This window comes from Molothrus ater, chromosome 4 (genome assembly GCF_012460135.2).
Source record: "Molothrus ater isolate BHLD 08-10-18 breed brown headed cowbird chromosome 4, BPBGC_Mater_1.1, whole genome shotgun sequence".
Lineage (NCBI taxonomy): Eukaryota > Metazoa > Chordata > Aves > Passeriformes > Icteridae > Molothrus > Molothrus ater.
Window position 1 is genome coordinate 29,059,491 of NC_050481.2, and position 72,089 is coordinate 29,131,579.

Below are 72,089 nucleotides of genomic sequence, written 5' to 3' on the forward strand. Positions count from 1 at the left end.
GTGTGATTTGAGGAGTTTTTGGAGGTTTAGGCTTTTTGTTTGGCTTTTGAAGGGTCACAGTTTTTGACTGCAGTTGTGTTACTGCTTTTTATAAGCTGTAGGATGATGTTTGAATTGTAAAGGTACTTTTTTATGAATAATGGGTATACATTTTATTCATTAAATGTATTGAAAACCAAAGGAGTTTTTCCCTTCCAATGAAGGAGTTTGCGCTTGAACCTCAGGCAATTTGTACAGCAATGTCCTCCTCAAGACATAACATCAGCCACTCAGGAGGAAGAACTGCCATCAGCCTACTTTGAACTAGTGCTGCAAGCACCACATTTGCCAAAGGTGACTGAAGTCCCAGGGCCACACCTGCTGCACTCCTGTGACAATGTCTGCCCTGCAGGCACATCCTAAAGAACAGTTCTGAAGAAGTAGCTATGAGGCCCAAGGTAGGTGTGATCTTTAAAAAGTATGGCTTAGCAGTCTCCAGGAGGGATTTAAGAACTTCAAGCATCTGGTACTAAATGGGATTTATTTCCCCACTACATGAAAATTTGACAGGCTCCTTCTTGTTGCATTTCCTGTTAAAGGCTCAATCAGCAAAAGCTGGTTGGGATGGGGAAGTTTATTCCGATCCCTGCATTTCAGTGATTACTGAAAGCCAGGAACTGAAAAACAAACTATGTAAAAAACCCAAAATAAAAACTACCAGCACAAAACACCCCTTAGGATTAAGTAGTGGAGAAGGACTGAACCCCAGCTGAATCCAGCTCAGCCAACTGCATGTTCCATTCCTAAGCAGAACAGTTCCAAACTGCATGATCCAAAGCAGTACAGTTCCAGATGAAAGGAGAAAACCACGTGCCAGAGAAGCAGCAGCCCTGGGCATTGGGTGTTTGTAACATGGGGCCAAGTTCTTGCCTGCAGAGAAAAAAAAAAACAAACTGGAGCTGGGGCTGTCCTGTTCAGGGCCAGGAGCTGGACTCCAATAATCAGCTCCAGCTAGTCTATGATTCTGCTTGTTCTGTTGTAGGCTGTACAGGGCTGGCTGTACATCTGCTGTTCTGAGCCTCTGATGCCAGAATGGGATGTGACCCTCAGAAGGGCTCAGGCAGACACTCCTCAGGCACTCCTCAGAACTGAGAGCAGGCATAGCAGGTATGTGGGTGCAGAACTGGGAGAAGGTGAGCAAACAATCTGACAGGGTGAGATGTCAGCACTTCTGTCTGTGGCACTACCCTTAGGCTCACAGTGAAGCAGCTCATGGCTTCATCCTTTCCCCTTCCCCCAGAAACCAGGAAGAATGATAGCAGTGAACTTTTTGTTCCCTTCTGTTAAGCCATCGAGGTACATGTGGGCTCCTCAATGACTTCTGGTTGTTTTAATAATTGTTCCTGTTGTGCTCACAATGACAGTGAGTTATGGTGTGCACGCCCAGACTGAGTTTGAGACTGTGAATCCCCCTTCTCACAAACAGGCAGACAGAAAAGCTGAGTTTGTACCCGCTTTATTGGAAAACTAACCCATGCTCTCTGTGTACTCACAGACCCCTCTGGGAGCTTGTTTCCCAGGGCTGTGTGGAAATCACATTTCCAAGTGCCACATCAAAGCATGGGAGATGCAAATGTCTATATCCTGCTTTTCTTTGGCTCATCTGCCTTTGGCTGATGCATCCAGGGAAGGCTGGGACTTCAAGCTGCTTGAAGTATATCCAACAAGCACACCACTGCACAAGGAGACACCAAAGTTCATTTGCAGACAGAACGAAGCACATGCTTCTTTAGTTGCTTGTGTGCTTTTTCTCTTGTGGCTACCCTGACAGCTTCTTCTCTAGTAATTGCTTCACCAGAACAGGATTGGACCGTCCTTGTGTTTTCTTCTGTACCAGACCAATTAACTTATTTAGAACTTTTGGATTTCCTGCCTTTACCGCCATAACCTTTAAAGAAAAAAAAAAATGCAACAGACACCATTGTTACAGGAAAACTGAACATCTTCACTAATTTCCAACCAAGGTATGAATATTTTTGTTGTTTCACCTATTGTGATAAAAGATTACATTTTGGGATAAAGTGTTATTTATAAAAACTGCCTTCAGCCTTGCAATAAGCTCCTGCTCTGCTCCATGAGAGAACAGCAAGTCCCTACAGCATCAGGGCCTTACAACTAATAGAGAAAGCTCCTCTTATTGAAAGAGTCAGAAAATACTTTTGGATTTTACAGTGTCTGCAGCTTGAACAGCAACATCCTGGAAAAAGGCCAGAGAAGTGAGATGGACTTTCCTTGCTAATAGGATCTACCATTTTACTGAATATAATGTCCTGTTATAACAGGTAATTTGAAGAGAATCAAAATCTATTTGATAATATTGGTGAGGTCCTTCAAGCACAGACATAGGAGTTTTTTCTTTCCTTCAAGCAAGTACTCTTTTGCAACATGATGATTAATTAATTGGTCCAATACGACCTCCTATCAGACAGCCTTTGATGCACAATCACCTGCTACATTGAAAGGGCCATGTTTAAAAGCTGAAAGGATCAGAAATTTCACCTTTGGGCCTTCCTAAAGGAGATGCTACTGCTGAAAGACCAGCATCTGGCTACTGTTTGTGTGGCAGGGAAGGCATTCTCTACCTTGTCAGAGTTACTGGGCAGAACACAATAGATGCAAAGAAACAGGATGACATATTTGCAGATGTTCAGGGAAGGGTTGCAAATAGAGGAGCTATGCATTGTGCCAATACCAAATTCAGATGCAAATACTGTTTCTCATTACAGTATCTAAATTATTGTCAGTCTAAAATCTCTGTTATGTTGCACAGTGGAAAGGACTCATTACTCTGGATCTGCTAGAAATTACCTATGTGGGGCAGAGTGCAGTACAGTTCTGGTCCTGCACTGTCATAAAGTGCTCAGTGTTGGTTTGAGCAGCTGTTTAGAAGTTATTTTGTTCTGAAAAAAATTACTCTCAAAACACATTGAAATGGGAGTGTGCTTATGGACCTTCCAGCTCCTGCACTTCCCAGTTAGTTCTCTCCATTCTCTTCCTCCCTGCCTATGCTTTCATACCAGCCTGGCAATACAGCAGCACTTTTGTCAGGCTCTGCAAATGAGTCAAGTCAGATGGAGGTCATGCCGACCTACTGCAAGCTCATTTTATCAAAAGCTCTTGCAGAGCTCTTAGCATCCCCCAATGAGATCTCGAGTGGGCGGTATTGTTCTCAAAAGATGTTAATGTTTTTTTCCAAATGGTAAATGGAGCTAGACATTGTTTATATTAGAAGTAGGCTATTCACTTCTGCTTTTACATTTTTGCTCCAGAGAACATATAAGCACTTGTTTTCATTTTGCTTTTTATAAAGCAGATTATATAGACTCTGTCAAGATCCCTTCCCACTCCTCCCCTTCACGATCAACAAGGGTTTTTTCTCTTTTTTTCCAGCTCAGACCTTGTTAGACTGAGCCGCACTGGCTGCTGTGTGTCTTTCAAGGAGATGGGGAAGAGCCAATCATCCCCCACAGGGGAGCGTTTGTGTTGCTGCCACAGCCCAGCAGAACAGCAGAGTGGGCAGCAGCTCTGGAGCTGCTGCTGCTGCCACAGGGCTCTGGCTCCTTCCCACCCCACAGCCACTGTCAGGCAGGAGAGCCAGCGAGGCTCCTCTCTTTGGCAGTGGACAGAGACAGGGATATGGCAAAAAGTCAGATGCAAGCACAATTTCTGCCTTGCCAGCTCTGATACTGTCTCTAATTCCATAACTAATATATGCCTTGCTGGCAGGTAACTTCAGCTCCAGAACAGTTTAACAGTGTTGCCCCAATATCACAACAGATGACATAAAAATCAGAGTTATGTGGCTGGGTGGCAGGGTCGGGTTAATGGCAGTACAGCTGGAGAGGGACAGGGCCCTGCAGTTTTGCTTTCCTGCATTAAAGTTTTATGGTCTCTCAGAATGACTTAGCACATTAGCCAGACTGGTAATTTGTTTTGCAGATCATTTTGTGTAAGCTTCAGTTTCAAAAAACCCACTTAGTAAAATAAGAAAGAAGAAAAGCTTGATAATATCTTGGCAGCAGCTTTACTGTTATGGCTCTAGAGCTCAAATGCCATCTAAAGGGAAAAAGAGAGAGGCTATTTTAACCCCCTTTCAGTGCCACAGACTGCCACAGTGCAGAAAGTTCCCAGCACCATCATAATCACCTCATTTTCGTGTCCATCAATCACTGCCTGGCAGATCTGTTCAAGCTCTTTTTGATCCTGTAATAGTTCAAGTTTCTGTTCTTTAACAATTTCAAGGGGAGTCTTCCCTTCTCCCTTCCACAATTCTGCAAGCACCTGAAAATCACAATAAAAGCAGCAAAGGTCAGTGGCTTGACTTACCAACATTGTTTACACGCAGTATTTCAGTTATGGATCCAAGAAGCCCTGGTTTTGCTAAGAGCGGATTGTCTAAAAGAGAACAAGCCCAAGATTTAATCATGTGCCTCTCTGAAAGAGCCCTTGTACCTCCCTCCTCTTCTGCCACCTGTCCTGAGACAAAGCATTGCCACTTCCTGCACGAGCCCAGGTTAATGGCTGGCAGCAGGTGCTGCGCAGCCTCCACAGCCCCCGCCCTGCCCGCTCCCCCACTGCCGGGGGCTCTGCAGAGGGGATTGCTGAGCACAACCCCCTGCTCCTCTGGGCTGGCAAGGCTGCTCCTCTGCCAGTACTCCTGCTCTTCTCTCATCATTCACGGACCTGCCTGGGAGCAGCAAGGAAATGCATCTCCATGAGCAATGGCTCTGCCCGGGAACTGACGATTAGCTGACTATTGTACCAAGTCCAATCCCAGGTAACTCATCCCATTACCAGGCCTTGCCAGCAGGCTGTAATGAGAGTATGTATGACAAAGCAGAAGAAAAATGGTGCCAAGCAGAATGAATGCAGCAGCTCCAGCCCACCTATGCATCATCCCCAAGTACTGGACTGCTGGGCAAACCCAGGCCTGTGGAATAATCACTTGTTAATGCTAGTGTTTTCCTACACTGCAGCAGGACTATTGCCCTGGAATACATTTGAGAGGAGAGAACATTTATAAAAAACCAATTTCCTTGGGCAGTCATTTTCTGTATTCCCTTTGCTTTTATTTCAGGGCCGTGGGAGGAGAGTAAGAAAACCCTTATTAAAACAGCTCGTTGTGCTCCATCCTGAGCTGAAGATATAATTGTATATTTGGGCCATTGCTGTGTCCCAATATGGAAATGCATGTCATGTCAAAATTTCAGCATTAAATATCCCCTGTAGGACGAAGAAGAGGCTCCAATGGGAAGACAAGGAGGGGCATCCAAACTGCATGTTAAATAATTTGCAGGGCAGCAAGAGAACTCAGGTAGAATGATGCACACGGGATGGGATTTTAACTACCCCAGCAATTTGCTTCAGCATGACAAATTTGTTGGTACAAAAGACCTTTGGTTAAAGAGTTCTCTATTCACAGCAAGTATTCATACAATTGCTGCAAGAGGGTATTTGTTTGCCAGTGGCACTCTGAAGCTTTTTATGGGATCTTATCAACTCTTCTGGAGACCTTGTGAGAGGGTAATGACACACAGCTGTATTGTGGCAACTACATCTTAAATTCTTCCTTGAGAGAGGGCCAAAGGCAGATCACAATATTGAAGTTACTGATAAGCAGCCAGAGATACAATAGCTATAAGTAACGCTTTCAGATCTTTACACTGAATAAATCAGTGCTGTATATGATGTCTTCTACAAGATCTTCCTTCTAGTGTGATATTTAAAAATCATCATGGCAGTGCTAGCTGGAATAACCCTAGAAATAAATATATCATATCCAACAGAGATTCAGCCTGTCTGCAGCTGCTTGCCTTTTTGTGATGATGTTTTTTTGATTTTTTTTTTTTTTTGGTTTTTGGTTTTTTTTTGTTGTTGCACTCCATTGCTACTCCTGACAGCCCTTCTACTTCTTCTCTGAGGGATGAAGCAGGAAGGTTTCTGTCCCGGAGGCCTCCCAAGGCAACCATACTGTATGTCACCTTTCAGAATGAGCCCTGTCCTTGCCAGGCACAGCACAACCTCTAGCAAAACACCCTGGACAGTCTAAAGTACTGCACAAATCAGAGTGGACAATGAGTAAGCCTTTTCACTCTCCTGGAAAAAGGCAGATGGGATTTTTAGGGCTGGTATGTATTCAAGCAGGATGCCATGGGCTGCAGGAATGGGAAATCTGCAACGAACAAAACCTGTGCAGCCAACCATGGCAGACCAGGAGCAACACGTACATCAGGCTGACTTAGATCAGGGGCAGGACAGCTTGACAGTCAGAGATCCAGCTCCGATTCCCTGTTATGCCTATGCCAAATATTTCCTGGCAGTGAAGAAAGCTTGCCCATTAGAAACCTTGAAGGCACCAGATTTTCTCTGTGACAGCTGCATCATGTGTCCCTTCCCATTTGGTAACAAGCATCTCTACTTAGTAGAGCAACAATGTTATCAAGGCCCTTGCTTGTTTACAGGTATGTAGGAAAGCAGAAAGAGATGTGGCCAAGACCTGTCAGAGATGCACTTTTAAAAAATGTGTTTCTCCACTTGGCAAGAAGTGCAAATCTAAAGAAAGCAGTTTAGAAAACGATTTCAACTCATTTACACAAACTGCCTACACCAGCACAGGAGGATCAAATGATGAAGTCTTCAGAACCAAAACGTGAATCTCAGGCCTCATTTCCATTACTGAAATCTCAGTAGCTTCTATTGATTCTTGCCTGTGTGTGATTAGATTTTAATGATGTTCTCTGGTCTCCACCTATACAGGCTTAGCAGCATTGGTCAAGATGAATTAATCAGGACTTACACGTCTGGCTGTCATGGGCATCATATCAAACATTTTGCAGCTGGTGACCGTGCCAGCTGAGTGCTGTGCCTAAGAATGCTCCAACTGGAAACCCTAGCTGCAGTGATTTGCTGCCAAGGACAGGAGGAAAGCAGCAGGTAGCACCATTCCAGCAAGTCCTGTGGGCACCTCTCCTTTCCAGTGATGGAAGCTGTCATGTCTGGCGGGTGTCCCTCAGCCTGTCAGAGAAGTGGGGGGCAGGTTGGGTCCAGTCCTCCAGATGGTGTAGTCATAATTGTCAAAGCAGATGGTTCTCTTTAGATATGGGTACTGTACTCATTTCCCTACTATCTACTTTAAAGTAGGGGTGCCAAGCAGATCTATTGAAGTTATTCCTATGTGGGTGACCTATGCAACTGCAGAAGCCAGCAAAACCCAAGGTCTGCTCTGCTCCATGGCCTGCTGGGCTCGGATCCCCCATGAACCAGCGACAAGGGTGTCCATACGGAGTTGCTCCAGGATGGCTGTTGGCAGCAGGGACAGGTTTCCACTTCCCTGGCCCAGGAACCAGCCTCCTCCCATAATGCCATAACTCACAGGCAGATCTGTTACACCAGGCATGGACCTGCTGCCAGCCTAGCAACTTGAGGAGCAAGGCCCCATCACAGGCACACTCCCCATCAGACTGGTTTCAGCCCTGGGTGAGCAGCACGGACTCCTCACACTGTGAGCTTCGAAATGGTGCGTCTGGGCTGGGCCACAGGCAACATGTATCCATCTGATCCAGGACGTGCTTACCCACAGCCCCATGAGGGGGAGCTGGAAGCTGCTCACCCCTTTGCACAGGCACGCCAGCCTGGAACTGCTTTGGAGACCTCTGGAGTGGGATGCTATGTTTGATGGCAAGTTGGACATGAGCTCTGTAATTATGTACATGGTAATTATGTGAGCACACAGTGCCCTTAGCTTAGCACTGCATCCCACCACACAGTGCTCAGTGTGCACAGCCAGTGCTCACAGCTTTTATCTGCCTCTTTTACTGCCTTCGACAGCAGAGCCGAAACACAAAACCTTTTCAATAATTTAGGTGGTTAACAGCTTCCTGCAGCGAGCACATATGTGTACACATGTCTGTGCGCTTACCCCATCAGACCCTTCCATCCTTTCCCACTGGATCGGTGCCTGCCACTGCAGATCATGCTCCCCTCCCCAGGAGCTGCAATTCATCTGCTGGTGTGTATATATAGCCCTTTCTGCCCTCGGGCCATCCAGCGTCTCTGCCTACTGCTGAGAATTGTTATAAACATTTGTTACTCTTCTGACATCCAGGCAACCAAAATACTTTTCTAAATGTGGCAAGGTTTCTGCAGTTTGATAGCAGCATCACTGGGTGAGGGCAAACTACTGCGACTTCTGGGTCCAGTTTCAGATCACTGAGGACAACATGTACATTACAAGGAGTTGGTAATTAAACAACAAATGCATTTCTGAAATTCTTGACACTTCACAATGTGTCAGAAGTGCCTGGCACACAAATGTATCACAAAGCAGAAAATCCCATAGAAGAGCATTAGTACCCTGTCCCTACCTCCACAAGGAAGAGATTCAGACTGGAGTTCTGAAGCTTCCTTTTCAAACACAGACACCAAACTGATGGGTGTGCCACAACCCCGCAGGCAAAGAGCTGCTCTGCATTCCAGTGCTTTTCCTATTAATACTTTATCTCCTTTTTGAAGCTTTTACTTTTCCAATACAAAATTTCCAAACACACATGCCTGAAGCCAGGCACTTAAATCCCTATTTATGACGTCTGTCTTATGCAGCTGGCTATCCACAGACACAGACCAACTTAATTAAGAACCAAAAGCATCTCCAAAAAAAGAAAACAAACCAGAAAGTTCATTCACAGTTCATTAACAGTTTCACTGATAAACACTGAAACAGTCACCTAATGCACTTGAGTATAATAATTAATCTGAAAAGACAAATCATTCCATATAAATAAGCTTGTAACAATTTAAGGTGAATGACTGATTATGGCCCATCACAAAAAACCTCTAAATTTTGTCTACAAACACAGCAGTACTGTTCCCATCATAACCAGTTCACAATTTTAAATATAAATCATCAAGAGCTGCTTTTTCAGACTGTCCTAGGCAAGATGAAAATAAAACAACCCAGCTTTACTTGCTTGAGAGCTTCATGATAGCACTTGCTCAAAGAAGCAAGGATAAAAGAAAGGCCAGACCTCTGTCACTTTTGACTCAGGTACACCAATGCAGAACTCTTTTTGTGACTGCACTTGGATGAATTCTATCCTTTCCCATTGCTAATGCTTGGGAACATAGACTTTACTGTCCCTAGGAACCTAGTAACTGATACTCTCATCTTAACTGCAAGCCATGGATTAGCTCCCACTGACCTTTCACGCAGGCCTGACTGGAATAGTGAAATTGAGATCTACTGTCTGCTCTGTTCAGAAGCAGGATTTATTTGAGTTCAGTTCACATTGTTTAAGTCTACTATTTTGCTTCTGCCCTCTTCTAAAAGTGAATATGCAGATATGTCTCTAAGATTTTATATAAACATGAGGCATTTGCATCTGTTATATAGCATAGATACAGAAGTTGTCCTTTATCAACAGTGTACATAATTTCCCTTTAAAGCAATCATAGCACTGCTACACAATGATTATAAAATTGCTACACAACTGAAGTAAGCAGCCAAAGATGCAGAGTACAGCAAAATCAAAAAGGTACTTACCTGCTTTGCTGCTGTAGAAGAAATTTCTTTTTTTTCTAGAAGGTTCAAGAGGTCAGCCAGGAGAAAAGAACTGACTGGGCTAGGGAAAAAGTGGGCAGAAGTTACCTCAGAGAATAAGGTGCTGGAATGTATCTGTGCTACTGCTGCTTGCCTAAAGATCACACAGTTCAGCATGACAAGCTATTTTTCCTCATGTTCAGTACTAATTGGTAAGGCCTGACTATGCCTTACCATCATCACACTCCAAAGACTAAACACTGACTGCTGCTCTTAACTACATGATCCTCTTGTCTGCCATGTATTTGTCTAACTCCATTGAGCAGGACAGAGCCAAGGCCTGTGCAGGACTGCCTGGAGTAACAAACTTCACAGGGAGCAACTAAAGCAGCCGTGAGCAATGGAGTGACATGGTACCAGTCATGAGAAAAGGATCACTCTGTCTCACCACTGCAGCAATGAAGAAGACTGACCTTTCCTTTACTGTAAGGGAATGTTGTTTCAAGTAACTGAGCAGGTCCTTTAGAATCCAGCCGATCACCTTCTTTGGCTTCATTTGGGTCTCTTTTACCACACTTTCAAAGAATTCTGCTAGTCCATCTTCATTCTGTTTATAAAAAGTTAAACGTATCAGAGGGATACTGGAGTGTAAACATGATTACAGAATCACAGAATTGTTAGGGTTGGAAGGGACCTATAGGAATCATCCAGTCCAACCCTCCTGCCAAGGCAGGGTCACCTAGAGCAGGTGACACAGGTTACAATTAATTACACAATTACACTCAGCATATAAATGCTCAGTCCTAAAGTAAACTTCAGCTGTGAATTCATGGCAAAGTCATACGACTTTGGAGTAATCTTGTTAACATAACAGCCAACAATCTTATGCCTAGAACAGGAATATATAGTTCATCTCTCAGCCTGTCTGTTTCAGTGGAACTTCCAACAAACGAGCTATCATTTTTCTCTTAATGCCTCCCTAAAATTTGCATTTGGACAGAAGTTTTCTCATCTTTGCAAGTGTTTTATGTATAATACTAGAAAATACAATGCTTTCACAGGCTGTCATGCTACCTTTTACCAAGAAGAGCTTTTTCCTGAAATTGTCTGCAACTACTTCACTCTTGATCTTGAAATCACTTCTGTTTATTTTGGCTTGAACTAGTAAGTTTTGCTTGCTTTTACCCTTCAGAGATATGGAAAGGTCATATGTAAGAAGCAGGGGTTTATTTTCCAATTTTTTTTCTGAGAAGCTATGGTAAGCTTTTACACAGCACACTAATAGCTCAGAAGATATGACAGTGGGAGATTCAATTTATAGCTTAAGTGAAATCTGAGATTGTTTTTAGAAGAACCCATACTGCACAGTCTGTTGAATGCTGTGCTGTTTGTCATCAAGGCACTGATGGACCTTTAAATGCAGCACAGAACTCATTAGGTTTACTGAAGGCTGGAGAGGTATGAAGTGGCAGTTCCTACCTTTTAAAGGAGGAATCCAAATCCAGCATGCCGCTGGACTTCTGCAGTATGTGCCATAAACACACAGGAGGACAAGCCAGCTCTCAGAAGTCAAGAGGTAACAGCTTAGAGATAGCCAAGGAGCTATTCTAAGTATACAGTCATCACAGCAAAAACATTTCTCATACACATACTGACTGCAGCCAGATCTCTGAACAGTTATGAGGAAAAAGAGAGCAGGGTAACCACAAAAAGCCTGAGTTCTCCACTCGCATCCCATCAAAACAGTCTCATTTGTCCTTGTTTTTAAAGGCCACTTACTGCCATAGCAATACAGAATTTTAGACTTTCCTTCTCCAAACTTTCACAACACAAACTTCCAAAAGCTCCGGACACCACATATTTCATTGATAATGATGTACGGCTTTTGAGAAGACTGCAAACTACTGATCTCTGTTCTGTGAAACAAAACAAAATGTACCTAGATTAATATCAGTGCTGCAAAACTGATGTGACAAAAATCAGATCCATCCCCTTCACCTTGAGACCATGACCAAAGAAACCAAGTTCTCAGCCTGGGAAACCACTGAGGTATCTTCTGAACCAAGGTAAACTTTCTAACCCCCATCTAGTTATCTATCTAACACACATTGACATAATTCTGTTCTTCTCCCCTATTCTAATTTAACTAGCAGTTACTCTCTAATCAAATTATGCAAAACTAAGGCTAAATAGACTAGAGGAACAAATTTGACTTAAAAAAACCAGTAAAGGAATGACATGCTTACAAAAGCACAGTAAACTTGATTAAAAACTGTGTGTGTTAAGCAGAATTCCTAGAATGATATATTGCCAAGTACTGTACTCTTTCTAATTCACCTCAGGGTTCAATAGCACAAACAAACACTCATTATTTAAATAGTGGGTTCCTTTACACTGCAACGATTGTCCAATCTAGGTAGGAAAAAGTGAGCATGTCTGAATGCTGGGTTCTTTACACATGCTGCAGAAGCTTTTACAAACATTCCAGGCAAAGTAGGTCTAGCTTCAACATTATGCACAGGCAAATAATGTCTGCAAATGCCACATGTCTGAATGCAGCTACACAGCTCAGACACAGCACGTCCAGCACTTCCATCATGCACAGGCTACAGAGTGTATCCCTAGCAGTGGGCACATCCCAATTTCTGGATTCTTATAGCCTGGCTGGAGTTACAGTTCTGATCCTGCTGCCAGACCTTTGAAAAATCAAGGACAAACATATGCAGCCTTCGCATTTTAATCAGATGATTTCCAGGCAGCAAATGCAGAGAAGCCCAGGAGAACTCAGGGAGACAGACTTACATATGCTACCAAGTCTCTGAACCCCATACTCACTACTTGTGCACACATAACCAGAAACATTCCCCAAAATTCCCTTGCATTTCATTTTGGGTTTTTTAAAGAGAATGTCATTTTCTGTAGCCAAAGAGAAGGAAAACCCAGTAATGCTAGACTGAAATGAGTACAGCAGAATGTCAAAACATCAGAATGACTGACAGAAATGAAACACTTTCCTTGTTTTCTTGTCATATTAAAAAAATACAGAGATAAATTAATTAGTTTCAGTTTCTAGATACTGCACTACTTGACTTCAATTTGGTTTACATTTTGGGAAACTTTCTTCCAAAATTCACTCCAATTACCAACACACTCACAGACCTGTCCCTTGCGGCAAATCTGAGCTGAAAACTGCACACTCCAACAGGATTTACAGGAATGCTGACTGCCTGTTCTCTCTTCATTCTGAATACTCTACTCTGAGCTTCATTGAAAGGAAACCAGAAATCTGGAATAGCAGCATCATGTTTCTAATCCAGGTCACTCCGTGCTTCCATTACATACCAAATATGCTGTAATTTATTCATGCGAGTCTCACTGGCATGAAACCTGACATACCAATATTTCAATCAGATGCAAATTTCTTTCTTAAACATGGTATAAAATTATGATTTCATAGCAGTGACATGTAAAAAACTCTAGTGGTGTAGTGATTTCAGGAACCTTTTAAACAAATTTAAAATAATACTTTATTTTACAGAATACCAGGGACATTGGGACTGTAATGCAAACTTTTTTTATTAAAGACCAGTAATGTTTCTCAAAGAACTAAAGAAGAAAACTGCTTCAATGTTCAAAAATAAAATGTAATTTGCTTCTTTGTTATTCCCATTTTCACCATCACAGTTCCTACAATAACCAACCATGAGGTAACAACTGCTGCAAAAATGTACAAGACTGTCAGGGGAAAAAAACCCCAGAACATCCAGGAGAAAAGCAGAGCAGTCAAAGAAAATTCAAACTTTTTCCTAAAGCTTCTTGTAAAATTATTTGCATTCTAAAAGAAACTTAAGTTCACCTGCATACTAGCATGTCTGAGAATGGCAGGGCATGAAACAAAATGGTCAAAACCAATTTCTCCAGCACCCCACTTCTGACTGTTTGAAGGAGTCACCAATGTGATTGTTCCACCAGGGCAATCAGCCCAAGCGGAGCAGCCACTTTTATCTGAGTAAGCAGAGGACTAATACATCCACAGGACAACTTGGAATTCACATGGCAAAGGAAGCGATCAGACTGTTTTTTCTCACGCTGTGCTGTGACAGTCGATATATTTTCTGGTTGGACCTCCCTGGACCTCAGCATGCATTTTGAAAATGAAGCATTGCATTAACACATTAATACATTAATGTCTGCATTAATACATTAATGTCTATGCCAATATAGCTTATTTTTTTACTCAACAGATAGCAAGATGAAAATATTGTAATACCATAACTGGCAAAGCTGTTAGATATCCTTCTTGACTGATGTATTTGCCAGCTTACCAGTTTACAGAGCAAAGTAGAAATTGCATGAAGAAATTGAGTACCCAAATACCATGGAGTGTACATGGCTCAAAGAATTATGAGTAAGAATAATTCAGCATGAAGAAAAATCACAAACATCATTTATTTCTGCAATTTATATAAAACTACCAAAAAGGAAGGCATTTACACATAAGGCATTTCAGATATTAGGATATTAATAGGGTACTTCCCTTTCAGTACATCCTGTAATTAGGCAAAGGAGGAATCTCAGTTTCTCAACACCACAGTATGTACAGGCAGCTCCTGTGTATGAGGACAAAGCTCTGGAAGCAAGCTCAGGAGCTAGCCTGCATGCTGGAATATGTGTGTTTGATTGCAACTTTGGCACAAAATGCTTTCTCCATCAAACTGGTGCAGAACAGACTTTGCATTTTAGAGCCATTCCTCTACAACTGCCATTTATTTAATGAGCACTCCTGGGCACTCTAACCTGAAAGAATGCTCATTAGATGCATGCATCTGGCCCTATGAGCAATCCTGTGCAGCCTCTGATGCAAGCTGAAGGCAGCGACGGACACGGCGCTTCCCGATGAATTAAGGTTAACGGGTGTCCCAGTGCACAGGCAAGCAGCTCTGCTGGGGAGTGTGCAGGCTGACATTCTAATGCACAATAAAAGGAGACCTGTAACAAAGAATGTGCTCACTTCATGCATTCAAATGGATGCATTAGCTTATTACAAGCTGAATCCCAAATTTCAGCTTGGAGCTCATTAATTGTCTTTCACGTCGCAAAAAGGAGATGGGGAAAAGCAAAGGCAATAAAGGATTTCAGAAAACAGATGAAGGGCAATCAATGAGGCAAATATACAGGGCTAACTGGCAGAGATGACAGAAACCACCCATACCAGCAACTTGATACCCACAAAAGGTGGGCTGGTGCCAAGTGAAAGGAGTGGGTACCCTGGGCATGGCTGCCATAACTCCATGTTATTTTATATTCTAAAGAGGGTGCACTTTCTAAAGAAAGTGGTTTGGATTTGTGACCACAGCAACACTGACAACACACAGGTGTTTTGGCTACTGCTGAGCAACTTACTTTCCCCACAGCAAACAGACCAAAGCCAGGTGGGACAGTCTAACAGCCAACCCAAACTGGTTATATTCCCTGCCCTGCTCAACAAGGAAAACTGAGGGAAGTGCATTTTGGAGGTTGTAGTCAGTGTCATTGGCTGCAGACTGGCAGCACATCAGTCTACTTGTGGAGTGGTGAGTGATTGTATTTGCATCATTTTTAGGTTTTCCCCTACTCCGCTCCTTCACTTAAGTGTTTTTCTCAAACCACGAGCCTTACTTTTGCTTTTCCTAATCTCCTCCCTGTACTACTGGCTTGGAAAACGAGCAAGCAGCTGTAGTACTTAGCAGCTGGCAGGACCACTGCACTACAGAGAGGAAGAAGTAGAAAAATTCAGAAAAAAAGGATGCGGGACTTATCTACCCTTTCTACTCTTACTCTTAATTTAATAGGTTAGAAATATGGGAAAAAATGCATGCATGAACAGGAATGCTGGCAAAAAAATCATATTTTGCAGCTTATACAATGAAATAGAAAGGTAAGAACTGCTGACACCTCTCAATACTGTGACTGCAGTCTTGTGACATTGATGAGAATTATGACTCACCTGCCCACCACACAGTCTGCAACTCACTAAAATGGCACAGCAGCACAAAAGCAGTTTTCCTAACAGCTTTCCTCAGAACACAGAATCATTTTCTTCCTGTAGATTCAGCCTCTGTACAAGTGTATTAAATTACAGACATACAAAGAAGGGATATGAGGTAGTTATGTGCACAGCTCTCCCTTCATTTATAGTCAAAGGAAAGGATCTCCTCCAGAGGACAATTTAAAGTACTTACAGTTCTGCTCTGAATCTCACTCTGAAAAAGTCCTTTTCCTTCTGTCTCCACTAATGACAGTGGTAACCAAAGTGGGACATTCTCCTAGCTTAGCTGGGTATGTGAAATGTCTAATCTAGGATGAGTATACTAACTCCCTCCCCAGAGTTACCACTGGCAAAGAGAGATAACAGTTTGCATTTAAGAAGCTCATAGTCCTCTAGAATAATTTTGGGAGTTATGAGATTTTGCTGTCAGTTCCTTATTTATAACAGTATTTGCCACACTGTTTCCCTTCTCATCCCCTCTTCTGAACCTATCCCTGGTCAACTGCACTATGAGGTCAAAGTTGATACTGTGCAACCATTTGGGATATTTCCCTAAGAATAAATGTGGGGGGAAGGAGGGGAAGTGTTTCCAATAATGTGGAAGGTAGGTCAAGGAGCACATGAAGCTGAAAGATTTAGACTTTGGATTTTGATTCACGTTCATTAAGTACAGTCAATGTGCCCAGCCTTGCAGTAGGCCCAGAGCTGAAGAGCAGACACTTGCAGACAAGGGACAGTATCCAGAAGTTGTACATTTGTTGCAGTCAGTCAGGGATGCAGCAATGTCTAGACAGACAAGATCAATATTAAGTACCAGTTATCTGACTGCACTTTGCATGAGAAACACTTCTTGGCACACTGTGTGTGGTTCATTTTTTCCACCATTCCATGTGTATGGCTCATGGTACAAAGTATGCATTGGACACACTTCCAAGTTAGAATGTTCATAAGGACTGACAGCTGCTTAATATGACATTTGTAAATCTTTTCAAGAACCATGCACCTTTGAAGTTTCTAGGCTTATTTTAGCATTTGATCAATAGACCTACCAATAAGGTGAAGCTGTGTTCAGGAAGAATCCCATACTGTTCAACAAGCTTTTTCCTCTTCACACTGGGGAGGTCGGGAAGTCTCTCATGAATCCAATCTATATTTATCACTTGCTGATGGTTCATATTAGCTGGCAAAGATTTTGCATCGTACAGAATCAATGGGGGAAGGTTTGGCTCTGGCATGAACCTAGTAAGAATGAAGAAAAACTCCTTTATAATTACTTTCACTCAGAAGCTAAGCAACAAGGAATAACATTTATATCTCAAGTTTATAATTCCCTGAAAGCTGTATCACCCTTTCAACTAAACAAAATACTGAAAATTAAAAATCATTGATAAGTAATTTTATAACTAAACAAAATACTGAAAATTATATCACTGATAAGTAGAAAGAGATCAGGCCCCAAACTGTTGCAAAGCCTCTCTTTCTTTTTCCTTCAGCAATTTTCCACCAGTTCTAAAGGGTTCATAATACAAAAAGGGGTAATTCAAACATTTCTGCACCAAAAATAATAATAAAAAGTCCCAATAGCATCAGTAAAAGATATGGAAACAGCCCACTCTTTTTGGCATCAAGCATGAATTACAGACCTGGATAAAAATGGGAGTGGGCTGGCAGGGAAGAACTTGGATTGACAGCCAACTGCCAGGAGTGATCTGGGCAGGTTGTAACCTTTTCCAGCCAAACTTCAAAAATCTTGATGAAATCTCATGCTGTGCTAAAAGCAAAGTTACTGTGCTCAGCAGGGTGCTATCACAGAACAAAAGGCTCCCTTAAAGAGAAGGCCAATTCAAATGACTCAAATAACTGCGATTGAAGCAGAAACTTCACTCTTACATGATCAAATGAGGGGTTCAAAACCACTAGAATAAAGGGCATTGAGCTATAATGACTTCTATTTAAAATCTGCCTAAACACAGATTTTAAGATTAATGTATAATGTGCAGCACTAAGTTACAAAAAAACCCTAAAAAACATAGTTTACAGCTCAATACTGTTAATAATCTTAGTACTAGTAATAATCTTTATGGTCTTTTTTTGAAATATCTTAGACTCATCAGTTTTGTCTAGGTTTTAATGAATCTTCTTCTGCATTTTTTCAAATTAGTATTTTTAAATAAGCCTCATGCCTGCCCCTACCATAACAGGGAATTCACGAAATTATCACTGCTGCATTTCTACAAAAACACAATCTAAAAAGCAGATTTAAATTCAAAGTTTGTGAGACAGTTTCATAACTGTTGCTCTGCTGTTACAAAATCAATGGTAGAATATAAGATCTGACAGGAACACAGAGCTGACAAAGCTAAGAGGCTCTGGAAGTTCTCCTGCTGGAAGGTGAACTCTGGGATTAACAGGAAGCTCTCCCAGGGATGCAAAGCTAGGGAACTACTGGGAGGACTGGCCCCAAGCAGCTGTGCTGCTGCCTTACAGCGTTGCCTCAGAACTCATTCCCAGCAGCATTGCTTTGCAAACAGGACTCATGCCTTGTCCCCTCAGCCTCACAGTTAAATACTTCCTGGGTGACTTTATGGTTCAGTGTTTGTCATCTCACACTTGTGAAAGGCTAAGTACTTAGCAAGGTAGCACCTTCATTAGGTCTACAAAGAACTTCAAGGTAGAAACCTCCCCATGAAATGCTGACACCTTTCAATAGCAGCTAGGATTTTCAAACAGCGTTTGTGATCTGTGATCACAGAATCTAAGCATGGAGAGGCAGGGCTGAAGCTGAAAACTGCTTCCCTCTGTATTTACTTAAAGCAGGTGCAACGCTGAACTCAGAAATTCTGATGTTTTATGTCAGCCATTCTTAAGAATACACTTATACTGGCCATACAGTAAACCTTCAACTTTCCCACTTTGAGCTGAAGTACTCCCAGCCTAGTCTTTGGGAAAGGTCCTGGGGTTTTACCAGAATTGAGACACAAATCCAGATCTGAACTGCTCAGACTAGCACTGATTTTGATACGTCTCTGCCCCTTCCACTGGAAGGTAAACTTCCAACACATACTCACTGTACTGACTAACTTGACATCCTTATTACATTGGCTACACTTCAGAAATTTAATAAATTTACAGTTTGTCAAATGTTAGGTCTATTAAAAAATACCGATAATCCTGTTTTCCTTCTTTGTCTCTCATTGGTACTGTGCACCTAAAATAAAAACAAAACAAGATGTGGTAAGAGATACACCACAGAGTTAGTTTTATGGCAAAACCACAACCCAAAACCTTTGCCTCGTGAAGATTAGGAGAGCCAATTAAAACCACTTGAAAGAATAAGTGCATGTAAGAGAGCAGTCATTTTCACAAACACTGCTTGATGCAGGACACAATCTGTTGTGAAAAAGCCTCAGCCTTAAATTACTCCCTAAGAGGAAACTATACTTGTGAACATTAACTTCAGAAGACACAAGTTGAGCAACACTATATTACAGCTCCTGATCGTGTCACTAGGTATATGTGGGCACTCAAAAGCAGCTACTCCTATGTTCCTCCCAAAATAAAAACTCACCCAAGCTTGGAATCAAAGGCTCTCGTTTCATTCAAAATTGTCCCTCCATTTTCAAGTTCTTCAATTTGCCTCTGTATTTCATAGTCTGACAGTAATAAAAGAAAAAAGAGTAAGCTTGTTAGACTACAGTATTAGCTTTAGTGCACTCCACTATTTCATTTTTCACTGCTACGCCATAATGGAAGACTTCGTTGTTTTAAGCTTAATGAAATCAACAGCAATAGTTATGGGCAGAATTATCAGTCACTGTCTCTCTCTCTCCAGCACTGCTTCTTTCTTTGTGTGTTTTCCTCATCTGCTTTCATTTCCTTTAAATGGAAACCATTTTCTCCCAGGCACTGCAGTCCAATCATATATTCCTGGTGACCTTGCAGTCACCCAGTTCAGTTTTATTTTGGACAAGTAACAATCAGCTTTTTTTTTCCTCATACCCAAGCTGCATCTGAACTTCACAGACATCACACACCATACTCAGTGGAAAACAATCATCTCCACTGGAGGACACAAAACCACTGCTACCATATTTTAGTCCATGCTAGGCACTGAACCACCTGCTTCATTCTTGTAGGCAGAGGTTTTACTGCAAAAAACCTGCAGACTAAAATTCCTGCTCTTCCCAGAGTATGCCATACTAAGATTTATTCTGTCAGGGAGCAACAAGAGTGGGGCTGCTCCATAAAGAGGGATAAGCCAGGAGTGAAGGGTGGCCAGAGCCCAGGCCATGCCTTCATGATCTGATGCAGTCCCATGAGTCTGAACAGTGTGAGCAGGGCAGGTGCCACCAACAGAGTCCTCTGACAGTGCCAGTGGAGGTGAGGGGATGAACTGAGTCCAGGGCCCATTCAGGGAGCTCAGGGAGAAGCAGAAGGAGCTAAGTTCTAGGAACAAGACTACAGAACAGGTCCAAGGTCCTTCAGGAGCCATGACTGAAAACTAGCACACCTGTCACACAGCCATTCAGGCAAAGTCTGAAGGCCCCAGCCTGAGCCAATGGGACTCCTGTACCCACAGGCAAGGCACATGGAGGAGACACCCAGGTGAAGTCTGTCAGGGCATTTAAGGCCAATTACTGCACTCAGGAGCCTGACATATTTCATGTCAGACCACATAAAATACCAACAATGCTTTTGCAATGAAGCAACCATCATTTACCTATTGCTTTTGCCAGAAATCGTATGCTATTGATATTCTTCACTTCAGTCCTCACTCCATAAGGCTCTCCAGGGTGATGCACAGAAACATTGGCATCCACTCTCAGCTGACCCTCTGTAAAAGGAAATTTTATTAACAGAACAGTCTGCCCTGTACACTAGAGCTAAAAACCTTGGCATGCTTAATAAACTGCATGTTATGTGCAAAGCCGTAATAGCAGACTTCTCTATGTTCAGAAAGGAGTAACAACCACTTAATCATAGCTTTCTGCATGTGATTCCATCTCAAGGGACTGCCTTGAATCATTCAAAATAGTTTTAAATCATTGCTCATAATTCCTCTCAGAAAACTGCATGATGCAGTGCAGCACAGATCCTCTAAGCCATACAGTGAAAAGAGCTTCTGATTCACAGATCTTAAATAAAGGGCAGAATTAGACAAGCAAAGTGGTGGATTGTGAGCTTCCATTCCTCTCAAAGCAGCACCAAAATACCTTTTGGAATTACAATTTGATGGATATATACTACCCTAGCATGGAACACAAGAACTTAAGGTTATTTTCAACAGATTTACTAAGGTGTTCTTGGAAATTTACAGCTCAAGGACAAAATGTGAGCAGCAGTGGATTTTTTTTGTAATTTTCTTCCTCCCCTTCAAGAAATTGCAATCTTAACCCCCAAAATATCCCTGGCTGCCAAAAACTGTACAAAGCTTTATATAAAAGCATCATGCACTCTCAGTCCAAAATGGATCAATGTCCTTAAAAATTTTTAGTGACTCAACCACAAGGAAGTAATAATTGTATCTTTCTAAGTATTGCCCCTTTAAAGACATCTCTTCTGAGAAGAAAAGCCTTGCCACAGTTACCAACTTCTGGGAATACACAAACAGGAGAGGTTGTATTACATCCTGGAATCTTAAGAAACATTATTTTCCCCATATTACACAGTGAACATCTGTAGCCTTTCCCTGTGTTTTTTTTTTAATTCATTTTTTAATTTTACATGCAGATAAAAAGAAACAAATGCCTACTGATTGGATACATTATAATATTGTAGAATTCTAAATGAGAGTGCAGAATGGCTCAGAGATAAAACTGTGAAGATGCTACAGCTTCAGAATCCCTTCTGGTCAATAGATTTAAATTGACAGACAAGGCCTTGGTACAATTTGTAAAAGCAGGCTGGATGACAGCACACTAATTTCCTCTGTCTTCACAGAGCCTTGCCAGACATGCAAATGAGACAGAGATGCTGGAATGACCCAACATCTCTTTCAAGGGAAGTGTTTTGCATGTGCTCCCTCTTTGGGGTGAAACTTGTACTTGTTCCAAACAAGGAATAGCCTTGTCCTGCCCTTGCTTAATTTGAGACGTGACCTGTTTCTACTTGGATGTAGGTGTCAGAGTGACCAGACAATGAATTTAATCAGGCATGAGGAAAAGACCCAGGCTGCAAAAGTTCCTAAAAGAAAAAAAACAAAAACAAACAACAACCAAAAAAACCAACCCCCAAAAAAGGGCTTTTTTTCTTTAAGCCCAGCTTACTTTTCTTTCACTTTACAATGAAAGCATCTTTTCATCTGTTTGTTGTTAATGAAATAACATCTGATAAAACTGGGCACGTCTTCACTGTACATGGAAAAGCCCCTAAAACCTTCACTTAGAAAGAAAAAAAAAAATCCACATACTTTTATAGCTACCTTTCCTGAAAGAAAAATATTTCCAATACTGGGATTCTCATATAAAGACAGAAATCTCCCTGCGATAAAAGACACCACAATGCAATTCCAATGGCAATCTTAGGGCCAAATTCAGTAGTGAAAAATGATTGTGTATATGTATGCCCACAAAGGCCCTTGAAGAAGCATCCAAACTGGCTGCTTAATACTGACAACTGTGCCTTATATGACATGTGGGACACTTGTGTGAGAAGAGATTCAGAGAAATAGATAATGCCTAGCTATTATTATTTCCCGCTACATTAAATTAAAGTTGCATCAGTAGACAACATTTATTGGATCCCATTTATTGTGTGATGCATAGACCACTCTGACTCAGTTTTCCAGGAGATATCCACTTGTATAATGGACTGAATTTGTTGCCAGACAGTGAGGCCAACTGTCACAGGCAAAAATATAGCTTACACTCTGAACACTAATAAGCAGCTGTTAATTGTGGATGTGTGTGAAGAGGATGAATGCCTGAAACCACTTTTAAATTCTTAAGCAGATGTCTGCTGTATGCTACCTGTAACCATGTGCTAGTTGTAAAATTTTGGCAACATTAAGACTGAGGAACTAAGTGGCATGATCTGAATCTCACAATTAATGAGACAAAATCACCAGTGAGGAGGGCTGAATGCAGGCTATGCTTCTGCACATCACCTGTTGTGAAAATTGGGGCCTTAAACTTACAGAAAGAGCTGGTGCCAGAAGCAATGTTTCCTGCAAGAGGAAGTGGTCTCAGAAAGATAGGTAATCCTGGCTAAAATTAACCCCAGAACCCATTTCTGTACATGCTGTTGTTTACTCCATCTCATCCATGACACCAGCACAAGTTTAGTGCCCACATCTATTTTATGACTAGCTGAGACCTGACACTTAGAAGATGATCCATGCTCCCACTACTTTGTCCCTTTGTCCCTTCCATACCCTACAATTAATCCTTGCTACAGATCTTCTGTGCTGCAGTGCTGTGGCAAGCAAGACAAGAGAGAAATGGAGAGAAGCACCACAAGAACCCTGGGGATGTTTCTTCCTGCCTAGCTTCATCCTGTAAAATTACTGTGTGAGGAAACATAACATCTAGTACAGCAAAGCTTGGCAGACAAAGACAGGCCTATAAGCATGGCAGACATTAGGACAGACTGAGGATTGTAAAACAACAGCTAGAAAGAGGCTATGCATTATAAGCAACCATAGAGCAAAGTAACTGGAAGCTGCAAAACTCCTGCAAATGCAGAGAATAACTGGTGACAAGGGAACATGCTTTCCTCCCTTCAGTACCTGCCATGACTGCCTGGCTGCTCCCAAGTGTTTGCAGAATGAGCTGAAGCTCTCTGACTGCTGCAGCTGCTTCTTCCCCACAGCACATATCAGGCTCCATGACAACCTCCATGAGACCAACTCCTACCAGGAAAAAAGACAGGAGATTTTCAACAATAGCTTTTGATCTTGGCATATGAGAGTGCAACTGGCTAACACATGAAAGAACTTGGACTTCTTTAAAAAAAAAAACCAAAAAAACCACATAAACCCCCATGTATTATTTAGTAACTGTCACAATGGGCCTAGCTGCAGATTGCTAGAAAAACTTTTCCTGCTATTTTTTTAAAGTAACTGACAACTGCAGACAACCCCCCACCCTTTGATGACATGCAGATCAGAAGGACCCATTCCTCTAGAAGGACTCATTTAAAGCCAATTGGGTTTCAGACGCAAGTTTATTTATCTTAAACTAATTCTGGAGCAGGCAGAACTGTAAACAGATCTAGTCTAGCTCTTAGCTTCAGGACCTAGCTTTCAAGGAACCTGAGCAGCCACAGCCCTGAGCTCCAATGGACACCAGAGTACTTTGTCCCAATTAGGCCAGGCCAGCAAGGTTGCTGCCCATGTTGTGCACTCCTTTGGATCACTCCATTTACAATTTCCAAGTTAAAAGAGAAAATCTACATTTCTTCAAAGCTAATAATTAAGAGAAATGTCTGACTCATGCACCAACAGATTCCAACAGCTGCTCTTTCTATACACAAACTTGATTCACTGTATCTGTAATATTTAACTTTTTTTAACAACACATACAGTGCAGAGCTTAAATAGCTGAGTGGCTCTATGTGACACAATTTTGAGCAAACTGGAGCCAAGAGATTTCTAACTTGCTACTGCCAATTGCCATCAACCAACAGCAAATGGGAAAGGTTTACTGGCCATTAAAAAAATCAAGTATTCCTCTGTTTCCAGTGTAACAGTCATTTTCATGAATTATTTTTTTCAAGGAGAGAGCCAAAAAGCTGTTTTTATTTTTTGCCTGTTTCCTGACATCTATTTGCCTTTAAAGACGCATCCTAACCCAAAAGGAGGAGAAAAATAGGAAAATATTCCAAGCCTACCAGCCCTATTCAAGTCCACAAGGGTTTGGCTCCTTGTATCATCATGGAGACTTTTTCCACTGTCTTGCTCCAACTGAATTTGTTTAATCCTCACAGTTTTGGTCACCATCTGGCTCATCTTGTTGTCTATGCAGAGACTGTATGACAGACTTCCATTCACTGCAATAGGAACTCTTTGCTGAGTGATTTGATAGCCAGCCTGTCAACAAAATTAGTTTTATACGCAACTGAAACATTCACTTTTCAGAAAGCAGACCAAGTGCTAATATAACTGACTAAGAACAAAACTGAAAATGCAACATCTTTCAAAGTGACCTATATAAGAGAGAATAAATGCACATGTAAATTCAAAAGTAACTTTGCTTAAATGGAAAGGAAGTAAGCTAGAAGATGAGTCTAGAATTCAACATAACAGTAAGAAGCTGGAAGTCTGGAAAAAAAACAAGAACTCCTCAATAACAGACAAATATACGACACCATACGAATGCTGAAATAATCAATAATCAAATGCACAACGTCTTGCCAAAGATGACAAACTTCTCTGATACTGCCCTGGGGCAGGAAATGGACTGGAGAGCTTGTTCCATGCCTGTGGTCCCACAATCATGTTACATAGTTACTGTACTTCCATCCCCAAGCTGGGGCTATCACTCATCCTCCCAACAGGCTGCCCACGTCCTTTGTCTGTTCCAAACTGTACTCATTAGAGGGAAGGAGAGGGAAGGGGTGGAGGTGTGGAAATCAAGAAAATGAGAAAGCTCTATTTCATTAATGTAGCAACTTATAAGATAAGACACTGCCACCCCACACAGGACACACAGCTGATAAATGCCACCTCATGCCTGGGACTCCACTCAAAAGGGGATCTGCTGGCCGAAACAGTGGCAAGGTATTGGAATAACTGCAATGATGTAAAAATAGAGAAGTGAGTCAATGACAGCTGAGATGGGGTTCCCTTTGCTTCCTCCTTCCTCACCTGCCTATGGCACTAGAGGTGAAAACGAAAAAAAAAGTCTGCCAGACACAAATTATTTGGGAGGAGTATTTGTGTATTTTGCAGGGATGATGAGCTCACTCCAAAATGTAGAGATGGTGAATTCCAGGGCACTGGAATGGAGAACAGTGGTCTGGCCCTGTCAACACCCCAATTTATATATGCAGTGAAGTGCATGACCTACTAGAAATAATCACTGTAAGAAAAAGAAATAACTGACTCTATGCAGCCTATGCTAGTCACAGGCTCTTCTCATGTCCTAGAAGTTCTCATTAAAATAATTTTTTTACAGCCTGAAATATTGAGTGACAATAAATAATATGAATTCCATTTCCCATCCAAAGTCCTGTTTTCAGGAGTGACAATAATCCCATTGTCAAATGACCCTAAGAGCTGGATTTATCTGTTCTATTCAGCTCATTAGCCTAAAATCTGCATCTTATTACAGGGTTCCTGACTAGACTTCGCTATGAAATGTAGGTCAGGCAGTTTATTGTCAGTTCTTAAACTGCAGAAGTCAGTCAGTTAAAAACCAGAATTACATGTTTCTAATAAAACATGTCAGCATCTCCCTGACCATATCTCCATGCTTATGTAACCAGAGGATGATCCTGTAATTCATGTCTTCAGAGTCCCACAGCCTCTTCCACCTCAACTGTTCTCTTGGACACATGGACGTGGATTCTTTCCCAGGACAACATTCACCCATAAATCTGCTATCAGCAGACTAATAGCAGCAGACAGCACAAGAATATGAGACTGATTTCAGTTTAACAGAGTAAGTACTAAAAGTAAATTGCAAACAATTTGTCTGTGATGTTTTTGATGTTCCTTCATGATGTGTAAAGGAATTTCAAAAGTCATATTTATTTCCTGCTATTTCACCTTTTCCCCTTCAGGTCTTGAAGTGGGCTTTAAGATAGTTCTACATGTTTAAAAAAAGTACTGGCAATTCAAACTGCTAAGTTTGCTTTTCACATTCCCAGCAGGTCACTGCACAGCTCCCAATAAAAGAGCCTCTTAATGGCTTACAAATATTTGCAAAGTTATCCCCAGAAACCAAATCAAAATTATAGCAACTTCACAGAAGAGCCACAAGTTCACAACCTAGAGAAAAATAAAACAGAAATCCTTTCTGAGATCCAGGTCTCCACTGGACAACTATAATATAATTCTCTTTCTAAGGTGGGAAGCAATTGTATTTGAAAATGTTTTGTGCAACTTCAAAATATTTTCAATACCTGAACAAGAGTGGGAAAGAAAGTAATTTGGTTAATAACACAGCACCTCTACAAATTTGTCTGGGATCTGAGAGGTCTCCCACTCTGCTTCTCTGGATGTCTGAGACTCCCCACCTAAAGAGGGGATAAGCTAACATGCCTGATCTTTCCCAAATAAAATCAACTCACATATTTTTATTTTCATGTCATCAGATCTTCACCCCAAAACCAAAGAAACTAAAAATAGCTTCCTCTCTTTGACGGATTAGTGTTAAACTGAACATTCAGTACCAATAAGCTCACACAAAAATGAGTAAAAAATTACAAAGGTTTAATGTCTTTAGAGAGAAAAAAAGGCCCAAATACTGCTGCATCCTGTTGCATGGACAGAAGTCAGGTTCTTAAACTATTTCAGTATTTCTACATCCATATCAAATACAGCAAAATACATCTGACTTCCAGTGGCACCGTGTACACATATGAAATCTACCAACAAACTACACTGTAAAGACTCTATTCCTATTGTTTTGCTTTTTTCATTTATTGGAACCACAGCTGGGAAAGTTTTGAAGGCAAATTAAATATTTTTAGGTCCCTAAGCACACACAAAAAAGACCCTACTGTGTTTATTCCACTGGAGCCTGTGTTAGTTATACATTCACCTTAAATGAAGGACTTTTATCAGATTGCTTTTACCCTAACAGACAATTAGTACAAAACACCAGGAATGGACAACTTAAGGGACAAAGCAGCTCCAGCTCCCAATCCAATTACATTAGGCTACTGGAATTGTGCAGCTAAGCAAGGAGTCAGCAATCAGAGCAATCATATTCAATCAGTGAGCACAAGGCTACAGCTGCCTGTTCCATCAGGGCACAGTGCAGCATCCTGCTGGGGTGAGCAGAGCACTGAGTGAAAACAGAAGCGGCATTCTGCACTCCTCCCCTACTGCCATCCATACTGCAGACTTGTCCTTCCCAGAGCCCAGGAGGGACCAGCCACACTGCATACTTACAGGCAGATCTGCATAGAAGTAGTGTTTTCTGTCAAACAAGGACTTCTTGTTTATGCTGCAGTTGAGAGCCAGGCCTGTCATCACTGCTGCTTCTACACATCTCCTGTTGAGAACCTAAGGAAACATGACACATGGTTTTGCTCAGATACTCAGTATGTTACAAATGTGTCTCCCACACACTGCCGTATAAGGAGCATATATTCAATTTCACTTGCCTTCAGTCATCATTAGATCTCTTTCTCTGTGTGGGTAGCTCTTATTCATCATTAAAGTTGCGGCAGCTATAAATCTGCAAGGCTTTACCATGAAAATACAAGCTATTCAGTCACTTTGTCATAGCACATATGGAGGTGTGCACTTCTCTGGCTCGCTACTTTTGCAACATTCAGTGCTTTTGAATCTTTTGAGGACACAGGAGACAAATCACAGCCCATGATAACTGACTTGTAACCAGCTGTCAGCTCATACTGGGAATTTGAAACACAGGATTTGCATTAGGGACTGCAGTGCTGTTACAGTAGAACACTTCAGAGCACCTGTAACCACAGAACCACAGTGAATTTATGAGTATCTACACATACCATAGATTTTAATGCTTTGCTTAACCAGGATGAAATGATGCACACTTACATCTTTGCTGAAACAGAACCCAAAAGACAACAAGCGATCCTGTGGCTACAAGTATACATGTTTCCAGCACCTAAGAAACCCAAGTGATAAAGGTTGTTGCAGAATGCCATGTGATCTAAAGATCCAGCAAGGTCTTCACAAAGAAAAAAAGGAGTTAAATGCAGTTTTTTCACTGGATGGACTCATCATTCTCAGCACTACACCCTTCACCTCAGCAGGGTCAGGATCCAGAGGATTCCACTCCAAAAACTACTGACAAATGATGTTTTTTTCAGATGTGCTCTCATTAATTTAACAGTTCGTTTAACTAACACCAAATGGATGGAACTGAAAAGGAAAAAAGACTGATTTTGTCTTACTACAATTCTGACATGCTCACACTTACAGCATTTTGAAACAGGAACAGAACTTTATCCATCTTGTTCTGCACTGTACAGCTGCCAAGAAGTCTATTTCCAGCAGGACCATTAAAGGAGCACATTATGTAAAAGAATGTACATGACTTCATCTGCATTGACCAGAACATAAAAGGCTTAAATAAAGTTTTCTTCCATGCTTCTGACAGTATTTACTTTTTATATTCTCCAGCCTGATTTCTGAAAACATATTAAGCAGCTGTACATTTCCCATCATCTCACATCTTCAGCCAGAAAATGAATCTCTTTATTTTATTCATTTAGTTTTTTAAAAATCAAAATAGTAAGAGAGGATATAGGCAACTCTTCATGTAACAAAAACCTTAAAATTGCTTATACAGAAAAGAAATGAAATATTTAATACATTTAACAAGGGAACTTTCAGATCTTTAGTGTAGCTATATATGGCTAACTAGAACACATCATCTGTTCAGGCATATTTTACTTATTAAAAAATTTAAGAGATACATAAAGCAAATTCCAGACAAGAAAAAAGGAAGAACAATCTCCCTTTGAAATATCAATCCACAGCAAAATGCATGCAATTAGTCCTGACTCTAATCTAAAGAAAATTGATAACTACAAAATATGAATTTATTTTAGCAGCATAACTGCAGTTCATTATATAGTAGATGCTCCTGTTTTCAATAATTAATGCTTCCAGACTGCACACTTTTTTTTTTTACTGTTTAAGGAATTGGATAACAGTGGTAGTCAAACTGTTCAATGTTTAAAATATCTTCATATTTCTAAATAAATAGGCAAATTTCTTCTTACTAAACCCTTATGGCATAATCCTGCTCAGCTTTACAAATTAGTGAGGACCTTTGCCAGTCAGTCCTGTAATAAAATTGGCCACCAGAAACCCATCAAGCCTCCATAAGGCCTGGTAGACTCAAAACACCACAGCTTCAAAGCAGTGAGCCAGTATCTTGCTACAGTTCCTGACGGTGCAGGGGTTGTGACTGACTGCAATCAGTGAACGAGACAAAACCCAACTCCTGAGTCACAATCACTGAAAGCTTCATAGAACTTCATTGCTCTTCGATTTTTACTTCAAACAGGAGAGTGTGTATCTTACTCATTGCCCTAAGGGATAACTGGTTTGAGGTGAAAAAAAGAATCCCCATTTATACACCACTTAAACCAGAGAGATCTTTTGCTCTACTGCTGATGAAACATTTTGGCGGCTCTGGGGAAAAAGTGGCATAAAAACATGAAGTACTGATTATTTTTTATGTAGTATTACCAAGAATTTAGATGACTCTGATGTCTATGTGTCCCCAGCGTACTGCATCACAGTAGCCAAATCACTGTATATGCTCCATCACTGACTCAACTTCCCATGAACTTCCTTCACCCATCTCAGTGGTGAGAGAAGGCCTTGCAAAGCAGATCTTTCCTGCTATGGCACACTGAGATGGCTAACCATGCCAATCTGCTTCCTCTGCCCTGTGTGCCTTTAAGAAAACACAACCCAAACCCAACTAGATGACCCTCCTCTTCTTCAAAAATCATAACTTATCTAAAACTGCTTCATGTCTGAAGTGACTTTTACTACTCATTGCCATGACCAAGGCTGTAAGCACAAATCACTGCTACCTTTCCTTCAAACAAGCCTTGCTTTTCAAATAATCTGCAGTGATAAACATCAATTCAGTACATGAAACTTCCCATACTAATGACCTAGAGTAAGCCCTCCAGCTTGTTTATGCAGTAAGCTGTTATTAAGTTGACAGCTTTGACTAGCACCAAAGATTTAAATTACTGGCTTGAACTGACAAGCTGCCTGTCTGCTATGTTAGCAAACTGCTGGCCTTGAAAGCAAGCTGTGTAGTTCCTGCAGTAGCTATGGACAAAACACAACAGTGTCTATAAAGATTTCTTCAATATACTCTTCTTAATGGGAAGCATCCCTCCTAGTATTTGAAAAGAATCCTACAGAGCTATTACGAAAGGAAATGTAAATTGTTTGTATTAGAAACTCGTGAAAAACCTTAACAATGGCATCACAACACCAGCACCATTTCCCTTGTAGCTCTGGTCTCCTGCTACAGCACCATGGTAACTGAGCACTAAAGGAATGAAAGAACAGTCCAACCAAGATCTGTTTCTGCTACTTGTCTATTCTTTACATCTAGACCACAAGTGGAAAGACTCCTTTTAAGAATTTATCTTTATTTCCAAGTTCAGTTTAGTCAAGACCTTGGTTTTAAATACAATATTCAATAGCTATTCAAAACTATACACAATACCTTTGATGGCACAAATTCCCACCAAAAGCAATTCTCTAACAGCTTTTTCTTTAACAACAGGTTTAGTCCTTATATTAATATATTAAAGAAAGTTGGCACCCTTTTACATAAAGATATACATTTCTATATTTAGTAAATTACCATGTTTAAATTTTAAAGAGGGTAGGTAGGCAGCTTCTTGTTTTGCTAATGGGTATTGTATAGGATAATTGGGGGAAAAAGAAAAAATATCTAAATAACTCTCCTGAAAAAAGTTTATTTTTGCTAACTCTTACAAAAAAAACCAATCATCTCTGCAATAACATTTGCACTCAGGAAGTCTATCTTAGAGAAGAAAATATTCCTTGTACTAAAAATGGCAAAATCAAAATAATTCCCCAGAAATTTGTGAAGTTTTTTATTCTAGGTCACACATTTTAATAAAGTAGATTTAATATTCACTGGCTATCTTAAGACCTTCAGTCCTACTTACAATCATGGAAAAAAATCAGCATTAATCACATTAACTACAGGACTGTTTATCTAAGAAATATTTAATTTTAGCTCCTTTTCATTCAAAATAATATCTGAAAGAAGGAAGTAGTACAATGTACTCAGCCAGCTCTCTGTAGACCAGACACCAATCTTTAGAAACCTCAACAGATATATCTAATCACATTTTCAAGTACTCCTATTTCATCTCACTCTGATTTTTATTTGCTTCTACTAATGGATATACCCAGTCTTACTATTCTAGCTGTGTTAAAAGCACCAAATTGCTGCAATATATGGTTCTTTGAAGTGCAATCATGAGTTAAACTTCAAAATAGAATACCCTTGTATGTACTTAGTCCCAGTGTAATTGAGGCTGTTCAGTCTGACTCTGTAGATGAGTACTTACTGCTCTGCAGCATTCTGCCTTGGCATCCTCCCACACACAGAGAAGGGACCAACTGGAGCTATGCATGTACAGAATGGAGATACAATAAATCAAGAGCTGACCATTTCCCAAATTTATTTCAATGGGTTACAATCAGACTCCATCCCCCGAAGGACGCAGTAAAATTTAAAAAACAAGACAACTTAAGCCCTGTAATTTCTTAGGTGTTCAAAGAACCCACATTCCCAAACCTGAGGTCTCAAATTTCAGGGAAAATTTTAAAAACTTCAGTTTAGTCTCCTCTGCACTTATTCCAGCATCTACTTCACAGCATGTTTGCTGCCCCAGTATGAACATTATGTTCTTATCTCTAAGGAAAGGGGCAAGAAAGAAGGGGAAGGAGCACCAGACATTTTAAATTGAGATCTTAGCATTATCAAAAGAGATTCCAGCCTAAGAGCCCAAAATGGCAACTCAGAAGCTGCAACAGCAAAAGCTATGAGGGGCATTAAACATACTTAATGCATTTTGCAAATTTACCTTTCCACAGTCTGGTACCAACCCATAGAGTGCTATACAAAACATATTATTGCTAACCTTGTCTAGTGGCAAAGCTGGCCTGTGGTGATGCAGCACACAATGATTCCTGTCATATCTAAAAACTAGGCAGTTCTGCCATTAACAAGCACCCAGCTCCCAAACACACTACTTCAGGTGTACTCAACAGAGTAAGAGGGCACACTTGCTCAAAGCTGAAGAGCTTTTATCACAAGGCTTAGGATGGAGGAAGCATCTTCCAGTGTCAGTGATGACCAGAAAAATGCAGCAGCAGTAGAGAGAAATGCTGACCCCCGGGAGCAAGAAAAATGGAACATTACACCAGGTACAAGATATTCAAATGACAGAATTGAAGGTTTCTCAGCCCAACAGGAGTTGCTAGAAGAAACACAGAAGGAAAAATCTATTCAGACCACTGTGTGGGCAAATTGCTCAATGGTCTCAACAGAATAAATTTGCTTTCTGGGAAGCAGCCTATCCAGATCATATCTTTGATCCCATCAGCAGCATCTAAAACCAAAAAATTCTACCCTGCAGGACCAGTTCCAAGCAGGAGAACCCACAGAGAAGACAGGACAATGCAATGGTGATACAGTTGTTCATGAAACTCATAACCAAAAGCTGTGCTTATGTGGTGTTCTCATAAAGAAGTCCAGGACCCCTCTAACATCCAAGCTCTCCTTGCTGACATTAGTCTTCTGCTTCTGCCACATGGCATTTTTTGACCTGTCATAAGGATGCTCCCTCTCTAATGCCAGCTGGAATTTAAGTCACTGCTAATGCTATGTGATCCAGGGCACATTTCATGCAGGAAGATCCAGTGATAACATCTCACTGCTGCTGCAGGTAGGAGACATTGCCCAGTGCAATGGGTAAAACTTAAGTTATAAGTTACGATCAAACCCAAAGGCAACAAGATGTTTAAGGAGAACCATCTCAGACCTTTCTTCCTACACTGAGTTCCAAAAAAAAAAAGGCTTTTGAATGTGAATATCATCTGCCTTCTTCAACACAACATAGATTGTTTAATTTCTTAAATGAAGACACTCAGAGCATTTAGGACAAAATAGTCTGTAAACAAACTCCTACCCCGTTTTTCCTTGCAGATGTTCCTTTGCTCATAGGCTTGGTGAGAGCCAGCTCTGTGGTTTTCTGAGTTGTAACAAATTCTGACCTTTGAACCCCATTTACTGCCATTTAGTATTATTTCAAAGTCTTGGCTATCTGCCCTCTGCTCCTTGCAATTTTTGTGTGTCTGAGAGTCTGGATTTCCTCAGATGGAGACACCTGGAACCAAACTGTGAGAAACTAAATCAAATAAAAAACTTAAGGGTGCCAGAGCCTACACCAAACACACACTAAACTCTCAGCCCTTTGCCCTGAATCCCTCATTCCTTTTTCCCCAACAGCTATCTACCAAAACATGGTTATTTGTTCTCAGCCATCTTTCCCTGCAGGCTGACCCAGATCCCTTAAGTGAGCACAATATACAAATTAGGAGTAAACCAGAAGTAGTCTTTTACACATAGATAAAAGATTCTACTAATTTGGGAAAACAATAGGTGACATAATGCAACAAGTCTTGCAAAGAACTATTAACAAATTATTTGAGAGAAATTGTAAGAGAGCAAACAGAAATTATTTGCTTTTAACAAACTTGTTCTGCAATAGCAGAACCAACAGAGACTAATTTCCTTTAAATAATATCCCTAGTTTGTTTTACTTACGCAGTGACCCCAAAACTCTCTCTCCTGTGACTCCCACATCTTCTCCTTATTTCATCAAACATCCCAAAATGAGTACAAAGTGTCACAAGTATCTGAAGAGCAGCAGCCCAAAAAAAGCTGAGATCAGTGGGGAGACTAAATCGATAACTTATTCTTCATATGCTTGCTAATATAGTCGTAACAACCCTCTACAAGGGTTTTTGAGTGAAAACCCTCTAAAATTTTTTGGAGTAAAATTTGGCTGAACTTGGCAGCAAAATTTCAAAACAAGCATTTCTTGAAAAATAGAAAACAATATCCTTCTGGCAAAATCTGCATATGTAACTAACAGAAATCACTTGCAGAAGTTTACATAATCCTCTCAAAATCAAATACAGTCATATTTAAGGTGGCAAGGTGATTGATAATCAGAGAGAACACAAAGAAATTAATTTTACCCCAGGAATTGATTACAGCCTAATTGCGCCAAGATAAGTTTCCAACAAAATACAAAAACCTGACAGTTATGCAACATTACTCACCAGACAGCTAACCATAAGATAACAAAGACCCAGTCTACAATTATCTGTCATTACTGTCAGACAATGCTTCCCTAAACACATTTTAATGAAAAACTCTTCAACGAGACAATTGCTAAGAAGAATGAAGTAGCAAGAGGTCAGTTTGCAAAGTTAAAATGCTAAGATATTGGTAGAACCATGGAACTTTTGCTTAAGAGAGCACTGCTAAGATACACATATATACAACACACCACCTTGGATTTCCTCAGATGGAGACACCTGGAACCAAACTGTCTACATACTGTGAGAAAACTAAATCAAATAAAAAACTTAAGGATGTCAGAACACCTAAAGTGACTGATAACAGAGGTAATAGAAATTTGCAACAATAAATTCCCTCTCAGGTCCAACTTAAAGAAATTCCCACCCACTGAGAAAAGCTACTACAAAAAGCTTATGTGCATTTCAGCAGCAATTTCCAAATGAATTCAGAAAGAGGCACACTGATACATCATGCAGTTGTGCTGTTCAGAAGTGTCCAAGATGGCAGAATAATTGCAGTAATAGGACTGTGTGAAAGAAAGAAACAAGATACTGTCAACTCCTGCTCCCCCACTTAGAAGTAGAAAAAAACCTGTGTAAAACAAAAGGTAAAAGGGATTAAAAAGAAACAACAGAAAAGGAGGTAAGAGAAAATATAGGCAACATCAATGATGCACTGAAGGATCTACTGAAATAGGTGATAACAAGATGTTGTATCAACTCAATGCTATTCTAACAGGCAAGTTTGCATCAGCCACAGGGACCTGTTAAGGATGAACAGTAAAGCCAACAAGAACAAACAGAGAGTTCAACACTTACTGAGGTGCTAAGGAGACAGCCTAACCTGAATTGTTAGCTTTGACAAAAAGATTAAAACACCCAGAATGAGGGTCAGAAATACTCCCAAATATATGAGACATAGCAAAAAGTGAGAGAAAATGTTACAAGAGACATCTCCAAAGCTTGAGAGAGGAGCAACAAATGTCACAAAATACTTCAATACACAAGAGCAGAGAGTCTCTAGAAAAAAATGCCCCAACTATGATATAAAGTTGAGCTAAGCAGCTGCAGTAATGGAGGAAATACAACATTTCTCAGACCCCAGTGAAGGAGTTTGGTACCAGAGGTAACCCTGGGGCTGTGAATGATCCTATGGAGTACAAAGAAACAGAATGAGAAACAACCTGCACCATAACCCAGTCCTGAGTCACCTGAGGCCAGCATCTAATCATCTTTCAAAGGCTTCTTCTGACCAGTACAACAGCTTTGAACTGATTAATAGTTTGAAATTTGGTAGGCAGACTTTAATTCAGCATGAACTTGGACATTTAAGGGTCTATGAACCACAAAAGCATCCTCAGAGAGCAATGGTTTAAAAGCCTAATTCACTCCTCTATTCTTTTTCTAAATTATTTGGTATTTTCTTTATAGAAGCTTTCTGGACTGCAAGCCCAGCAAGCTTGCAGTCCAGAAAGCAAGAAAAAGAGTGTGAGCAAGAAAAGACTCCCAAGCACTGACCAAAGCATGTTACAAACCCAAATATTATCAGGAAAGAAAGGATTGCAACAGAAACGTACCATCAAATTCTATTAAAGTCCTCTTTTTTCTCCTAAGTATAATTACTACAGTTTTAGAGAAATAAGTGATGAGGAGTTTAAATGAACCTAGACATAGGTAAATGGCTTAAAACAAGCATGAACTCACTTTTTCCATCAGGCATTGCCACTAATTTATTTTTAGAGGAGAGCTCATGGATACAAAAACCTAGCCATCACGTAGTTTCAAAGAAAAGAAGAAGATGTATGTAATGGAAACTAAAAAAACATCCATACAAAGATCAGAAGATTGTTAATTCCCCATGAAAAGTGCACACAATTAGAACTGTAGTTACCAAAAGTCAAGCTAAGAAGCAGGCTTTTTTTCAAAACAAAGTAGTAGAAGAAGGGAGTAAATTCATATTGCATGCCAGCATGAATGTCAAAACAAAACTGAAATCACAAGTTGGTAAAGCAGCTGTTGCAATCATCAGATTTAACAGGCACAGGATACAAAAAAAAATCTAGTTTCAAGCTGTAAAGTATAAACTCTGGTCTCAAATGCTGCTTCTGTTCCAGTATGAATAGCTGACAGATCCACCAAAATCTCACACAAACCTCTCAAAGCCTTTGAAAGCAAACGCATCAGACAAATCCTGTATATTCTGATGAATTCTAGATGTTATTTAAGTCTGGTAATCCATCTCCCAAAACATCTGGGAAAACACTGGGTACCTGCCACTGCCAAGAACAGATGGAAACACCCTCTGTAATCCCAAACTGATTATTAGTCCTGTCACATGCCTGGGCAGCCCCTCACCAGCCCAGCACTGCGAGGCAACAGCCAGATCCAGGTGCTCCCAGACACTCTGCAGTGCTGCACTGGCAACTGCCAGCTTCAGATGAGCCCGGGCTTGGAGCTGAGGGTGCCAGAGCTCAGTGCCAGAAGGAACAAGGGCTGAGAGCTGCTCTAGCACTGCTCTCCTCCATGCAAAAGAGTGATCTGCTTGCCCCAAGTGTTTCTGAAAAGTCTGTTGTAAAAAAAAAAAGATAAAACAGATGCTGTTCACACTAAGAGGAGAATGAAATTCAAACACATGAGAAGATATTAAAAAAATTCAAAATATTTAGGACTGTAGGGCTAATATTAATTCAAATCTTATTAATTTAAACTTTGGATATGTAAATCCTAGATTATTTCTTTATATACTTACCTACAAAGGATTGCCTACAATAGGATCATGGTTTCACTTCAGTCATGCCAGAGACAAACCCAAAATGTGTGACAAAGACTAATCACTGACAAAAAGGTTTCAGTCTTTAGCTGCTAGATCTACTATCTTATTTCTGTGGCTGAGCTATAATTAACTTTTAGTCAGCCACCTCCATCACAAAAATAGATAATCATGGATTCTTTTTCTGTGAGCCCAGTTTTAGCTTTAAAAACCTTTCTAAAGCCTCTCAGAATTTTCAGAGCCTAAACCAGATTGGGAGGGCAATACCACTTTTATGGATCCTCAAAAGAATTTTAGTCCAGTTTGCAGGTGTAATGCAGTACCTGCTACCATGTATAAAATAGGTCTTCTGAAGATACCAAGCCAAGATCATTGCCAAGTCCATTCCCAAGGTAAAAAACCCAGGCTTTTGCAAATTTCATTAAATGAAATGAAATTAAACGTATGAAGTCAAATGTAGTCCCAAACTGTCAGTGGACAAGGAATTGGCTGTGTGGTGGCACTAAAAGAGCTGTGGTCATCTGTTCAGTGTCCAAGTGGAGACCAGTGACAAGTGGTGTTAGGTGGTCTCAGCTGGGACCAGAGCTGTTCAATGCCTTTGTCAGTGACAGGGACAGGGGGATCGGGTGCATTCTCAGCAAGTTCACAGATGACAACAAGCTGTGTGGTGTGGCCAACATGCTGCAGGGCAGGGATGCCATCCAGAGAGACCTGGGCAGGCTTGAGAAGTGGGCCTGTGCAAACCTCATGAAGTTCAACACAGTCAGGTGCAAAATCCTGCACCTGGATCAGGGCAATCCCAAGCACCAATACAGGCTGGGCAGAGAATGGATTGACAGCAGCCCCAGGGAAAAGGACTTGGGGGTGCTGGTTGAGGCAATGCTCAGCATGAGCCAGCAAAGCACACCTGTAGTGCAGAGAGCAAACCATGGCCTGGGCTCCATCCAAAGCAGTGTGGGCAGCAGGGCAAGGGAGAGGATTCTGCGCCTCTACTCCACTCTTGTGAGTTCCCACCTGGAGTGCTGCATCCTGCTCTGGGACCCCCAACATAATAGGGACATGCACCTACTGGAGAGGGTCTGAGGAGGGCCATAAAGATGAGCACTGGGCTGGAACACCCCTCCTATGAAGACAGGCAGAGACAGTTGGGGTTGTTCAGCATTGAGAAAACTCCAGAGAGATCTTACAGCACTTTCAAGTACCTAAAAAGGGCCTGAGAGAGCCAGAAGGACATTTTACAAGGGCTTGTAATGACAGGACATGGTTTTAAATTCACACAGGGCAGGTTTAGATTAGATGTTACCAAGACATTCCTTACTCTGTGAGGGTGTTGAGGCACAGGCTGCCCAGAGAAGCTGTAGCTGCCCCATCCCTGGAAGTGCTCAAGGCCAGGCTGGATGGAGCTCTGAGGAGCCTGCTCTAGTGGAAGGAGTCTCTGCCCATGGGAGGGGGGCTGGAACCAGATGAGCTGTAGGGTCCCTGGCACTCAAACCATCCCATGATTCTATAATAATTTTTTCTGTCTCATGCCAAATAGGAGGGCACCTGCAAAGCTCCTCTTGCCTGTCTCAGAGGCACTTTATGAGAACAACACACTACCACTGTGATGACCCTCCCAAGGCCTAGTTGCAGCAGAAGGATAAAATAAGCTGTATTAACCTTACAGGAAGCAAATATAAAAAGGAAAGCAGGAGGAGGGCTAAACACATTCTTCTAGTTTCACCTCTCCTGTGTAGAGCACAGCAAAAGCTCCTATCAACACTTACTGTGACCCAGAAATACACAGCAACCTGAAAAGCTCCCTTCAGCACCATCATTTCTGGTCCCACTGTGAAGGAGCAAATGCTAGGACAGTTCTCTATCACAGCCATCTCGTTGTCACACAGTAAATTTAAATCCTTGTGACACTGAAAACTGTCCCTATAGTCCTCAGGTTAAAACAACAGTCATTCTATTCTAGACTCAGAACAACTATTGTATAAAAACTTTGCTGTTTTTTTTTTTTATTTTTCAACAAAATAGAGTCCAAATGAAAGGCCAAATATCTATCTTCCAAGTACTCTTATTAGTCAATAACCTAACATTTATTAAAATGGCTTTTGTTGGTTTCTTTTTATTCTACAAATACTCTGAATTTTCAAAAATGACCTTCCATCTTTCAAAATTTACCAAAATTCAATTCTGCTTCAGATACTATTGCCATGTACAAATTTACACAGAGAAAACAAGCCCATCTGATTCCAGAGCAAATGCAGGCCTCAGCAGCAGCAGGTACAATAGGAAAATAGAGCTATGACTCCTGATTGGATTTTGCATCACATTCTAACATGCAGGAACATGTATTCTGTAACATCCACTTTCAACTCTGTTTTCATCAGTACTATAGTAAGAAAAAATCTTTCCTCTCTCTGTATAGATAACAGCAGCTAATAGAACCTAATGTAGCATCAGTACTTTAAAATTAACCTAACTATTCTGGATTTTTTCTTCCCAGGTGCAGTTACTTTCTTTACCAAAGCCCACATGTACTGGGGTCTTCTTACAAAGGTCATACCAAGCCTCATTAATAAAGAAAAAAGACACACACACATACATTGAACCCTTAATAAACAGTAACATGGAGAAAAATTAACCTCCTCATAAATATTCATTTTTGTTCACTCAAGAAAAGCTTTTCTACTTGACTGAAGATAAGCATTAGACAATCTAAGAGAATTTCTGTGCATTAACAGAAGGTTAAATAGAAGGTCCAAAACCAGAATCTTGAACTCTTTTGGATTTTTTGACTAACCTAGTCCTGCCCCCAAATGAAAGGAACTAATTTTCTGTCTTTAAGTCTAGCTAGACTCTTCTAAAACCAAATTATTACATAAGATTCCCATTATCTCCATATAGTCAGATCTGAAACTCAGCTCTGAATTGCCACTGCAACCAGAGCAAAGACCCAATTTTATCAGCATCTAAAATTCACTTCCTTAGTTTTCAGTACCTTTGCAAATACAGAAATAAAAATAAAATAATAATAACATAATTTCTCCTTTTAAGGATCATGACATATATCAAGACCCTAGAAATCCAGCCACAAATTAGTTCTCAATTTTAGATTATCTGAGGCTGTTTTATGGTGATGAAAAACTTCAACTAGATTTAAAAATACATTTCTATAACTGGAATTCAAATCTGCACATTTAATGAATATAGTCAGTGAAATGTTTCTGCTTTAAATAATTAGACTCCATCTTAGTCTCTGCAGAGTTGTTGCATGTGGCAATGCTAAGTCTATTAAATATTTTTTTTCACTGTATTGTAAGAGCTTATGTTATAATTTTTTAACTTTTATTTTTAAATTAAACTTGTTAGATACTCAGAGAATTCCACAGCAGTACTGTCATAGCCATCGCAGTTATAATTAAGCTGTGAATTCAAACACTTACTAAGTTTTCACTAATAAACCTTATTGCTATGTGCTAGCTAGTTATTCTGACCTATTAATCCCCAATGTCTCACACACATTACTTTTTTTTTTAATAATTACTTTGCACTGGAAATAGGAATGGTTGACACTTTCCTAAATTGGAGACTTTCTACTCAGGAAGCAAAGAAACTCCTCAGTGAGACATTCCAAATGGCAAATGACAGCTACATAAACAAACATATGGCAAAACAACATCAAATGGCCACTCAGAAATCTAAGATGTTCTTCTCTCACTGGGCTTTAGGCATCTCTCATATTTAAGGAATTTCCTGTGTGGCATACTAAGCAAACACACCCACTCTGGCCTCAAAGAAATACCACAACCCATTCACTATGCTGAAGAGACACTCCTGATTTTTCTCCTTTGAGGGGATATAAAGTATCTGAGGCAGTAACTAGGGAGTGAGGAAATGGAAAAGAAACAATTCTAGGCATCTCATGTTATGAAACAAACAGAAACCAGAAAAGTAAGGAAAAGTAGCCATATATATGACTTTAGTCAATCCTGGAAAGAATAAAATATTAGAAGCAAACACAAAGTTGTCGGACATTAATGCTGACATAAATGAAAATGCAGCTTAACTTACTGGTAAAGTTCCTGGTAAAGAGGCATCAAAGAAAGACACCAAGGAGTTGGGAGGTGCTGCAAACTGGACTTGGGAACCAGAGAAGAGTTTTGAGTTGGAGCTGATCTGTGCATGAATTTCCAGACCCACAACTGGTACCCACGGAGCAAGGCTGAAAAGGAAAGAGGAGAAGGGAGAAAAAATTTACATACAGATGACTTTAAAAACCGTGGAAACTTAGAAACAGAAGAATCAGGAACGCTTACTTTATGGAAAAAAATTAAACTGTAATTGTAAAAAAATTGTAAACAATGTTTCAAATACATCTACACTGTAACTACTAGAGAACGGAGGCTAGGGGGAATATATGGCAGTGTTCATTATATGCAAAAAAGAATATCATAAAAAATGTAATGGTTTAAAACTTTTAACTTTTCCTTACGTGAGAAATCTCAGAGAAATTAATGAGGCACACTTGCATGCTGGATGAACTCTAATTTGGTGCCTTGTGAAAATCCCCAAATCATCATAAATATGAATTACTTCTCAGGTAGTTTGATAAATCTCCAACAGACAGGTGGCATAATAAATTATGTATTCTCTGTCAGATAGACACTTGCATGCTGGGAAAGGTGGCTCTCCAGAGCAGCGTTAGTAGAATATTAGCATAAACATTAGTAATCTGGTAATAGAGAAATCATCATTTCAACTAGAGAGCTACTGTTCTCTGAATGTATTCTGCAGAATAAAGCTTCTCCATATAATCTAAAAAGTAATTGCAATTCTCACATCCATAACCTTTATATGGACAAGAGAAAAAGGTCACCTTTACAGTATGAATTGCTTGACAGTTTCTGTAAGTAATTATCTGGCCTTGTACAAATGAAGTGGCACAAATAATATTTCACTGATGAAATCACATTTCTGTGGCAGAACACTTCAGCTGTATGAGTACCCAGACAGCTATAGGAGACAAGCAAGCTATGGGAAAACATCAGACAAATATATCAAGTACAGTGTTCCTTCCAGAGGTGAACATTCTACACTGCCAAGATTTTAGTTCTCCATCTGCCCTCCACCAGCTGAGGACATCCCTACAAACACCAAACTAGTGATGCAGATGCCACTTCTATTGATGCTTTAGGAAGAAGAATATTATCATGAAAGATTAAGGTCAGATGTTTAAAGGAGCTAATACATTTTCTTTCATTGAAATAGTATTATTCTTCAGTATTTTCAGCTGACCATACAAATGCTTCGAGGTTTGAGAAATAATGTGGGCTTTCTTTCACATTTTGGACACAAATTCATTCCATTGCTTCCTGTATTCTTCAGAAATGCCTTTCTGTCATATCATGGTATTAAAAATTACACCAGATTTTGCCTAATCGGCATGTTGGCTTACACTCAGAGATAAAGGTACGTGCACCAGTCAGTCCCTCAATCCTACTAACAGCACTGGTGAGGCACCTACAGCTTCTTGCCGTGTTTGTTCACGGATTATGTTTATCTGTGTCTCTAAAGAATCAGCAGCACACTCCTGCCGCTGTCTGCACAACTTTTTGGAAGCGATCAGCTGTGCACACCCTCGTTGGGACACCAGAGAACAGGAGAACTTGTTCAGCCCGTGACTTTCAGCTGCAGCAGAAACAAAGTGCTCTGCTTCAGGCACACCGCCCGTATCTCACAATACTCCTCTGGAAGGGAAAGCCTCTTTTGGGCTGGAGTAACCCTGGAAATCACGCTCAGGAAAGCCGGAGCAGCGCTCGCTGTGGTTTCCCGGCACACGGAGCGCTCGGGCTGGCCGAGCTGCGGCTCTCATGGCAGCCCGGCGAGCCGGAGGGTCACGGCCCCGCCCGCGGCAATCACCGACCGACCGCGCTTCGGGGAATGCGGGACAAACGCGCGCTGCCTGCACCAATGCCTCACACCGCTCACACGCCCCAATTTACACCGGGCCTCGCCGCTGTCACCGCCGCTGCCGTGCCCAAGCCCGGAGCCCCGGACCGGGCTCCAGAGCACCACCAGCTCCACCGGCCCCTCTCCCCGCGCCGTCCCGGCAGCGTACCCGCTCTTCCCCGCCGGTACCGCCCCGCCTTTCGCGTTACAGGCGACAGCCCTCTGCCCGCGGGGGAAAGGGCTGGGCCCGGGCCCCGGCTGCCCCGCGCCGCGCTGCCGCGCCCGGCGCCAGACCCCGCCGCACCCCCGCGCCGCCACGGCCACCAGGGCCGCCATTGCCCCGCCAGCGGCGGAGCGGCGCCCGCAGCGCCCCCTGGGAAACGCAGTCCGAGATGGCTGCGCGGAGCGCGGGTTGTGCGGACGGACTACAACTCCCGTCAGGCCGCTGGCCTGGCACCGCCCCGCCGGCGAGAGGTGGGCCCGCGGGTCCGCTGCTTATCCCGGGAATGCTGGAGCGGGCCGTGGCGTCGCTGCTTGGCCGCTATTTAGAACGCGTTAGGGGGCTCAGATCCTTAAAGTGCATTGAATGTGGTTTTCTTCTGGGCTCACGCTTTTAGAAAACCCGCTGCCGTTTTGTCGGCGGCCGTGTGCAGGCCGTGGGCATCAAATGCTGCAGTGCCACGCGGTGAGCTCGGCAGCTGAACTTTCAGTAGGGCTGCAAGGTTCAGTCCCGGCTGGGCCTGGGGGTGCTCTGTGGGAATAAAGGGCCTTGTCCAGGGCATCTGCAAACATCTCTCATGTTTATGTAGCACAGATAACAGAAGTAATGGCATTGCATCCCAAACTGCAGGCGTGTGGAGCTTAAACGGGAATGAATGTGAGCTGTAGTTGCTTATGTCATCTGTGCACTGTGTCAGTGACTGCCACCAGAGGCTGGGCAGTCACACACTGAGTGTCAGTCACAGTCAGTGAGTGTCATCACACATTGTGAGTGCCAGTCACACACTCTAAGTGGCAGTCACACTCAGTGAAGGTCAGTCACACACTCTGAGTTTCAGTCACACTGTGAGGGTCAGTCCCACTCAGTGAGTGCCAGTCACACACTGTGATGGTCAGCCACACACACACTCAGGCTGATCGCTTCCAGCAGAGGACAGTGGTGCACACAGGCACTTGGAAGTATCCTGGAACCTTTGCAACCTCTTGTCTTCCCAAGATCCAGTATGAGGTGCTGAATGGTTCTGAATCATGCAGAAGATAATTCGCCCAATCAAATAATTTAAGAAAATGTCTTATAAACAATGTTTCGTAGCAGTGATTTTCTGATATGTTTGTATTTTTAATAAATTACCTGGAAGTGCTGTATAAGAAGAATCAGTTGAGAGATCCTTTCATCAGACACTGATGTATAGTTACTTGTACCATATACCTTTTTAAAATTAATTTGTCACATTCCTTTTCTTGGGAAATATCTTCCCCTTGTACAACAAAGAGTGACCAAGGTAAAATTCCTTTCCAATTGACAAGAACTGACCAGAGGTCATCTTGTACATGTTGTGGAGATGGAAAGAACATTGGAGTTGCCTTTTTCCTTCTCTCCTGTAGGAAACTTCTTCACACATTAATATAATATATAATATAATTCCCTGTGTAGTAGTCTTTGAGCCAATGAAGAACTTTTGATAATTCTGATTTGAGGAAAATCCCATTTTCATTTAGACGTAGCAGAGGCCTATGCAATGTCTTGTGATGAAAAATGTTTTTCAGACTGAAGCTTTAGTATGTGGTTTTTACTTCTGCAACAAATTTATTCTCTGTACAATTGTCCTTCATGAGCTCTGGATGCAGTTATTTTCTGATACTGTGTAGGGATTGGCAGGTCACTTCAACCCAGCTGTCAGGCTAAGTTCTAAATATAGCTCCAAAGTGCTTCTACTGGGGTAAAAATTGTAAATTTCAGTTTATTTGACTTTCTTTTAAGTCTGTTCTCCTGATGTAATAGAAGATTTCATAAATAGACGCTAAGAAGTTAAAACCTAATGAATATTAAAGTCACGTTACTTAAAACCTTACTCTGCCTTGATTGCATGGATTTCTGCCCTTTCCACATATTATTTAGAAAGGAGTAGACAGCAAAAAAAGGTTGAAATCCATCACAAACAATTTTTCTGGAACTTTTAGCTGTATTAGATATTGTCTTACAGAGAGAGGAAGACTGGGAAGTGCCATTGTTTGCGATTTAAATTATCTCTGTGTTATTTTAATTCCGTTCACAGAAAAAAATCCCATTAGAACAACCTTTGCAGCCTTTTGCCAGTAACCAAGTAGGTAATAAATGAAAACCCACACATCCATATGCAGGAAGCTGGTCAATCACAGGGAATAATTGCCTTTCCCAGCAGCTTACTTTGAGGTGGGAAAGGCTACATATTTGTTCCTTACTGCAGTGTGTTTATAGATCATGCTGTGGTTTGGAATAGGAAAATAGCACTGCATAAAGATTGGTGCTATGATAGTTCAGCACTATGTAGACTCATATCTTAGAGAGGGTAGACCCAGGGGACAGTTTGCTCTGAGTCTCTTGTTACTGTAGGAATTTAACCAATGTCTGAGAGGAAATTGGAATTTTGCAGAGAGCAAAAACCCAACAGCATATCATTTAAGCCATAAACAAGCAGTCTATCCCATTTATTTGAAAGAAGATCCTTCTGAATTTTAGTTTTTAGGGTCTGAGCTCTAAAATCTGTTTTCTTGCAAGTCATCCTTAGCACCCATACTTACTCCTTTTGGGGACTGTGAGGTCTCCTTTTGGTATGGCAGGGAATGGGATATTCAGACTGGGGTGTTTGTTAGATACTTCACAGGCTGCCTGCAGTGTCTTATTTCGGCATGTGAAATAAGGAACAGACAGGAATCTCTGCTAGATTTTGAAGCAGAGGTTGTGACTTTTGGAAGAGTAGATCCATAGTCTATCAAAAATTCAGACACTGGCCTGCAGGGAAGAGTAACAAAGCAGATTGCTAAGTCTGTAAGCAAGCTATGGTAAGAGATGTTTTCAAACTTTTAGGCCCCAAGGATCACCTCTATGTCTTGAAAGCTTTTTTTTTTTTTCTCTGTGGGTGTAAAGAGAGAAATTTTCTTTTTTCTTGCAACTTTGAACTAATAGTGACAATAAAGTGTTTCCGTCTGGAATATGGATTCAACTTGTCTATCTACCAGTAATGGGACATGGCAAATACAAAAATGTGTACTTGATCTTGAGGATTGGGAAAGGATATTTCTTTTGACCACAGGAAAGTATTTAGTGACCTAAGAGGGCTGCCTTGTATGATCTGCTGACCATGTGGGTATGCATACATGAAGTGAGAGATTGGGTAGTATGAATCTCAGCCTCATGATTTGAGGGTTGTTGTATCAAAGTGCCATCAATTTCCTAATTGGGACGTAGTGCCATTTTATTTAGCAAAATTCTTTTAACTCACAAGTTGAAAAATAAGGACCAGACATGGATAGCAAATAAAACACCAGGAGAAATATTAATGCACAAGCAATTTCTATGAACAGTAATGAAAACATGTAAATTGCATATAGGTCCTGGTGGAGAAGGTGAATTCACTATTCCTCAAGGCTGAGTAATTGAAGAGAACCTTGGATCAGCAATGTAATATCTGTGTATTACCACCTTTCTGTACTGGTTTCACCTGGTGTGCCTTGCCTGGGAGAGCTGCACTGAGCATTGGCTACACCTGTGTTTGAATCAGGTGCTGGCAATCCTGAAAGCTCTCACTTAGGGGCACACTACAGCCCTTTGTCTTGGAACCCTGAGCTGGAAGTGAAGTAGCTGCTGGGATTGTTTTAGTTGAAGTCTGTGCAAACCTCAGAGGTAGTGTTTGAGGAAGCCCAGTGCCACTAACCTTGTCTGAGGGTGAGTACTACCCTAATCTTATTCTTTAATAAATTAAATCCTTGTTTTTCTAGTGTGAAGTTCCATTATTATAGGCATGGGAGGATTTCCTAGCATACCGCTGCTGTCTTGGTATTGCATCTTGATTAAGTTGTTGGAATATCTACATTATGAGCCTGTGTTACCTTTAGTATGATTCCTAGTTGCCTAAGGATTTATTTCTTTTAGTTGAAAATCCATATGATTTACCTATAGGGTGATCACTCCATTAGATTTGGACCTGCTGTAATGCACAATGTTTTCTAAATGTTTGAGTTGTAATTTTGGAACTATGTCAGGTTTATACTTAGATACAGCTTAGTCTATCAGGAATATGTTATAGTGGTTTGTTTTTGTAGTATATTTTTCTAGCAATGGAAATGACATTTGGAAACAGCAGAAACTAGGCTAAATCATCTGTATTAAAGTCAAATAAACTTATTGTGAGGACTGTCTGTGATTATTATGCAGAAGGAAGTGATTGATTATATTTCAGCTGATCTAAATTTTACTAGTATGTTCTCTCTAATTGTATTGGTATCTGCAAGAAAACCTTTAAAATGTCTTTCTAGCTTTTGGCTTTTTACTTTAGTCCATTTAGAACAAGGAAGAATGGAAGGAAAAGCATATAGAAGTGAGACTAATTTATTCTTGTATTTAATTTGCATTGCATTTTTATGTAACGTTCTTCTGCTTATAATTTTCAGCTGAAATTTTCAAAGAGCTGTTATGTCTGAGGCCTGTTGTTTCCTAAATTAAGAGCCATAATTCTTGTTTTGCAGGCTGTCTATGTCTTTATATATATATAAAAGTCATGGATCTAAGATTGCAGCAGTGTACAGTTTCACATAACTGATGATCAAACAAGAACTTTCATATTCTCAGTTATAAGATTCCAGCTGACAGCCCAACCTAGGAAAAAGTAGACACAAAGATCTATGCTAAATTTGTTAAAGAAGAAGAATTTTAGCTGAACAGTCAAATTGAGAATATGCATCAAAGTGTTTTCCCTGACTAGGAGATAGTATTAGGAATCAGCAATGCCTTCAATTATTATTGACTTCTCTGCCATGAATAAAGTTAAGGAATAGTTTGAAGGAGTTGTCAAGCAGCGTAATGCTGGGAGTAAGCTGGTTATAATAATATCATTAGTTTAGTCTAAAATTAATTTTTTAATCAAAACCAGTCTAAAGATAGTCTGAAATGTTAAATTCTGTCAAGCTGCTGCTTAGAAGTGAGCAATTTCTTTAAAACATGAGATTACTAGTAGGTTGAAGCCAATCTGAAAAGGTGATATTTAAAAAAATTGTATTCCACAACTTAGTATGATGCTTCCAAGGGCTGCCTTTATTGTTCTTAATGCTAAGGATTGATTTTAATTGTCCAAAGCAATAAGGATGTGAACTAAAACTGTTGTCCAGATGGAACTTTGTGATTTATTACTTCACTAAAAGCACAGCAGAAATGTAGATGAAGGAAAATACTGCAGGTAAGTGTTCCAAAACATTGAATAAAGTTGCAGGTCCTGAAGTGAGACAGCCCTATCTTTTCCCTTTGCAGGAACACAGACTTCCATTTTACTTAATTTTTACTTATTAAGGATTCTTTTTACGTATTTAGGATTGATTTAGGAGTTAGCTCACTATTTTCAAAACTTTTTCTATATTCCTTGCCTTCAAATGTATACACCCATACATTGTGTTATGTTTAACCCAGGCAGGCTTGAAGAATGCCTCATGTTGAAACCCTTGTCCTGCTGGATATAATGTTTTTACTCTGGAACATAAATTTTTCTTTCTTTAATTGCATAGTTGCACTGCTGTCTTCATCTTCACACAGTGCCTGTGGCATTCAAAGCAAAATCTGGGTTTATGTTCTGCTTTTTAGTATTAAGTGACAAGAATGTTTATAATGTGTCTTTGGCTTTTTTTTCCCCCTCTGTACTGTATTTATGCCATACCTATATGCTTGGTAACTTTTCTTACAGTGAAATAAAAAATGTAACCATCACTTCTTCCTGAGAATGAAAAGAGGATGGCAGTGCCCTTGAAATTAAACATCCATCTCACAATTTGATGCAGTTTTGGGGGGTTTTATGTTTTTGGTTTTTTGGGTTTTTTTTCTTTCCTTCAGACTCATTGCTTTTGCATCTAGATTAAGATTTCTCCATGGACCTGGTAAAGATAATCTGTTAGTCACAGAAATTAACTGGGAGCTTGCAGGTGGAGACAGATTGTGACAAGCTGGAGAAATGAGAGCCTTTGGGTATAAAACAGGCCAGAACACACAGAAGCAGTACAAACATATTTTCTGTTTTGTTACTTGTGTATCTAGTACTGCCAAAAAAGTTCAGTGAAGGGTTTCCTTATGAGTAATTTATTCTGTCCTTGGTCTTTCTGTGGTGCCATCAGTTCATGCTGACTGGTGTGAACTGTTACCCCCCCAGTAACTATGGCTGGTAACTAACCAGAGCCTTTTTATTTCATTATGAACTTCACCTGGGAGTTCTCCCTTCTGTTGAACTTGACCTGAGTTATCCCTTGCTCATGGAATAACTTGGCCCATTGAAGACTCGTGGTGATTTGTGCATGTTATATCACAGAGTTTGTTTTCCAACTTATTATTTGAAAAAAGTATGAATGCTTGTGCAGTCTTGTGGAGAGCAGGCATTTTAAAGTCTTGTTGCAGTGTATAAAATACATTGATAATAGAATACCTATTTTAGTATTACTTTAAAAGTAAGGAAAATAATAAAGTGCTGGTATTTGGTTTGGTTCTGTTGTTCAAGTGGTTTGGGGTGGGGGGGAAGGAAGCTGGGGCTTGGGATCTTTTGATTTTATGTGAAGTTTGTCCTGTATGTTGGGTTGTGGTTTTTTTTTCTTTTTTTCTTTTTTTTTTTCTTTTTTTTTTATCACCTCAGATTAGATGAGATTAGATTCTTCCGTTGTGCAAGTGAAATTTTCTCTATCGAAACTTTTATTAACTGGTCAATCAGTAACTACTTTGGGACTGAAGTGCTTCAGCAAGTGATTTCATCATCTCAGATTAGATGAAATCCTTCCATTATAGAAGTGAAATTCTCTCTGTAGGAACTTCTATTAACCAATCAGTCAGTAACTGCTTTGGGACTGAAGTGCTTCAGTAGCTGATTAGTAACTGCAGTCTGAAGCCAGAATGTAAGAGGTGTTGTGTGCTTTGCACATATTGGGGCAATGGCTCATTAAGTTTTAATACACTGGATAATCTTTGAAGTTTGTATTTCTTCTTTGCTTTGTCCAGGATAGCAGCACATGCAGGGAATGCACAGCAGCACAGGATACTCAGACCGTGTCAAAGGGCTGCTTCTACAGGACTTGTTCAAAGAGAGCTCTGGGGGATTTGAGTAAGAGTTTGGGTGTGAGTCCCCAAGCCATTGCTAAAACAAACCCAAAGGAGGTAGCATGTGTTGGATAGTTGCAATAACAACTTTGCCAGAGGGACTTTAGAGACTATTCTTTCCAGCTTTGCCATATGTCTTTCTTTCCTTTCCAGATGTTAGCATTTATAGGCTGGTAGCATAGCTTTCTCTTTAGAAGTATTTTCTTTCTGCTGATGCTCACAGTAGTGGCCAAAAGTAATGGTAATGGCATAAGAATCCATTGCTGGCTTTTGTTCTAACAATGCTTTTGATCTCTCTTTGGTTGTTTCCTGCTACCATGTAGATTAAGGCAATGCATGAGTGATGGCAATGGAAGCCTTTTCCATCAGGGTGGTATCTGTAGGAGAAGGGATTCTCTGCCAAGGCACGAGGCAATTCTTGTGTTATTACTGCATGTGAAGAAGAATCTTTCTGGTGGGCCAGGCCTGCAGTAGCAGCTATATCTGAAGGTTACATGGCCTCAAAGGCATGCTTTGGATTGTGTCTTCCTGTGTTACTGAGGTGGAAATTCTATGGCACCTTATTTTGAATAGGTGTGCAGTTGCCTTATGCATGACTGAAAGACATATATCTGTGTATCAGCACATTCTATTTTTCCAATTATGATCTCCTGTCTCTTGGTACTAGATGGGAACTAGTTCAGGAAGCATTTTATTTACATCTGTATGGGTTATGCAAAGCTTGCTGTTTCTTTTAGGTCCTGTGAGGGAGAGATTTTTACCTCCTCTTGGACTCTTCTTTCTCAATGCATGTCTAGTTTTGTGGTTTTTTTTTTTTCTCCTTGCAGTCTTTTGAAATATGGACACTTGCTTGTGTGATTATGTTTACTTGGTCTTTCCCAGTCTCCATCTGTTTAATTTTAAATCCATTTTTATTGTTACACACAGAAAACAAACATATACCTCTAGCCAGGATGTTTTTACTCTAATGTAAGAAGAAGAAAGTATGAGAATTTTCATAAAAAATATAGTCAGCCTATCTGCCAACCTCTTCAGAAATGAACTTATTGTCTCTTTTTACCAGAATGCTTGAAAGGTTTGCAAATGCGTGATAGCAGCTTAGTAAATAATCAGCATATTGTAAATGTATCTTTTAAAGGCCAAGGAATAGCATAAATACTCTTTCAACTTGTGGATGATATAAAACATTTCTAGTTGGATCATGTATAGAGTAATTACTTTTGACAAGTTAATTTTGCAAGTGTCCAATTAAGCTATTCATTCATAGCTTATCTCTTCACAGTGTGGCTATATTCACTTAGCTGTTCAGGCTTGAATTTCTATTGTGTATTTAAATATGGATCCAAATTCATGGGATGTGAATTCATTGAAAGGGCAGTTCTTAGTGTTGAGACTTGAAACCCCCCCCAAATCACATCACAAGACTGACTTTAAATCAAGAAGGATGTAAGGCTATATTTTTTCTTTTCCTTTTTTTTAAAACTAATAGTAAGTGTTAATTACTTGGCTTCTATTTTTCCAAAACTGCTAAGATTTTGAGTCTCAGTTTTTATTTAAACTAACTTTAATTCATAATATAAAGTCAAATTTAGGGGTGTGATTTCTCATGAAGCTACCAAACTCCCAGCTAAAGTCTCAAAGCTGGGACTTTAAAATGAAATACCAAATATCAAAAGGTAGCTGAGAATTACAAGATACTGAACTAACTCTTATGAATGTTGCAAAGTAAGTATAATGAGGGCATAGAGAATTGAATCTTTGAGATCCCAGGTTAGCACTAGGTATTTTCAGTTGATAACGGAAGCTGTTGATTTAATGCTCTCGACAGAAGTGGAAATAAACCAAGTCAGGAGCATACTGTGATTATTCAAAGGGCTCAAGGGCACCTGTAACCTGCTTCAATCGGTCAGATGGTTGGATTTTAGGAATGAACTCATAAAGTGCATTAAAGATGGACGTGGGCCTCTAGAAGCTTGTAAAAAGAGAACCTTAAAAAATTAATATCTAGTGCTTATCCTTTGAGTGAACAGGGCAGGATTAAGGATCTGCTACATGATTAATCAAGCTGGAGTTTATACCAAACTGTAAACTCAAGGGACCAAATTTACTAGGCAGGTGATTTACACAATCTGTCCTGGTATTAGTGAGGCAAATTTAACAAGTTGTGTGATAGTAGTGGCAGACAGTGTTTCTTCTCTGCCATCCATCCTGTTTTTCACTTGCACAGAAATGTCTCTAGTTGTAATGGAACTAGGACAGAATATAGCTGCACCTTTATAGTTCTTTGCTGCTGCACAGAAATCTAGAGGTTGCTATTCTAAATCCATCTGAGGGGGGATAGAGAGAAGCAGAACCAACACAGTAATGATGAAAACCTGAAATAATTGCACTGGACTTCCCCTGCAATTGCTGGAAGTCACTAACATGAGATGGAGGGCAGGCCAAGCTAGGCCAGAAAAGTACATGTTGGGATAGAAAATTGAAAGCTCTTAATGTTACTTGGATTTTTAGGATGGATGGATGAGCCCAGCAGATTTCCATCACCAATCTTCATTAGTGCCACTGCCACCCAACAGTGCAGTCTGTAAACAGCAGCAGTTCTTTTTCCCAGACTCTGTGTAGCTTTCTCAAAAACTCTGGAGAAGACCCTCCACTTGTAACTTAGCAAGTGGTTCAGGATGCTGAGAAATGCTGTCTGCTCTAAGATGGCTGAGACTGTCTATCCAGCACTCTGCTTTTTAAGTACTGTTGACTTAGGTTTCCTAAACAAGGCTTGTCTAATGCTATTAATCTACCTGCTTATTTAACAAAAAAAAAGAAAAACTGACCTTCAGTATGTGTCCATTGGGCTATTTCTCTGAGATTAATTCCATAAGAGATAGCCAATATATAAAATTATTTTTCAGCTTTTATAGAGAATTATCTAGAGGATAATAGTAATATAAATCTACCACCCAGATGTTATGGAGTTGTATCTCCTTTTTTTTTTTTTTTTTTTAGTACAGTTACATTAGGTCTAGGTTCAGGCTCACATTGTTTCCAGTGGCCTTGATTTCAGAGGCAGTAGCATTGGCATTGCAAAAGAAATATACTGGGGCCCTGGAGTGGGACCTTCAGAAAAGCACTAAATCTATGAGGATTTTCCAGTTAGGGAAGGCCATTCAGGTATTGCAGTTGTAAGCAGATTGTCACAAAGTTGTGTGAGAAAGCTCAAGAAGTGGGATGAAGAAATGACTGAAGAAATGAAGCATTACTGTTCTTCCTTTGAGTGTTGATAATCCTGGTCTTCAGAGAAACTGGTCAAGTCCTATTGCAGAAATGGAATTGATGCTGCTTCTCTACAGTTCTTTGTGCTTGTGATGTGTGGATGTGGCTGAATGTTTTCTTCCCATAATCAGTGGCAGTAAACAGAGCTGTGGTGCAGCTGAAGCTAGGTGAATGTAGGCAGGGTTGGGATTCAGTCCAGAAAGTTTGTTTATTTTATGAGGATTTTATGAATGGACTGCACCTGCTCTGCTGTCTGGAAGTAAACTGGTGAATGTAGTGCCTGATGTCCTATGGCTTGGGCTGTTCCTGCTTGGGCTACTGACTTCCCTCAGCAATTACTACTGGTACAGTACAGTAATTGAGCATTGCATGTTGCATGTTTGGTTTTGATTTGATTTTTGCATATTTTTATTTTGATCAAGATTCAAAGATGTTTTAGCCTTCAGTTTCACAGTTTGCCCACACATTTCATAAGTACATCATTAGTAAACCTTAGAACTCTTGTTGTACTTCTTATCTCATGTCACTGTGCTAGCAGAAGAAATCTTCATTTCATTGTTATATATTTATTAGCGTAGGCAAACACCCAGGTCTGGATTCATTGTCCAAGTAATAAGTAGTAAAATTATTTAAATACAGGAAAAATACCACTCTAGGGAATTAAAGTAGGGGGGGAGAGGAGTCTAATTTACATATTGGGACAAGTCAGAGTTAGCCAAACAGTGACTGACAACCCATTCAACTAGGTTGGAATGGAAATAGAGAGAAAATATAGTCAGCAGAGGAAATGTGCTTTATTGAAATGTGTATATATGTATATAGAAAATATACATATATCTATTTATATATAATGGGCCTTTAGGGAAATTACTTAAGAGAGAGGAACTGAATGCCCTGCCTCTTCTTCCCTTTTCATGCAGGAGAAAAATAAATAGTCAGACCCACAGTGTGACACAATCTGGATACAGTCACTAGATGAGTCTCTGGTGTAGGTAACAGAAACATTGTCACCCGTGCCACAGCCCCTGGGGAGGTGGCTTTTGCTGTATCAGCCCTGTTCTCACCTGTGTGCCAGGTGTAGACACCACTTCCCTGCAGCAGGGCACGGGGCACGTGTCTGTGCTTTGCTGTATTGGCACAAGCCGTGGCAGCGGGCAGGTTTGTGCTGATGTGCTGGGGCCGGCTGAGATAGTTGTGGTTTTGCCATTCTGTCTAGGATTCCAGTTGTGCTGCTTCTACATTTGCTCCAGCAGTACAATTAAGCTATTCACTTATTCTGTGCCTCACTCTGATCCTTTAAATCAGTGAGACTGAGGTGTAAATTACTACTCCTTATGAATATGTTATTTGACCCTGTCCTTCACAAGAGTAGATGAAGTTTCATATGCTGACAATAGTTATTGGACTAGAATTGTTACCTCATTCCACAATTTGTCTCAAAAATGGGTGAAAAAATATTTTTGGAGCAAACCTTCAGTCTTTTTTGCCCTGGATAGTTCCTTGCACAGAGTCTGGTAAGATTTCACACTCAGAGACTTTTTAATCAAGTGTACACATGTATCTTGAAACATTCAACAAAACTATGCTTAAAATGTAGCAAGATTTAACATAAAATTTGCTGGGTTTGTTGTGTGGAGTTGCCTGAAACTTTGTAGCATTCATCCTGCTGGAGCCTGTCGGAATCCTGTTGTTTTTTAGTTCTTACTGAAAGGTAGATAACATAATTGAAGTAAGAGGTTTATCAGTGCAATGATGCAAGAGCTTTTTTTATAGAGACCCCCAGAGACTTCTTGCCTGTATGCAAGGCTTCAAACAATTATTATTTATTACCAAAATATTTGCGCCATCTGCCCCCATACTTATTAGTGTGGCTGTGCTGTCCATTGACAAACCTTTTAGTTCACTCCTCCTTCCATGAATAAATGCTAGAGCTGCTAAATCATGTGTAAGGCGTGAACAAATTCTTAAACACTTTGAGAAGGGAGTCAGATTATCTGCTAAATGTAGTGATTTATTTGAAAAATGAAGCCAGGAAAGGATAGGGCATACAAATAATGCTGTGTTCTTTTTTGTCACTTTTCAAATTTCTTTCCTAACTCCCTTTATTTCAGTCCCTAAGTACAATTAGTAAGTGCATGTAAGTGTCAGGTGCCAGATGCTGTATGTGCCTTTCTAGAATTTACCTAGCTTTTCAAATTTTTTGAAAGAGAAATAAAATACAGTATCCTGCATAAATTGACAAGTCTGATCTATGGCTTCTCAGCCACATTATGCATATGCTTGGTTTAGCAAGAATATTCTCAGGCCTGTACAACCCCTCAAGAAACCTCATAGTGCATTGTACTCCCTAAGTTATTACTTCATTTTTTTTGTATTACTTTTTTTCCCCTCCCAAATTCAGGTACTTCCTATATTTTTTTACTCCAATAGACTTTATTTCAGCTAAAACTAGGCATGTTTTTTTTAGTCCTCAAACCTAGTGGTTCTCCTTGCTGTACCTTTCAGTGAGTGAATAAGCGCTTGTACTACGGCAGGCCAAAAAGTAGAGATGGACTAAAATGCATAACAGATACATTCTGCAAAACACTTTAAATAGGAAAAAGAGTATGCAGAAAATCAAGACATACTGTTGAATTACATGAAGTCATCTGTGTCTGGGCCTGTAGTCTGATGGTGCTCCTGACAGGTGTTTGTCTACCTTGTTCTCAAGGGCCCACTGGTACTAGGTATTTCCTACTTGTTTTAGTCTTTCACTATCTTCACTAATGCAAAATTTTGCTTACCACAAACTCTTTTTTTTTCCTTTTTCCCCTCCTGTGATTAAGATAACTTCTTGTTGTCCTGTCTGTAGTGGGTATGCAGAACAAATGAATCCCTTTCTCTTTGCAGCAGTCCTGTATAATCCAGTAAGACTCTCACTAATACATTTCCATTGATCTCTTCAAGCTAAATAGTCCCGTGTCTGTCTTCCTTCATATCTGGTATTTTCAGGTTCCTGATCTCTGTTCTTCTCTGAACTCTCTCCATGTGGCCTAGGTTTTTCTCGAAATGTCACACCTTGATGGGAATTCTGGCTGAACTGGTGCTGAATAGAGATACTTCACTTTTCTTTCAGCTAATATTTATGGCTATAAATGGCACAAACATCTATGTTTATTTTATGGTACTAAAACAAAGAAACAATTATTAAATTAATATTTGTGATCCAATGTAGCTACCAGATTCTCCCAACACAAGTGATACCTAGAAAGATGTCCTCCACTGTTTGCTTTAAGCAGTTAATTATCCCTACCTAAGTGTATAAATCTGCCGTATAAACACTTTCAAATTGCTATTAGAAATTATGTAGGCTTTCTGAATGGACTAATTGTTCTGCTTGAGAGAAGGCAGATTCTATTAATTTCCATGTAAGAGAAATACTTGCAATACAGATATAATTTTAATGATGGCAATTAAAAAATAGATGGTGAGTCAGCCTTCTCTAGGGAATTTTCCTAGTATTTAAGTTGAATGGACTTTTCAGTGGCACATTAGGATTTCTCTTTTGAGTAGAATGTTTTTTCTTTCCCCCTCCCCCCCCCCCCCCCCCCCCAATACTCTGAAATAGTTGAAAAAGTAGACTTGTTTTGAAAATCTGTGCAAGCTTACAATGGGCTCACAGGCAGCAGTGGTGACTGCAAAATTTCCTGGAGCAACCACAATATGGTTTGTCCTTTCAGGTCCAAAACTGTCCGTTAGAATTTCAGAAGCAAATAGAATTTTAGGGATGTGATGACCTTTTCAACTCTTTTTTTTTTTTTCTGTCATTTCATTTTCAGAATGTTTCCTTATAGGATTAAAATATGCATGTAGCTTTGAGTGTTAGAAAATGTATGTATTTAAAGAGCTGGTTTTAGAGAGAATAAATTCTTTTATGGAAAACAAGAGAGGGATGAAAATGATTAGCAAAATGATTACAAAGTTTTTGTAGCCCACCTGGCTGGGGCACTTGAACTGTATATGATAAATAGATTGTAAGGCCTCCTGTGCCCAAAGTGCTTGGGAAACCATTACAGTGCAACCTTGGTTGATTTAATGGAAAGAGCATGATCTCCTCTCAGATCATAGCATACATAGATTTTGTTCAGAGGCTTGACTTAAAAAAGAGCAGCAGCAAGTTTTTAAATCTTCTAAGCAGGGAATTAAAAAAACAGCAACACTGAGAGAAAAGCCTGAAGTGGTCCCAGTTGTCCCAAGAGTCTAGGAACTGTCCAAAACCTGAAGCACTTTTTCCTCTCTCAGTAACTTGGGTGTTTCCATCAGCATATTTAATCAGTAAACAATGTTAAGACCTCCATAGGGACCAAGATGTCTGACATATTGACTTGCACTGTCCAGCTGATCTCTGATCTGAGGAGGTGTTGCAGGCTCAAGAGACAATGATGTGGATTATTAATCTTTTACTACTATGATTGTGATGCCATGGATTTTGTGAAAAAGAATGATAGCTGTTGTACAATTCAGTGACAGATTTGCATATATTATTGCATAATTGCAAAAATAAAGATTGAGGTGAGATGCAACAAATTGCCCTAGAAATGATTTTTAAAGCACCATCTGTGGCCTGATACTTCTGGCTCTCTAAAAGTGGTATTGTTCAGAAATCTGTTGTGTGGCATACAGGTGGCTCATTCTATGCTTCCCTGCCATCAGCAGTAGCCTGTGTTAGTGGGGGATACCTCCACAATGAAAGACAATGGTATTTATCATATTTTTGGAGCAGAAGGGAGCAGAAGCCCCACAGGCTATAACGTGGTGTTTTGTTTTGGTTGTCAATTTCCCACAAGACCAAGTTTCCTGAAAAGGATGTACAATAAGCCAAATGCTCATTATTTGGCTTTATGTATTTGAGCACAACACAGCATCTGATATAATTGATTCAATTCCACTAAGTAGCATATGATGATGTTGTTATTTTAGGTGCACTGTACAGGGAAAACAGCAGGAAGAAAAACACTTTAGTGTCATGTCCTTATCTAGTGACCTTCAAAGCTGACTGCTCTCTGTTACTGAATCTTAACTCAAAAAAACCAACAATAGAGTAATCAGGCATAAATAACACTGCTCTCCACTAAACCCCCCAAAACAAACAAAACCCCCTCCAAGCCTCAATCTCTTAGGACTAAGTCTTGAGTTCCCTGAATACATTAGTGAAAGTTGATGTCAAGTAATCCATATTTAATTTGTATACCTTTCTACCTTTCTCCTCTTAGCTCCTTCTGCTAGCTGTCTCTCCTTTATTGGGCCCATATCAGCATAAATTGCCTCCTCTGTGCCATTTTTACAAACAGAACCTTAAAGGGTGGTAGCAGAGTAGGGGGGAAATAAATTCCATTCCAGGGAATTCAGAGGAGTTGATAGCATTTGGCCAGTTATCTTTAAAGGGCATGGTTTAGAGTGAGTTTTGCAGTCAGTAGCTGTCCTTCCTGTGGTAGTGGGAAGTACATGTTTTGCTGTCAGCTAAACCTTCCAGCACCTTAAATCATCTCATGCCCCCACAGGAAGCCTGTCACTGGGAAGACAGAGATTACCACATGGGGAAAGCAAACTAAAAATGTTACTTTTACTGCGTTGCTGTGCAGTGGCAGGACTTGGAAGTCAAGATGGCATCCTGTTGTACTTCAATGTGTTATTTTACATGCACGGAAGAGCCAGGCTGGCAAGTGTGATTAGAAGATAGGGGCATGGTGTGGTCAGAGCAGAACTTGGAATTAGTGTGTGTTACAGTGTGGCACATGACTAGATCCTAGATCTCAGTAGTTTTCAGTTTTGACATTTGCTGTGGCTTTCACTTAGAAAAGCAATCCTTGCTTCTATTGATATCTCACTGCTGCTGGGCAGTAACTAATCTGAAGTATTAGTTACAACAGTATTTATGTCATATGTTAATGTGGTGGAATTTTATAGCAATGAACAGAAGATGAGTATTGATATGAGCTTTGAAAAAATTTCTTCCCGTTTGGATAGATTTTTCTTATTCACAAGGAATGCATTAAAAAAAATTAAAAAAGCTCATGTAGTATTTGCCCAGAGCCTATCACCAACCAATTCAAAACTACTTTTAAGATACTTCATTGACACTAGTTAGAATTCATGTGGGGTAGTGCTGGTCAGTTAGAACTTGTTTACTGAATAACTAGATTCTCTCTCCCCTTCCCCCAGTAAATTCTGACAGTAAACTCTGAGGCTCATAAAAAGAAGGATTTTAGTAGAAGGTATATAATTTGAGCCCCATTGTATTACTTGCAACAGCTTTCCTTCAGCCACAAAAGCTAACCCTGTTTCACTTTTATTTTGAAAATATTTTGGAATTCACAGCTTTCTGCTCTCAAGTTGCACTTTGATTTGTTTATGCTAAAGCTTGTTTCAATAGTTTCTGAAATTAGTATGCTTTTAAAAAGGATAGATGATATTGAAGTCTATATCAAAATCTGGTGGAAAAGGTTAAGGATTTACAAAAGCAGGGTGAAATGTCTTCCAGAAATCTTTATTGCTGATAACCTTAGTTCATTGCAGAATAGAAACTATAGAAAATAGCATTAAATGCTTCAAGGATAAGCTGTAAGTGCTGGAGATTCTGTATCATATAATAATTTGTCTTTAATCTTAAGATGTGGTTTATCATATTTCAAGTGTTTTTGTGTTGCTTCACTTCATGTCTTTTGCTATAGGCTTGAGTCAAAACCCTTTAAAGTCAATGAGAAGATAATATTTCACCTTGACATCAGTTGGTTTTGTATCCAATACTGTGACTCATGAAGCTCTGTGGAGTTCTTATTATACTTGACTGATAATACTGTGACCATTGAAGTAGCCAGGAACTTAAACAGATTTTAGAAAATAAGACTCTTCTCAGCTTGCACAGAATAAAAAAAAAAATCCATATTGTTTTTGAAGTGTTTTGCATTGCTATATAAAGGTGTTCTTTGGACATGATTTGTGCTATTTTGGATAATAGAAATGTAGCATCAGGCAGCATTTAAGTACCTGCCTGTATTATTTTATGTGAATATCAAATCTTTAGCTCACTTGCCCAGGCTTGTTTTTAATTTTGGCTTTTTATAGAAAGTCAAACGAAATAAAAAGATGGTTGAAGGAGAAAGAGAAGACTTGGAAATACTCAAATGTATTTGAGACCCATTCTGTCATGTTCAGGAATGGCTAGATATTCTGAATAGGTTCTTTCACAGACATCTCCACAGTGCATTGCTCCTGTGCCTGAGAGTGTTCTGACATCCAACATATTCCTGAGGAAAGCAAGAAATTATTTTATTGGAGGAATGTCACTCACCATCAGATCAAGCTTCAGGACACTAACAACCTGCCTTTATAAGCAGAGGGCAAATGAATGAAAACCAGGCTGTGGCAACATTCCCACTAATTTCAAGAATTTGTTATTCTTGGTTTCCACAACAGAAGCAGGTGTTACTTTCCTGATTGATGTTTTGTTTGTTCATGTTTTCTCTTGTAATAGCAGTGGTGAAGAATGCTGGTGCGATTTGTGCCACCAGTCTACTATTTGATGTCTTGTGGGTTTTGGTGTGGTTTTTTTTTTGGTTAGTTTGTTTTGTTTTGGTCTTTTTGTTTGTTTGGTGGGGTTTTTTTTCTTTGGTTGGTTCTTTTAGGTTTTGGTTTTGTTTTATTGTTTCTTGGGGGTGTTGGTTTGTTTTGATTGGTGGTACTTCAAGCTTCGAGGTCCCATCAGCTGTGATTAAAGCACTTGTAGAATCTCATTCTTAGTAGCCAATTAGAAGTAAGTTAGTGATTGCAGTGATGGATACCGTGGGTCACTGACCCAGCTGCAGCTGGCATGTGAGGTACACCTGAAGAAAGTGAAAGCTCCTCTACTTTCTTACTTCTTTTGGAGAGATGTTGTGAGCTACCTTCATGTAGTGTTTTATATAAACACTCTAAATCTATGCATCAAATCAGCTTTCAATCTGTGGCCCTCAAGTTCAGTGCAAACTACACTGGAAATACTTATTTATTTTAACAATATTTTTTTAGAAAGCAAACGGTTTATGCTCTGTAAGATTTTTAATGTTGGGATCTTCTTCTGATCTTGTATCTATTTCCGTAGAAACCCACGAAGCTTGAGGAATACAGAAATCCTCACAAGATACAATCCAGCACCTGCTCAGGCATACTGCACCCCCCTGCACATGGATACAGTCCTGGCTGCTCCCCTTCTAAGCCCCTGGATAACACTTGCACCAAGATCTTCCTTGGTTCTTTGAAGGAAAAATTTCACCTTGCTTGCTTGAATGAGAAGGTGGTGTTTCAGTTGTACAAAGGAATTTTTCCCATGTGGGGTAATGGTTTAACTTGACCAGCTCTTCGGAAATAAGCAAAGAGTTGTTTTGGACAGGTAGATATTAAGATGAGTTTACAATCGTGATCACAAAGCCATCTCTAGACTGCATCACACCAGCTGCCTGGAGGAAAAAGGTTTCTTGTTATGAATACTCTAGTAATTTGAGGGAAACCATGGGATTTTCTTTGTTCCTTTGGAATGAAAAGGAACCTGTTGTTTTAACAGTTGCTTTGTTTAACTAGGAGGAGAGTTGGACTGGAGAGATGCTGAAGTTTCTGCCTGCGTTAGAATTTCATGACACTATTATGTAAGCAGTTATATCTCTCCTGAGCTGTCAGTAGCTCAGAGTCTTCTACTTTGATTAGAACTGTGACTAAAAAAATTACCATAATCCACTGACAGACATGAAGAAAGCCATAATAAGACTGATAACAATGTGTCAGTTAAGAGGCTATTATATTTTACTGCCTTACTACAGCAGACTAAAAAACCATTCAAACTTACTACTGATATAACCAAAGCCTTTTAAAAATCTGCTGTCTTCCCTAGACTTAATAATACTTATTATGCCTGTGGGAGAAAGAATTAAAATATGTACCTGTTTACATGAGTGCTTAGATGTTGACAGTTTGACTGCAGGCATAGTGTGTAGCTACAAATAGAGGGCCTTGGGTTTTCCTTCTCTGAGTGGGAAACTTACAGATCTGGGCTGGAAGGGAATCACAGAAAGAGGACTGTGGCTTTGAAATGTTATGCAATGACAGCTCAGACCTGCAAATCTCTTTTTGTGGTAACTTCACAGGATATTATAAATGTAGGAAGGGTAACATGCTCCCTATTTCAATCTCTACTCCTTTTTCCTGTCATCTCCTGCACAAAAAACCATTCAGAGTAAGTCAGTACAGGTTTTGGAGGCCTTATGCTGATTGAATGTTTGCTATAATGCCTTTTTAAGAAAGGTATTTCAGTTTGTTCAGGAGATGTTTGGCCTATCAAATCTAATAGTCAGATAGAAGCTCTGTGTTGACAAAAAGGTTGGTGGCATAATTGTCTGCACTTCGGGTACAAGGTGGTTGACTGGGAAATGTGTTGATCCTCTAGTATAAATTTGATGGCTTTAGGGCACAAATTTGTAATGTTTTTCCTCATGTCCACTTGGAATCTCCAAAGCTGCAGACTGTGGTCAAGACAGTTTGTTACTTCACTTTCTACTGTCAAGGATAATTTGACTCCATTGGCATTGTATTTCTTCTAGCAATCCTTAGCCTCTTCATTGAACTACAGAAGCCCAGCTGCCTCAACTGGTTCTTAAGAATCATGTTCTCTTAAGGCCATGACCGTCTTCATGCTCCTCCTCTGCATGGTCTCAAATTCTCCATACCTACCTGGAAATGGCACAGATTCCTGAAGCTTTTGCCAACACCATGTGGAGGAGGGTAATAATTCCCATTGTTTCGCCAGTACAGTCAAGTGTTCAGTTTGCCTTGGTCTTTATGAGTGAGCATTTGTAGTCTCTGTTCAGGGTAGTATCTGCTGTATCTCACAGATCCTTTTCTTCTGAGCTGAAACTTATCCATCTGCTTCCCAGCATGGGTTTACTCTGCCCCAGGTGCAAAACTTTGCACTATTCTGGAAGCTCATTGTTATTGCCCAGGCATTATTAAATGATACAGATCTTGGTATCAATCACTGGCAAACATTTCTCACTTTTGACTGCCAGCCATTGAGCAGTTGGTGCCCAGCAGTATTCTTTGAGCCCAGCAGTCCAGTCTATTTTCAGCCTACATAGGAGTCTATTCTTCCAGCCCATATTTGTTCAGCTTCCAAAAACTTTACTAAACTCTACAGAGATTATTTTCTCTGCTTTCTACAGATAGTTAGTCTGTAGGTTGGCTAAGTGTGGCTTAAGCTTAATAATTCAATGCTGATTTTCCTGTTTACCTTCCTTGGGGATGTGTGTGTTTGGAAATGTATTCAAAGAAGAGGTGTTCCATGATTTCCAGGACTTCAGATGAGATTGTTCTTTAGATTCTGCTCCTTACATTTTTAAAGGATTGGCATAGCACACTTTTAAAACAGATGTTTTATCAGTGGCCTGATCACAATAAATTTTCATAAATTATGATAACAGTGTTGGTATCAGATTGGCTGGCTCAGCTGCCTCAGGGCTTCAGGCTCTGTATGACTCTGTGAGCTTGAAAAAATCCTGCTTCTCTAAGTAGTCATAGGCTGTTATGGAGATAGCAGATCTTCAGAAGCTCTTATGTTGTCCATTGCTACATTCTTAAGGATTTACGATGCAAAACCCAAAAAAACTGCCTGTGATTCTGAAATATGGTCAATTTAGATTAGATATAATGAAGCAATTTTTTATAATGATGGTGGTAAAACATGGAAATACGTTGCCCAGAGGTGATGGATTCCCTACGCCCTCTCATGCAAAGCCATACTGTGATTCTGTGAAGCCCGTATAGGATTTAGGAAACTGGCAAGTGACACTTGAGATTTTTTTTCCCTTGATTTTTTTTCTTTTACTAATGTATTTAGAAAACAGTTTCAAATTTGACAAGCATGTTCCATTCTCTGTGGGCTGGTTTGTGAAGTTCTTTTGCTTTCCCTGTGATGTTTAATAGGTTCCTTTTTTCAGTCAAGAGTTAGCAGTCTGTTAGTTGAGATTCTACTTTCTCCCTGATAACAATGTGTCAGTTAATGCATGCACACACAAGCATGCAGAATAATAGTGAGGCTCATACAGACTGAGAATTAATAAGGATCAACAATGATATTTCCTTTAAATGTGTTGTCATGGCTCTTATGTAGAATACACTGAATTCTTGTCTTGTACTTCCTGAATCCTCATTTTGTTTCCCTCTCAAAACCACCATAATTCATAGGCATAATGTCTAAAAGCTTCCCTCTTATTAGTCCTCTGTCTTTTAGAATTCTCAGAATAGAAATGCACACACTTTACTTTTGTGTCTTTTCATCACCCAGGTTCTACACCTTCCATGAGGAAACTAAAGTCTTGTCCTGTCTGATCTTTGCTTGGACCTGTATGTTCACCTCTTGAAGCTCAGTGTAGCTGAAACAGAGCCCTCAGCCTTCCAGGCCATTCTTATAGCGTTGTCTTGTATACCTTGATTATGCCAACAATCCTTCTAGCTTTGGCAATGCAGGTTTGAGCCACTTCTGTCAGTGATAATTACCACTCTAAAGAGAATTTCCTTAGCTCTCAGTTTGACCTCTGTCACTTCTTTCCTTGACTTCATCAGCTAGTTCCACCTAACCTGTCACATTAAATGTAGGATGTTTGTCTTTTGTTTTCAAGGCTCTTTATTCTCTCCTGCATATCTCATCTCCTGCATTATTAAAACATTTATTTCTGCCTTCGGTTGCTAATCTACATAAACCATTTAAGTCTTTAAAACTTTTTTAATGCTATTGTTCTGTGATTTCATGAACAGATGCAGGACTGCCTCCAAACTCTCCCCCAAAGCCTTTCTGAAATGTTTATTTCTGGTGTCTGCAAAAGTTACCTACCACGTAAGCAGATGGGTTATGCCAAGACCACTGCTATTCCACTGTTTCCTTGTGGTTTACCCTTTTGTCATCTGCTGTCTCTCATTCAAGTTGTGATAGTGGACTTATGTTTCCTTCTTCATCTTTGTTCATACAGTGTTTAAGAGAATGGCTTCGGCTGTGGATGCACCATGATAACTGTAGCTGTAAGGGATGGCATTTATGACTACAGCTTTCCTTTCCATCCATAAGCTGCCACTTTGTGTGTTTGCAAACCTCCTAGAGGACACAGGCTGCAGAAGAGAACTTCACCTGACTTTTTTCTCTCTTTGTATTCCAGCAGTAAATTCATGGCTGTAGCTGAGAAGCATCATGTGCACAACTTGGGCTCCCTGGTCCCATTAGGAGCTTTGCTACAGCACTGGCTTCAAACAGGTCAGACTGCTGGAAAAACTTAGAGATGACTTTTCCAATGACTCCCACTGAAAGAAACACAATTCACTTATACCTATTGCATTTTGGGCTTTTCTTTTATTTGCAAGGCAGCACTTTAACATCTCTGTTTCTGTAAATAAGGCCAAATGAGAAAAAGCTAATGGTTTTGGTTGAGGTGTCTGTCAGCATTATCCTATTTTGCAGTCCACACGAGAAAGTGCGAGTGTGTGGCAGATGTGCCACTCAGTGAAGCACTACGAGATGGAGCACTTCCAGAAAGCATATTCCTTAACTGTTGTCTTCTCGTGCTCTGCTGAAAGCTCAGAATGTTAGATATGTCAGATGTCTTGATTTCATGGCTATGCATAGTGGGAGCTCAGAGCCACTCAGCAGAGCCTTATTGGAAGTACAGAAATTTGAGGCAGTTCTCATTTCCTCCATATGCAGTTCTTTAAAGGGGGGGACTCTTATGAACACATGATGGATTTTCACCAAGCATGTGATAATGTGAGTTTTGTACCAGATAGGTGTTACTTTTTTCTCTAGATAGATAGCTGGTAGAAGAAGCCGACCCTTACTTGATATGCTTTCATATTTTCCCATTTCTCTTGTGTATGCTGCTTGCTATTTTAGATTCTGAATCCTCTGAAACACTGATAGAATCTCTGGAAATTATCCCCTGGACAATGGGTGCAATTGTAATTCAAATGAAATAATGGAAATAATAAGAAGACTTGATATATTCTGACTCTATGTAATGCAGCAGACAATACCTTGATATGTTTGTTACAAGCGGATCTTTGTGCAAATTAAAGATTTAATTTTTCCCGTAGTGGGCTGCATTTTGCTTTAGCTGTATTTGGAATTTCACATGTATCAAAGCTTAATGTGAACAAATTACAATGTTTTGAATGCAGTACAATTTGCAATTCTCTTTATTTTTTTCTCCATGGTCTTTTCCTTTGTTCCTCTGAATGAGGGTGTTTTTTTCTTTCTCTCTCACTGATTACTTTTGGATTTAAGCATGAAAATTCTTTCTTTCTTTCTTTTCCTTTTTAAATGAAAGTACCTGAACTTACCTGGGTCTTTTGTACACAGTCTGTATTCTTCAGTGGGCATTATTCATCTATTGAAATGAAAATAAAATTCAAAACAGAATTCTGTTTTGGCTGGAATGCAAAATGTCATTATTACATTCTAGTTTTCATACTTAATAACTTGTGATTTTTAGGGGCTGTGACAAGCTGCATATTAGCTGCAAGAAATTTCTACTGCTATTATCATAACTTTTCTCTGCTTTGAGCTACTACTTTATTTTTCAGATTTTTTCTGGCACCATATGTGCTTCTGGAACAGCTTTTCTTTGTCCTTCTTTCTATCACGGTGACAAGAAGCTCCCAACATCTTAACATTCTTGACTTTACCATTAGCTAGTTCTTGGAAAAGAGGTGGAAATACCTTACTGTCCTTAACCCCACCAAAATCACAACTGATTCAAGTCTTGGGTTTTAACTGAACTATGTAATTTGAGACAGATGGAGGGAAAGAAGAGATCCTACAAGCAAAAAACAACCATGAGGAAAAATATTACTACTGTCTGCATACAGATTAGGCTTTGTTTTCTTGAGGTAAGTCACAGCCCAGGAGGAGCATATATATTAGCTGTAGAGCATGGGTGTATTTTTCAGAACAAGATGGGAAATATGAACCTTTTCTGTGCCATCATATGACCTCTGGGGTTCCAGCTGGGCTCAGCAATCCCTGTGTGTTCTGCCACTGCCCATCCTTGCTTGTGAAGTCGCATGAGTTTTCCGCCTGTTCATTTCTTTGATAGATTCCTTGAGCCAGCTCTTTGGATTCCTCCAGCTGCCCAGTAGCATGCTTGCCATGGCAGATGCTCCAGCCTCATTCTTTAACACATACTCCACATGCTTCCATCTTCTCCTTTGGAGATAAAAGTTGTCAAACACCCTACTAAGCTCCAACCTATATTGACAGTTAATTCAGTTTGATTGAATACCAAGGATGAATGTTTGCAGTCTAGTCTGTAGATAATGCCCAAATTAGGAACAGCTGTGAGTTTAGCTATCTGTTTTTTACTTCATGACATTATTTCCTCTGGTCATTTTCAGTGACTTCCACTATAGATTCACGGGGATAACTGATCATTTATATTCCTTTGTCTCCTACTTTCTGAGAGGCAGTAGGACACCTCAGTTTCCTGTGTTGATTCCATGGTGTTACATGAGGAGAGTAACATGAACAATGTGAGGGAAGCAGTGGTGGTAGATTTGACTCTTTTTACTTAAGATTTTTTTTTTAATTTGCTGATTTTTTTTTTTTTTTGTGATGTTAAGAGGCAGGTGTGGTACTAACCTGGGGCACTGAGTGTGATAAATAAGCTTCTGGAATGTGTTTCTGCTGCATTAAGTTGGCTGCCTTCGTGGTGGTCTGCCTCTCGGTGTGCTGTCACTTTGCCATTGCATGTGGCTTCCTTGGGTGTTTCAAGCAGACAAATCAGAACTTACTGGCATGTTTTAGTCTTGGAGCTATGTCTGCAGTGCCCTTCTGTAATGGCCTTCAGTGTCTGGAGAATGGTGCATGTGACTCCAAATGGGAATGACATTCCATATGTGTGTGCTAGCAGCTGGAGCATGCCACAGCTTCACAGAGGTAAGGCAGCCTGGCATGCACCCAGAGGGAAAGGAGTTTCAAATCCAAGTGCATCTTGAGGTCATTAACTTGTCCCTGGCAGCACTGCAGTTAGGGGGCTGTTTAATTAACGCTAATTGTCTGTTGCTCATTGTGTGGCTCGTAAAGGATTTGCTGAAAAGCACCTCCTAAGATACACACAGCTTTGAGGGGAGCTCACAACGTCTCATGTATTCAAGCTCAATTTATGTGCGTTTTCCCATGCATGAGGAGGTGGCATGGATGTTATTTTTATTTGCATCATATTTATGGAATGTTTGAGGTATTTTGAGTACATGGTGTGGCAGAATAAAGAAGAGTCATGGGCAAAAGCCACATCTAGCATGCATTGTGTGTTAGTGTTATGGGTTTATTTATTTATTGCTTTCTAATGGCAGGGAGAGTAGAATGTCCTTTGCAGAGAGGGTGAGCAGATTTATCAATCTCTTATCTCTCTCTCTTCCTTCACCCTCTCTTCTCCTTTGTTCAGGTGCTCCTTTCAGCTCATTTTTGTATGTGTGGTTTTATTCCCTGACAGAGACTGCATTTTTTCCCTTCTTACAGCTTGTTGGCTACAAAGAGGAGGAACTGACAGGTTTGAAATAAAAGTAATGATAGGTAATGGTTCGTATAACTCTGCCAGTGCAATCAGAGAAAAGCACTCAAAGCGCTTTCATATGATAGTGCCAGCATGAAATAAAGTTAGCAGGTTCAGATGAGAGGGAAATTAATGGTGTAAGGGAAGAATTTTGCCATTTTATTACAAGAAATAATGATATTTTGGGATTAGAAATGTGGGGTTTAATATTTATTGAGATTTTAATCCCGCCTGTCTGCTTTTTACAGCCTTTCTGCTGTTCTTTTATTTACTTTCCTGTTCTGTAAATTCTAACTTTGGACTTGAACCCTGCTCCAGTTCTGTGGACCTGTGAATGTGCCTGATGGCACAAACAAGATTGAATTTTCAAAAATTAGATATTTTTACCTTTTTAGTGTGTGGAAAAACAACAAACAAATAACTATAGTTGTAACAAAATAGGTATTTTTTTCATAAATCCATGCCATCTTTTTCAGTGAAAATAGGCAACGACTGCCTGTACTTGTGTGCATAAGTTTCGTTGTCCTGAAATGTCAGTGATTACATGGAGTAACATTCTTTAAGTGTAGCTGTGCCTATTTATCAGTGTTCCACACATGTTTCTTTTTAACTTAGCCTTTTGTCTTCCCATTTGTATTGTCTCCATTTTTAAGAGGACCACTTTGTACCAGAACTGGCAACCCTGCAATACTTCTACATTGCTGCAACCCAGAACTGACAACTTTCTGGTGCTATCATGGTCTGTCTTTTTAGGACAAGACAGTGCTTGTAACCAAGGTTTTATTCCTATGTGAATTATTTTCATGCTGTTGTGATCCATGATGTTTATAACTAGAGAATCTGGGTGTAAATTTTCTGGGTTTTATGAAAAAATTAAATTTACAGCCTTTTAAATGAAATTTATATTAAGAAAAGGGACCTTTGTTTTAGAACAGAATTGGGAAACTCACTCTGGAACAACAGATAATATGGTCATCAGGACTGTTTTTAGAGTCCTTGGTCTGCCTAGTTTAGATGAGGACCCTGCAACATATACAAGCACACTCCTAAGTTATTTCTTCATTGGGATATTGAATATTAATCAGGTATGTTAGTGTTTCTCATTTCATCCTGGCTTGTTTTTCTTTGTGGTTTCAAACTTCAAAAGGTCGTAGTTATATCCTAGTGCACTTGATCTTCAAAGAGCCTTACTGACTTTAGATTTAATACTACGTGATACCAAATATGTCCTGTTAGGTGTCGAATGCTTCTGCTTATACTTGCACTTTCACACTAGTTGGTTCTGTTACCTAATTAAATAATTTCCTGACTGAATCCCTTGATTGTAAAAAATGGCTCACATGCATTATACCTTGTAGTTTCTAATAAATTCCTTTTACCAAATCCTTTTAACATTTTTTTAATTAGCTAATATATTGATGTCTTGGTTTTAGCTGGGATAAAATTAATTTCTTCTTGGTAGCTGAAGCAGTGCTGTGTTTTGGATTCAGTATGAGAATAATGCTCATGCCAAGCTGATGTTTTGGTTGTTGCTGAGTAGTGCATATCCTAAGTCATGGACTTTTCAGTTTTCCTTGCTGTGCTGATGAGGAAGTGTCAGGGTATCATGGCCAGGACATCTGACCCAAACTGGCCAAAGGGTTATTCCATGTTAAATGTCATGCTCATAATCCAGGAGGAGTTGAATGACAGGGTTCAATTGCTGCTGGGGATGAGCTGGGCATTGGTCAGCAGATGGTGAGCAGTTGTATTGTGCATCACTTGAGGGGCTTTTTCCCCCTCAGTTTTTTGGGGGTATGGGGTATTTTGGTTTGGGTTGTTTTTTTTTGTTTGTTTGATTTGGGATTCCTTGTTTTGGTTTTGTTTTGTTTGGGTTTTTAAAAATTATATTATTATTATTCATAGAATAGTTTGGGGTTGAAGTGACTGTAAAGATCATGCAGTCCAATGCCCCTGCAATGCCCAGGGACATTTTCAAGAATGTCAGGTTGCTCAGAGCTCTGTCCAACCTAACTTTGGATGTTTTGAGTGATGGGGCATCCATTACAGCAACCTCTTCCAGTGTTTCACCACCTTCATTGTAAAAAAAAATCCTCATATCTGATCTAAATTGAGCCACTTTAGAATCACAAAGTTGTTAAGATTGGAAAAGACATCTAAGATCACCAAGTTCAGTTCTCAACCTAACAAATCCTGGCATCTTGACCACTAAACAGGGTCCCAGTACCACATCTATGCATTTTCTGAGCATTTCCAGGGATGGTGTTTCTACCACTTCCTTGGGCAGCATATTTCAGTGCCTGACCAGCCTTCACAGAAGAAATTTTCACCATCTAGACCTCCCCTGGTGCAACTTGAGGCCATCTCCTCTTGCCCTGTCTCTTGTCAGCTGGGAGAAGAACCCAATTTGCTACAGCCTCCTTTCATGTAGTTGTAGAGAGCTCTAAGGTCTCTCCTTAGGCCTTCTTTTCTCCAGACTAAACACCCCCAGATCCTTCAGCTGCTCCTGATGTGATTTAGTCTCCTGACCAGCTTCCTTGCCTTTCTT

At 40.2% G+C, this 72,089-nt stretch overlaps 1 protein-coding gene across 1 annotated transcript; it reads right to left on the bottom strand.

Annotated features, from left to right (window-relative positions):
* Positions 1-1,479: 1,479 nt before the first annotated feature.
* GATB (glutamyl-tRNA amidotransferase subunit B) lies at positions 1,480-43,704 on the bottom strand. The gene is made up of 13 exons (XM_036382687.2): positions 43,527-43,704; positions 41,480-41,630; positions 27,661-27,774; positions 24,432-24,630; positions 23,329-23,451; positions 20,323-20,436; positions 19,171-19,255; positions 18,766-18,810; positions 16,652-16,841; positions 10,048-10,181; positions 9,578-9,656; positions 4,186-4,320; positions 1,480-1,927 (listed from the first exon to the last, which is right to left on the bottom strand). Exons 1-13 carry the CDS (start codon positions 43,691-43,693, stop codon positions 1,799-1,801), a joined length of 1,665 nt encoding a protein of 554 aa, XP_036238580.1. The 5' UTR covers positions 43,694-43,704; the 3' UTR covers positions 1,480-1,798.
* Positions 43,705-72,089: the final 28,385 nt, after the last annotated feature.

What these genes read in the sequence shown, in the direction of transcription:
- GATB (XM_036382687.2), bottom strand. Translation starts at nt 43,693, where the DNA reads ATGGCGGCCCTGGTGGCCGTGGCGGCGCGGGGGTGCGGCGGGGTCTGG. An exon ending in GCCTTTGATTCCAAGCTTGG is followed by an intron (nt 18,811 to 19,170) that starts GTGAGTTTTTAT and finishes TTTTTATTTTAG; the next exon opens with GTGCACAGTACCAATGAGAG. An exon ending in CTTCTACAGCAGCAAAGCAG is followed by an intron (nt 4,321 to 9,577) that starts GTAAGTACCTTT and finishes TGTGATTTTCAG; the next exon opens with GTGCTTGCAGAATTGTGGAA.